General features: G+C 45.1%; 3 protein-coding genes across 3 annotated transcripts; all 3 read left to right on the top strand.

Annotated features, from left to right (window-relative positions):
- The first annotated feature begins 3,214 nt into the window (after nucleotides 1-3,214).
- On the top strand, nucleotides 3,215-4,168 carry LOC140370281 (olfactory receptor 4B13-like). Its single transcript, XM_072457372.1, has one exon. The coding sequence runs from the start codon at nucleotides 3,215-3,217 to the stop codon at nucleotides 4,166-4,168; it is 954 nt and encodes a 317-aa protein (XP_072313473.1).
- A 24,978-nt stretch (nucleotides 4,169-29,146) lies between these two features.
- Nucleotides 29,147-30,079, top strand: LOC140370287 (olfactory receptor 11A1-like). The gene has a single exon (XM_072457386.1). It carries the CDS (start codon nucleotides 29,147-29,149, stop codon nucleotides 30,077-30,079), a length of 933 nt encoding a protein of 310 aa, XP_072313487.1.
- A 9,298-nt stretch (nucleotides 30,080-39,377) lies between these two features.
- Nucleotides 39,378-40,334, top strand: LOC140370292 (olfactory receptor 11A1-like). The gene has a single exon (XM_072457400.1). The coding sequence runs from the start codon at nucleotides 39,378-39,380 to the stop codon at nucleotides 40,332-40,334; it is 957 nt and encodes a 318-aa protein (XP_072313501.1).
- The last annotated feature ends 31,755 nt before the right edge of the window (nucleotides 40,335-72,089 follow it).

The raw sequence follows: 72,089 nt of genomic DNA on the forward strand, positions 1-72,089 counted from the left end.
ATGAAAAGTGAATATGCAGCCGCCATTTTGTAAATTCTGTTCCCATCTTGGCCGCCTTCTTGACCGCCATCTTTCTACTGTAACAGATCAAGTGTTATAGTGCACAACTGTATGTAAAAATGAAAAATGAATATACATTTTCGTCAAAATACAGTAAGTACAGCTGAGACCTAACACAAGACTGACAGGGTAAAGAACTAGAAAATCTGCAATGGAGTTGCTGGAGTGTCTGCGTCTCTCCCTCTCCCCCCATCTCTCTCTCAGTCCCTCTCTTTCAGTCTCTCTCTCTCAGTCTCTCTCACTCTCGTGTCAGAGTACTACATATTTGTAAAAGTACTACATGTGTGTAAGTACCAATGTGTTGAATTCTGAATGTGTTGAAAGTGTTTGGAAGTGTGAAAGGGTTAACATTTGTTGAAAAACTGAATTGTGTCCAATGCCCCATTAATTTCAATGGGGGAAAAGTACTTTTGAAAATACTGCAAAAAGTACAAGTAGTACAAATGTCAAAAGTAATAGCAATAATGAGACAGTGAAAATGATCGTAATGAGGTATAACTTGTTGAAATCGGTGAAAGCGTTAAGGAATTGAAACTTACCGAAAAACAGGAAAAAACTGGAGAATGGAATAAGAATAAAAAACACTGGAACATATAGTGTCAGCGTGACATCACGCAGACACTCAATAATAAACCATTCTCACAATACAAGAACATATAGTGTCTGCGTGACGTCATCACACAGACACTCAATAATTACGCAAAATAAATGTTTAAGTAATATTTATTGTCAAATCATCGCTGCTGTGTAAATTATATGGTCTCCCTGCTTGGAATATAGCTATAGGTGACAGTGGCGGATCCAGGGGGGGTGCGCGGGGTGCATAGGCAAGGCAAGGCAAGTTTATTTGTAGAGCACATTTCATACACAAGGCAATTCAAAGTGCTTCACATGACAGGAAAAATGCATTAAAATCACAAAGACATTTCAGAAACAGAAATACAATACAATTAACTGAATAAAAAATGTAAATAAAAAACACTAAATCCAAATTTATCGGACCACATTGGCAGGCATTCCAGACACTCCTTCCCATATTTATACACCAGCACAATGGGCTATTGTGTCCAGCTAAATCATTTATTTGTTCAAATGCAATCGTATCTAAATAGTAGTTTTAGAATTGTAGAGAATTTCTCTAAAGAAAGATCTTTTAATTTGAATACATTTAAAAGGTGCTATTTTTAAGCTACCTTAAATAGTCCCAGATACATCTTTTAGTATTGAAAATGTCAAAAATAAAAGTAATAAATAATAAATACAATAAAAAAGGGTAACGTGTAAATAATTTAAAACATCAAAGGAAGAGTGCAAAGAAAAATCCTTTCAGTCATATGCCCAGCTAAACAAAACTGTTTTTAGCTTAGATTTGAAAATTGTCAGAGTAGAACCTGTCTCACATCTTCAGGAAGACTGTTCCAGATTTTAGCTGCATAAAACAGAAACGCAGATACCCATGTAGTTATTAATTTTTTTGAAACCCAGACACGTTACGCGCACACTCCGTAACTACAGCCAATCACAGTTGCCGTGGACGGTACAAAAAATGGCATGAAGGTTGGCTTAACAGGTAGAGCAGTGGGTTAGAATGCAGTAGACCCAGGTACAAAGCCTGCAGTGATTTCACTTTATTCATGTCGTTCCTTTCATATTAAAATTTTTCAAACATGAAACATGTCATTTGTGCAGAGCGGAGGGTCACTCTCCCCAAAAATGGTGAAATCATTTATCAGTCATAAAGTAAGAGACTGTTAGTGTACACTCCAAGCATCAGGCGGTAGTGCATGAGACTTTCTTCTATTCCTAGGATCGTGAGTTCAAGACCCGGAAGGGTGCAAAGAGTTTTGTCACAGTTTTAAATCAGAACACCAAGATGTACAACAATTATGTTGTTATCTAAATTTTTATTCAAAGTGTTAAAGTCTCTGTGCGGCGGAGCCGTAAATATACGGTCTCAAATGGGAAAACCGCAAAATCTCAGAAATGTTCACATTTATGCTTCACACTTAAACTAACTCCTCCGTGGGCGATAGCCCGATCAAGCTTAACTTTGGGAAATATAATCTACACAAGCGGGGTATATAAATGTATCCATATTTTTATTCTAAGTGTCACGGTCTCAAATTTGACCAACAATTGTGTTAATTTGCACTGGTTAAGCACAGCATTGGCCATGTACAATGTGTCGCTGTCTTAGTTCTTAAATAACACACACAATGAGGGGGTGTTAGCGCTATCTCTGTGAAATGCAGAGAGCAGAGTCCGAAGGCCGGCGGCCCGCGAGGGCCCTTGGATGCCGCTTGTGGCTTTAATTTTGGTTTGTTTTTTTGTGTAAATTTTGAAATTTCCTAAAATAAAAAAACTTACTCAAGTTAAAATTATAAAAAGGTGTTGATTAAAGTCAAGTACAAAATTACAGGTCTATTTCTAAACTTTGCGTTACAGCCAATATTCCTGAAAAGATGGTCAGCTCCATTTGAACGACTTTTAGATGCTAATGACATTTTCAACACATTTTCTTTATGTTATTATGTATTATACTACTGTAGATAAAACACAAGATGAAACTAAAACTGTTCAGGAAAGGTTAAGTTTTGTCCCTGTAATTTTTATTCCATATCAATACATTTACCTGAGCAAATTCACTGGAGACAGAATGAAAAACATTGGTGTTTTTCCCATAAGGCACATCCAAGACTGTATTTAAATAAGAGAGGAGGCGTTACAGTCAGTGGGACATTTGGACTCTCTTAATGTCGTGTCTCTTCATCTCAAATAACGTCCTCACTGGACATGCAATTTGTTAGTTTCTTGTATATTTTCATGATTTATATATTATTTTACTGGAGTCCTTTTATTTATTATTATTTTTTGGATCAGAACTCATTTCGTTTTGGTTGAGAGCCGGCGTTCATGTTGTAGTTATCTGTGTTTTGTTCGTGTGAATGTGTTTTCTCCCTTTTGTGCCCGTTCAGAATCCGCTCTGCTTTTCCTTCATGTAAACACTGCTGTCATTTCTCTGACTTACAAAGATACTCTCTTTTCATATTTGCATTGTTCAGGTGAAGTGTTGGATTTTAACATAACATTACGGTTTCATTTGAACTTTGTTTTGTGTGTAATATGTGTGAATGAATCATTAGTTTGAAGAAACATGTTTGTCAAAAGAAGGTCGATGTTGAACTCCAGTCACAGTTCCCATTTCACTCTGGGAGCCTACGTTGACCTTGGGCTTTTAAAATGGCTGTATTTTCTCATCGTATTGTCAGTCTATGTTCTGATATTACTGTCTAATCTGCTCCTCATCATTGTCATATGTTTGAACAGGACTCTGCATGAACCCATGTACATTTTTCTCTGTAGTTTGTTCATGAATGAGCTTTTTGGCAGCACTGCGTTGTTTCCCATGCTTTTATTTCAGATTACTCAGGATGTCCACACCATCACAACTTATTTTTGCTTCATACAAATCTTCTTCATCCACTTTTATGTTGCTATAGAGTTTGTGATTCTTGCTGTTCTTTCATATGACAGATATTTGGCCATATGCTTCCCTCTGCAGTACAGCACACAGATGAACACCAACAGACTGTTCATTCTGACCGCTTTCAACTGGATCTACTCTTTTGCTATTATACTTGTATTGGTTTTACTATCGTCGCGTTTACAACTCTGTGAACACAGCATCTTTGAAGTCTACTGCAATAACTACTCTGTTGTCAAACTTTCCTGCTCTGATACTTCCATCAACAACATTTATGGACTCTTTGTAACTGTCCTCACAGTCTTTGTGCCTTTGATTTTCATGGTAAGCACATATATCTGTATTTTCAGGGAGTGTTTCAGAGGATCTAAGCAAACGCGACAGAAAGCTCTGAGCACATGTGGGCCTCATCTGGCTTCCATCATCAATTTATCTTTTGGAGTGTTGTTTGAAGTCTTAGGGAGTAGATTCAACCTAAGGAACGTGCACAGTGTGATCCAAGTGGTCTTATCACTGTATATTCTGGCAGTTCAGCCGCTGTTCAACCCTTTAATATACGGATTCAAACTCACCAAAGTTCGAGAGCTGTGTAAGAATCTGCTACTTTCTGTTGTCAGTCACTAATAAGCTGCTGAATAAATGAAGGCAAATACAAATATTATTGACGATAAACTGACACTCTGCAACTCCTCGGTGGCAGGGCTCCGGGGGTGGATGAGATCCGCCCTGAGTACCTAAAGTATCTGGATGTTGTAGGACTGTCTTGGTTGACACGTCTCTGCAACATCGCGCGGTGGTTGGGGACAGTGTCTCTGGACTGGCAGACTGGGGTGGTGGTCCCTCTGTTCAAGAAGGGGGACCGGAGGGTGTGTACCAACTACAGAGGGATCACATTCTTCAGCCTCTTCGGTAAGGTCTATTCCAGGTACTGGAGAGGAGAATCAGACCGATAGTTGAACCTTGGATTCAGGAGGAGCAGAGTGGTTTTCGTCCCGGTTGTGGAACACTGGACCAGCTCTATACTCTCCATCGGGTGCTTGAGGGTTCATGGGAGTTTCCCCAACCAGTCCACATGTGCTTTGTGGATCTGGAGAAGGCTTTCGACCATGTCCCTTGGGTGTCCTGTGGGGTGTGCTCCGGAAGTATGGGGTCCGGGGCCCTTTGCTCAGGGCTGTCCGGTCCCTGTGTGACCGGAGCAGGAGCTGTGTACGCATTGCCTGCACTAAGTCAGACCTGTTCCCAGTGCATCCCAACAGAATCTTTAAGTGCAGTCAGGGGTCAGTGAGTGAAGGATGGAGCGTGAGATCGACAGTTGGATCAATGCAGTCGCTGCATCAACTGTTGTGGTGAAGAAGGAGCTGAGTCCAAAGACAAAGCTCTCGATTTACCGGTCACTCTACATTCTACCCTCACTTATGGTCATGATTTATAAATTTGAGTTGTAAACTTTTTTTGATTGATCTAATGTTATTTCATATCAATAAATCGAATTGAGTATTGTTTTGATACTAGTTTTAGTATTGATCAGTATCTGATGTTTGATATTCTGACATTCTTAGTTCACATCTGAGCTTCTTAAATTATTCTCTTGTTTTGTACAATATGTCTACCTTGTATATTGTCTATAATTGTTAATACACAAATAAAAGGTGAATCACTCATTACACATTATTGTGTTTCTTTTTTTAAATGGAGATTGCCGGCCTTGATGGAACAGAATCTACACTGCTGGAAGTTGTCTTATCAATATAATTTAAAGCATGAGCGAGAGTATCCAAAAAGGTTTTTAATCAAGTTATACCGGAGTAAATTGACTGGAGACAGAATGATACACATTGGGATGAGCCTTATGGGAACGTGTTAGCAGCCACCTCCAGAGTCTCGATCTATAACCTACAAATCAAGGTTTTGGTCCGGATGCAGCTCATCCAGAACGCTGCTGCTTGGGTCCTGACTAGAACCAGGAAGTACCATTAGTCCTGCGCTCAGGTCTCTGGACTGGCTTTAGGCTCAGAAAATAGACTTGAAAACAGCTTTGCTTGTGTACAAGTCTCTCCATGTCCTAGCACCAAAGTACATCTTGGGCATGTTAACGTTACATGAACCATCTCGGACTCTGAGGACCTCAGGGACCGGCCTCCTGCTGGTGCCAGAGTCGGGACTAAACATGGACCGGCCTCCTGCTGGTGCCAGAGTCAGGACTAAACATGGACCGGCCTCCTGCTGGTGCCAGAGTCAGGACTAAACATGGAGCGGCCTCCTGCTGGTGCCAGAGTCAGGACTAAACATGGACCGGCCTCCTGCTGGTGCCAGAGTCAGGACTAAACATGGACCGTTCTCCTGCTGGTGCCAGAGTCAGGACTAAACATGGAGCGGCCTCCTGCTGGTGCCAGAGTCAGGACTAAACATGGACCGGCCTCCTGCTGGTGCCAGAGTCAGGACTAAACATGGACCGTTCTCCTGCTGGTGCCAGAGTCAGGACTAAACATGGACCGGCCTCCTGCTGGTGCCAGAGTCAGGACTAAACATGGACCGTTCTCCTGCTGGTGCCAGAGTCAGGACTAAACATGGAGCGGCCTCCTGCTGGTGTCAGAGTCAGGACTAAAAATTGATTGGCCTCCTGCTGATGCCCAAAGTCAGAACATGGGGAATCTGTGTTTCAATTTAAGCGGCTAAAATCTTTCTGAAGATGTGAGACAGGTTCTGCTCTTTTAATTTTCAAGTCTAAGCTAGAAAACAGTTTTGTTTAGCTGTGCATATAACTTAAAGGATCTTCTTTGCACTCTTCTCTTTTATTACTTGACTGTTTGTGTGATTTCTGTCATGTCTTTATGATTTTGATGCATTTTTTTCTTGTTGTGTGAAGCACTTGCCTTGCTTTGCCTTGCCACATCGCTCCCTAGCTCCCAAACCGGCTCTGCACCAGTGTCCAAGACTGAGGTTCCAAACAGCGTGTCATGGCTGCGTCAAGATGTTTTGCCGTAAGCTAACCCGGGTTAAACGAGCCCCACATCTGTTTATTCAACGACTACTCTGCGAGAGTATTCAAGAAATGCAAAGCTTCTTCCAGTGAAAATCTCATCTGAGAGAAAAGAATGTGGACTATTTGCCCAATGTAGGCCAGTGTGTTCTGTTGGTGTGCTTGTTTATGAAAGAAAGGGCAAGAATCAGAATAGTTAAAATGAATCAAATGTTTAATCCCCGCTAGTACAATTCTAATACAGATCAACTGAGTGCTTACCATCTGTCCCTATCAAATGTGACGGCGACTTACTCTGGCGGTCCAGACGCCCCGAAAAACCCTTGTGCTCTTTCAATATGTATTATGTATATGTATTATGAAGTAACGCCTCGTTGGTCTTCTCCTCTGTATTTTTCAACTCGCTGTCGTTTCGCACACAGTTGACCTTGAGCTCTACAGCTTCTCTTGTACAGGTGTCTTCCTTATCAGAGAGTGTCATAAAGGAACAATGGGATATGTGTCCGCTTGTGGTCCCTATTCAGAGTTTTTAACAGAGTTTTCTGACTTTATATCAAACTTAGTGCTAGTCTGGGATAAAATAGTTATAGTTGGAGACTTTAATATCCCACGTGAACGTGAGTGATGACGCTCTCAGTAATGCCTTCAGCGCCTTGTTAGACAGCATTGGTTTCACTCAAAATGTAAATAAACCGACTCACACTCACAAGAACACTCTGGATCTTGTCCTAACGTACGGAATAGAGATTAGTGACCTCATTGTTTTCCCTCAAAACCCTATATTGTCAGATCATTTCCTAATTACCTTTCAGTTTATTCTTAAAGATCATCCAGTCCCACAAAATAAAGTTATAATGAAAAGGACAATATCTGAAAAATCTATCTCAAAATTCAGAGAAATAATAGAGCCAATATTCAGTAACATGTCATGTGATCATGTCATGTGATCATGTCATGTGATCACGTCATGTGATCATGTCATGTGATCCTGCTGAGAACAGTTTGAGTCCCAGTATAAGTGATCAATTTGTCGACTTGCGCGCCTTCCCATGGTACAACAAAGAACTGCGTTCACATAAACAAAGAGTTAGAAAGTTAGAGGGATTATTTCGTCGCTCTCACACAGAAGTATCCCTAAAAGCATGGAAAAGTTGCCTGCTGTCCTATAAGCAGGCTCTGCGTGAGGCCCAAACCAGATATTATTCAAATCTAATAGAAGTCGACAAAAGTAACACTGAATTTCTTTTCAGCACTGTAGCTAGGCTAACAAACTGTCACAGCAGTAGAGCCCTCACTCCCATCTTCTCTCAGCTCTGATGATTTCCTCCTATTTTTTAACAATAAAATAAAAACAATCAGAGATAAATTAGATGAAATTACCCCCGCTATTAGCCCTGAACTAGCCCAAGCTGTAAATCTAACGTCCCAGATAAATCCACCTGTAAACTTAGAAAGGTTCACAGCTGTTGATCAAGCAGAGATAACTTCAGCCATTATGTCCTCTAAAAGCTCAACTTGTGTCCTAGACCCCATTCCAAGCAGACTCCTCAAAGACATTCTCCCCCTAATTATAGACCCTATTCTTAATATAATAAATACTTCACTCGAAAGTGGCTATGTTCCACAGTCCTTCAAACATGCAGTCATTAAACCTCTTCTGAAAAAGCCTCATCTAGATCCCGACCTATTGGTAAACTACAGACCTATTTCAAATCTTCCCTTCGTCTCTAAAATCCTTGAAAAAGTTGTAGTAAAACAGCTTTGTCGCCACCTACAGGACAATAATTTATTTTAAGTTTTCCAGTCAGGGTTCAGAGCCCACCACAGCAGGGTTCAGAGCCCACCACAGCAGGGTTCAGAGCCCACCACAGCAGGGTTCAGAGCCCACCACAGCACTGAAACTGCATTAGTTAAAGTCACAAACGATTTGTTATTAGCTGCTGACGATGGACTGGTCTCAATCCTGGTTCTGTTGGACCTCAGCGCAGCGTTTGACACCATTGACCACAACATTCTACTGCAGAGGTTAGAATGTGATGTAGGTGTTGGAGGAACAGCCCTCAGCTGGTTTAAATCCTATTTATCTGATAGGTACCAATTTTTTAATGTAAACCAGAGCTCCTCACCATGCTCTAAAGTAATTTACGGTCCAATTCTGTTTACTCTTTATATGCTGCCGTCAGGCAACATTATCAGAAAGCATGACATTAACTTCCACTGCTATGCAGACGACACTCAGCTGTATTTATCAATGAAACCTGATCAGAGCGATAAAGTACAGACTTAGTGCTTGTGTGAAGGAGATAAAAACCTGGATGACACTAAACTACCTTCTTCTTAACCCTGAAAAAACCGAGGTCATTGTGCTGGTCCTAAGCATCTACGAGATGCTCTGTCTGAGCAGATAGTCACACTGGACAATGTTAGTCTAGCCTCCAGTTCTACTGTAAGAAACCTTGGAGTCTTATTTGACCAGGAGCTCTCATTTAAAGCTCATATAAATCAAGCTTGTGAAACAGCCTATTTCCATTTGCGCAACAAGAGCCAAAATCAGAAGAATCCTGCCTAAAAGTGATGCTGAAAAACGTATCCATGCAGTTGTAACGTCTAGATTAGACTGTAACTCCTGCTTGCAGCGTGTCCTAAAAGCTCCATAAAAAGCTTTCAACTGGTTCAAAATGCAGCAGCAAGATTACTAACAGGAAGTAAAAGAAGAGAGCACATTACGCCGGTGCTGAAGTCTCTTCACTGGCTCCTGTGCAGTTTAGAATCACATTTATGTCATGGTCCCATCCTACCTCAAAGATGCTGTAGAACCATCTCATCCAAACAGAGCTCTCAGAATGCTGGGGAACATTGTCCCCACGGACATTGTTTCATCAGTTTTTCACTCTCGCCCTCAGAGGCATCTGTTGAGATTTTGGGCGTTACAAAAACAAATTGAATTGAATTGAATTTGATTTCTTGTAGCATTTTAGGACATCCCTTTTTGGCATGGTTTTCCTCCAACAATTTAAATTTTTCCTAATTTGTCCTCTCAAGACTGCTTTGGAAGCATCCCAAAGAAGGCGGAAAATGACACTGTTTCCCCAGTATCATTTTCCTCCGGATAGGTCTTAATGTTGTTGGACATTTTTTCCTCAAACAAAGGGTCATTAAGCAGGCTGGCATTGAACCTCCAAATGTGTTTTTACAGCTTTCCTCCAAAATCTACAGAAATGTAGAGCATGATCACTTAGGTCTATTGTGACTAAATCTATTTCAGTGATTTTAGATCTGTCTTTATTGAGTACAAAACAGTAATCACAGTAATATGAGGGTTCGAAAAAATTTGTATACTGGCGTTCATTTCCCTCCATATGTCAATCAATCCTATATTCTTCAATAAGATACAGAACTTCTTATTTATTGTTTCTCCAGTGCCTCTTGAGCTCGACACAACTAATTTAGACTGCATGTGAAGATTCCAATCGCCGCCGCAGATTAGGGTTCCCTCAGGTCCATGACATCAGCATATAGTGATATCGCCACCTGGTGGAGCATATACATTTAAAAGAGTGAAAATCTTTCCATTAATTTCCCCCTTATCCAGTACATATCTGCCCTCTTTATCCTTACATTCAAAACTCTGTTCAAAAACGGATCGGTTTAAAATCAAAATTGCAACTCCCCTTCTATTTTTGACTTTGTATGATGAATAATAGGATTATTGAATTTATTTTTTTCATTCCAATGTGTCTCTTGTAAATATACAATGTCTATTCTTTCTTTTTTCATTTTGGATAACATTTCTGTTTGATTGGGTTCAGTGCCATTCACATTGAAGGATGTGACTTGTAACACTTCTGATGCCATTGGGTTGATTTTATTGATTGTACCGTTGATAACTCTTGAATATTTTTAATCTCTCTGGTCAAAAACATAAACACACACAAGAACCATAGGAACACTAAAGCACTGAAAGGGAAAAGAAGAAAACAAAAGGGTTCACTCTGGAAACTGGCATCGAACCCAAGACCTGATCAAGAAAATTATCTGTAAAAGGGAGGGAAGTCCAATCCTAAAGAAGGGCCCCTCGAAAAAAAACTCCCCAGGAACTCCCGACACCAATCCTCTGAATGAACTGGATATTTGACCTCATTAACTCAATCTCCCACATTTGGCACATCGATGAGTAGATGTATTTAGTCACAGAGTTTATGTACAAAAGCAGACAGCCAACATCTTCCTGAGGAGCACCTCTGCTTCTCCTGGTGTTCTGAGCATGTGTTTTTTACCTTCAAAAGTCACAGAAGAGTCACAGGGAAAGAGAACCCATGTCTGAGCTTTCTCCTCCTGAGCTCCTCACAGATGTGGATGAACTTTTGCTTTTGTTGATGAACCTCGTATGGAATATCTGGAGCAAAAAATACCTTGTACTGGAGGTCTCCTTTAACCCTTGCAGCCTTCAGGACACGTTCCTTCACACGATCGTTTAGAAACCTCATTATCAGGCCTTGTGGTTTATCAGCTGCTGGTCTTGGTTGCCCAGATGATGTGCTCTTTCGATTGTGGTGGGAGGGGCTTCAACTCAAGAACCATCAATGATCTCAGGAATAATCTTCTCCACAAAGCTTTCTGGATCCTTTCCTTCTTCTCCTTCTTCTACGCCCACAAGCCTCAGGTCAGGACGACGGGATCGGGACTCCAAATCCAGGATCTTATTTTTCATATTATTGTTCTCCGACTCCAGCATCGTCACACTGGCCCACAGTTGTTTGGACTTATGGAGATGTCCTTTCAGTTGTTTTAATTTCCCTGTCTTTTTGTCATACCCAAAATCTCACGCACTGATTGTCACTGTATCCTTGCATACTCCATTTAATACTTGAAAAAAAAAAAAGTGCAACACGTCAGGATCTTTGCCAGTTTCAAGACTTTGAAATAAAGCTCGGTCATCATCAAGCATGGGTGTTCCTCTTGAGCGCTCTCTTAGCCGGTTTAGCAGCCCTGCAAAAGTGTTATCGCTTTGTCGTACAACTGTTGTTAACGCCGCAATTTTGAATAAATCTGTAAAGAAATTCACGCCTACGTCTTCCTTTTAGAGAGGATGACCCATGACTGGTGGCAATTGAAAGAAATCCCCAACAACTATGATGGACACATTTCCAAATGGAGAAAAGTCGCCCGATTGTTTCATTTCACCCTGGAGAGACTCAGACAACACAGAAAGGACTGTTTAGCAAGCTTTATTACATGGATTATTTGGTGCTCAGACTCCGGCGGAAGACATTGCGATCATGGGCACTCCATAATCTATTTGTATTAAATGTCTTCCCCCAGGGCCTGGAGACTGGTGGTGGCAGATATGGTGAGAGGGTAGATGAGAGGGATGAGAAGGATGCAGAGGAGGAGGAGGGGAGGTGGTGGGTCGCAGTACGGTCTGAAGCGGCCGAGCCAACTGAGCGAGGGTAAATATCGGACCGACTGTGCGCTGATTGGGAGCAGAGGTGCGACGTGCCACGGGGAGGAGTAACTTGGGTGCATTGATTGAGGATGGGGAGCAAGTGCGAGGGGCGATGTCCCGGGAATCCCCTGTCCTTAGACCCTCCTTATCGGCCAGGAAAAACTACAAAAACCTCCTTGGGAAAAAGTAGAAACTTGGAGGAATTCCGCGGTGAAGGAGAAATCTGACTCCCACAGACGGACAGGCGGACGCCCGACTGGGTGCGTTGGTTGAGCTGGGGAGCAGGTGGCCTTGACGTAGCAGGTGACGTAGATGGGTGGAGTTAGGTCTTCCAGGCTGAATTTACGCAGGCTTCATTTGACGCAACCAACCGTGAATGTACGTAAATATATTTTTGTCGACCATAGATATTTCATCAATTATTACAATTTGTAGATCAACGTATTTAGCGTGCAATGTATTGAGCTTTTCCTCCCACAGCGGTGTGTAGGGGAGGGAAATACTTGTACCGATACTAAATGTTGAATGGATAGTAGCCGCCTGTAAATTATGTTGCTATCCCTGTCGGAGCCGTTAATAAAACACTGACATTATCAGGACTAAGGCATGTAGGAGCCAATAACCGAGACGCCTCTAATCATGAATCGCTCTAATCAAGTGACTTTTTCCAGTGCCTGCTCCACCCGTAATAAAAAAAAGTGTAATGTGTCAGGGTTCTTGCCAGTAACTTTCTCTAAGCAAAATTGACCTATTTTGTAAAAAAAAATGGAAAGCTGTTGCTCGTTCAGAGTTCTCACAAGTGAAAGACCCTCTTTACGACTCATGACATTTGCTTTCTCAACATGACCAATTTTCTCACGGCCAAGTCGGGAATGCATCATCCCTCTGTACTCCTCCTTTGACTCCAACCTCTCAACTTCCTGCTCTGGGCAGAGCAAGCCCCATGCATCCTCTAAGACGTCATCACGGTCGAGCTGCTCCTGGACCCCCTCCAGGTCCTCAGCAGCAAGTTCAAAGCAACACCTATTTGAATCAACAATTGATTTAACTGTATGTAGGGACCCGTCACTCAAACGAACTTCTCTGTTTTTATAAAATTCCTCAAAGACATCATACGGAGGCGGCTTGAGGTCAGCCTCAATGCGATATGACAGAAATAACTGAAGGTTCCTTTATGAAATATCTCCGCGCATAACGGACGGCTGCAGGCTTGGTCCGTGTTCTCTTTGTAATTGCACCCAAATCATTTTGTAACATAATTGGCTTTTTACATTTGTGCCGAGTCACCGTTAATGCCGAACATGTTGGCCTCGGTGAAACTGAGATAAACAGTGTTTTAGTTTTTTTTCCCCAAATTTGTGATTTTCGTTTTTTTGCATTATGTGAAAGTTTAAGTTATAAAGGAGCCCCTCCGTGCTTCAGATAACAGTATTCATTACCTTAAAAGTACACATTAAGCTGTTAAAAATGGGTAGTTTTCGTGTGCCGTGCGGGGGGCGTTACTCTTTTTTCAACAGCGTACTGTTGATATTTTTCCACCAATCAGCTGCGAACCACATGGCTACAGCTACGTGTCCTCCGTGTTCTCCTCTCAGAGACATTATTCATTTCTCCAGACTTTCTCCAGAGCGTATGATTCCCTGGACAACATTGCAACGGAACTGAGGTACTTTTACTCTGAAGTATTGCTTTAACGCTGTGTTTTAAGGTGGTTTCGTGATGTCACTTTAGCCTCGTCACTTTTGCCTCGAGACAGAGCAATGCTAAGCTAACCTGCTGCTTCAGTGTACTCTACATTATAAATATGGGCTTGAATTTAATGTGACCACTTTCTGAATATTTAACATCACGTAGTCTCTTGAAACTAGCTGTTTTGGGACGGTGTAATGTCTGTATCTTCGTGTTTTTTTTACTGTTTTTACTGTTGCCCGCGTTAGCCGGTTTAGCTCGTTCCAAACTTCTTGTTTCACTTTTCAGAAGAGGCGCTCACAGCTGGAGTTTATCAAAAACCATGCAGAAGTCCATTGCAATACAGCTTCGACTTTGCACAGCAGGTACTATTTATTACACATCATTTACTTAACTTCACTTTATTAAATATGCAATAAAGTGCAAATGCAGAATAGCAATTATGCAGTATGAATAGACATAAATGTCTTTATCACACGCAATAATGTCACATTCAGGTGCATATATAACTGATGTAAATAGTGTTTATTTTACCATTATTATTAGTATTATTTTGTCTTACGCTAGCTGTTTTTATTTTATCTTTATTTTTCCCCTCCATTCCTTATTGAGAAATGAGAGGTTCTGTCTATAGGAGATTTTGTTTATAAGAGTTCTTCTATTAAGAGTGTTTTTTAAACTTCCTATAAGTTATCTGTCCTTTTCCTCTGTATCTGCCTGCGTTGCAACAATGACATTTCTCCATGTGTGGACAATAAAGGAATATCTTATCAAATGTCACATTGTCTTCATCTAATTCCTTCCAACCCTCCCTCTGTCTTCTACAGATACACTTTCCCTCAAACCCTCTGGAGCCGGTCAGCACGGAGGCGACGCACACACACTCTTAGCGCGGAGGCGACGCGCTTTCTCCCCTGATTGCGGCTTTGGACTTATCAAGCAAGCATACATGAAGACCAGGGTTGACACTTTGGAAGACATCGCTAAGGTTAGTTTATATTATTTGACAACTATAATATGTACAACATTAGCCTGGCAAAACTTCAGTGCTGCTCTCTGTTCTGCTTAAGATATGTTTCTTCTGTTCTCATTTTTTTTACATTGTCGCCCTGGTCATCAGGTAGTGGAAAACAGCTCTCCTGAGAGTGTTTGTCAAGAACTTCGACTGGCAGAAGCATCTGAGTCCCTTCTACAGACGGCTTCCAAAGATCAAGAGTTATCAGCACTTCAGGTATTTATATTGAAGCTTTCACATTGTGTTAAAAAAAAAAATAGTTAGTGAGTGTTTTATGTGAAATAGTTAGCCATTTCTTAAATGTCCTGTTATTTGTTTACAGCTTTGATGCCAAGAGACCGGGTGTGGTGCTTGCAAAAAGTCACTGTGAAGCAGAACCAGTGGAATTTCCGCTACTACGCAATTCAGCTGATCTGCCTCCGGTTGACAATCTCCATGTCCTGGTACCACCTGGACTGAACATTGACAAGCAGACCCATCTATCCTATTGCACTACATAACTTTATACCTGTATATTTTATTATGTATATAACATGCCGTTTAGTGCTCAGTGTTCAATATTTTGTTGTTTGTGTTGCACTGAATCACCTGTGAATTCTGTTTATCGACAAATGGCAATAAACCCTATTCCGATTCTGATTATTTGATGCTATTCAGGGCCTTTTGTAATCCAAGTATTTCCATTTTAATATAGTTACTTCTAATTCTGATTCAAGTCCTGACACTACATCAATAAAACAACACTACTCTTGAGTCTTTAGTGACAGGTGTAGGGGGAAGGTGCTGTCAGTGGGACAGGGGCGGGGGCTTATCTCAATGGGATGCAAATGAGTCCCCCTGTGACTCTGGGCTCACTCAGGTGAGAATCTTTAGAGGCAGTTTTCTGAGTAAGAGGAATTCAGAGTTGTATACATTCAAATGACCACAACTTACTCAAATATTATCAGATGTGCATGAGTGAGACATCATCGCATAGCTTTGAATTTACACTTTCAGAATCTGTGAATAACTCAAAATGTCTCTGGGGAGACTTGTGACTGGTTTTCATACGGCTGGTCACATATGTACAATTTAAAAACATCATTAGATGGCCACTGTAGACCCCAAAATATTAGAGTCTCTGTAACTTTAGTCTCAGAAAACCCTGCATAACTGACGACTGCAGGCTTGGTCCATGTTCTCTTAGTAATTGCACCCAAATAATTTTGTAACATAATTGGCTTTTTACATTTGTCAGATGGACTAAGTAAGCGATATTTGGATACGAATGTCACAATGCACATGTCATTAAATGTCTCGTTGTGGTCTACCCAAGTAACGATCAATAGTGTTTCTCATCCAAATATCGTCCTGCCTTTCTTCATCTATTTCACTTATGGGTCTGCTCATGCGAACTATATTATTGCCTGTTGGAATGAATTCAACTTTGCGCGAAAACTCTTTAAGATGCATTACCGGCATTACACGATAGACAGCTTTCTGTGCAGACACATCTGGATTATGAAGATAAACGCTGCCTAATTTTTGTATTTTTGTAATTTTTGCAAACAAATCCTGAGTACTAAGAGACAGGTTATTTTCATCAAGAGTAGCCTTCTTAAGCGCAGTCATAATAACCTCAGCTTGTTCCCTTGTAATAAGTGGGACAGATTCAGGGTCCAGCTGTTTAATAAACCTACGCGTCGATATCAAGCGGGGAAAATTAAAACGACACACCTTTTTACCTTTTCTAGACGTTTTGGAGGGACGTTTGGAATGTTGCTGCACCGAAGTAACTTATTCCAATGAATTGGAGTCTGAGGGTCGTTTACACGTGACGTATTGATCCACAAAGTTAACGACCTCCTCGTTAGTGTTGACACCAAGTTTGGAAGAATTTTCTAACCAAAAGAGACAGTTGCAATGGGGGCTGCCTCTCTGTTGGACTTCTACGCAATAGAAATAATCTATGACTTTACCGATGGGCTGAGCTGGTGAAAACTTAACGCACAAAATCGGCGCCAGCGGAAGTCAAACATGCGAGCCGCAGTTTCAGGGTGACGACGCAAAAGGTCACATCTCTCAGTCCAGTCCAAGTCTGCAACCCTCCGGGTACTACCTTCCTGTGTTTTCAGGAGGCTTGGCCACCGGAGATCTGCAGAACTAAACGAACAAAACCACGTCGGAATACCGAGCTGACGAATGCTTGCAAACACATTTTTTTGTGCCGATTGCCAGAAGGGCGGCGTTCCTCTTAACTTTATTAAATGTACAATAAAGTGCAAATGCAGAATAGCAATTATAGACTGTTATTGTATGAATAGATATAAATGTCTTTATCACACGCAATAATGTCACATTCATGTGCATATAACTGATGTAAATAGAGTGTTTATTTTACCATTATTATTAGTATTATTTTGTCTTACGCTAGCTGTTTTTATTTTATTTTATCTTTATTTTTCCCCTCCATTCCTTATTGAGAAATGAGAGGTTCTGTCTATAGGAGATTTTGTTTATAAGAGTTCTTCTATTAAGAGTGTTTTTTAAACTTCCTATAAGTTATCTGTCCTTTTCCTCTTATCTTCCTGCGTTGTAACAATGAAATTTCTCCATGTGTGGACAATAAAGGAATATCTTATCTTATCAAATGTCATATCTCTTAACCTGTTACCATCCACCTATTTTCGCCCTGTGCACAATGGTTGGACATACCCAAATGGTATTGCTTATTAAAAGAGGATCTTATGTTCCACATGCAAGTGTGATGCATCATTAGAAAGCTTAGGCCTTCTAGTTTCTGCAGATGTGCACATGGACACTGTCAGGGCTTCAGAACTTACACTACAGAAGCCCAAACATAAACAAAACATCCTTTTTTAGTCTCGCCTGAATATTGTTAATTTGTAATGGTCCTGAGCATGACATACTTCATTGTGTGCATATGCTGTTCACTGTACATGATGTTTATCTTGTTGACAACAACTGTGTAAAGTTTCAGATCTCTAGGAACAGGCATTTTGGTGCTGTTGACCTTTTTGTATCAAAAAGTATATTCGGAACAAGTGATCCAAATATGTGCCAACTGTGCCAAACTGTTTTATTACAATTTTAGCTCCTCTATGATCATAAAACATACATTTTGATGTTTTGTAGGCCACTAATAGCAATTATAACTGCTAAAAAAAAAAAATGTGAAAATGTGTAAATATGAGTTTACCCATGAATTTCCCAGATAGAGGTTAAAAAAAAAAAAAAAAATTATAATATTTTTATTTTATTTTTGTATTGGTATAATAATACATATATCTAACAAAATGCACGTTCAAAAGGCTAATAAAATCAGAAAACGTTATGCGCAAAATCCTGCCGAGAAATCTGGCTCTTTACAGCCTTCCCGGAGCCTTACGCACGAGAATACAGAAGATTCTGTGTCAATGAGCCCCATTGTCCCGCCCCTCTTTCTAAAGCTATTTTCATTGGCTAGAATAATCTGTCAATCAATCTGAGCTACGTCATTCGCACGCGGCGCTATTTAGATGTAAACAGACTAATCCATGTGCGTCGCAAGCGGCGCATTTTTTTTTGCGGAGGCTGTAGCAAACAAACCCGTGGACAGAAAAATGTGTGGATGGTCTCATTCTGTAGAAACAGTCTGAAGAACAGAAGGATATCCAACATTATCTTATAGGTCAAACAGGTCATTTGTTATGGACGGAGAAATGCGCCGAACAAGCGCATTCTCGTCCGGCGAGAAACAAAGAAAAGTTTGTTTACTTGACAATATCTTGAAATCGGATAACTTCAGGAAAAATACAAGTGGATATTGTTTTTCAATGGTTCCTTACGGACAGACTGAGCACAAGGATGAACAGAATTAAAGCCGTTTCGTCCGTCATAAACAGCAAACAGGACATGCGTTTGTAAAAGTTGAGACTTTCTCATAAACTATTGGCAATTGCTTTTTGGGGCAAATTATTCAATGTAAATCAATGACATATTCGTTTTGTTGAGAAAATAAGCTTTAAAATGATGTATAACTTGCTGGTATTGACCACGGAAATAAAAGTGATGATGTAAGAGAATATTTGAGATATAGAAAATGTTCGCCGGCGGACAGGTGGGTGGTAACAGGTTAATCTAATTCCTTCCTAACCTTAGACTTAGCCAGTTCTGTTTCCATGGAGAATGGCGGTGGCCAGTACCAGCTAAAGGGAACAATCATCAGACAAACTTGTATAGAAAGGTCAAAGTAAAGAGACTAACTTACCAAAGACAGGCTTGTGTTTGGAGGGGCTGCGAGGGGGGAGCACCATTTGAATCTGCGAGAGCACTTCTGCTGCTCTCAGCTGCTCCGCCCTGCGCTCCGCCCTGCGCTCCGCCCTGCGCTACGCCCTGCGCTACGCCCTGCGCTACGCCCTGCGCTACGCCCTGCGCTCCTTAGCAGCCAAAGAGCGCTTGAAACTCTTTTGGCGAGGCATCTGAGAATATAATGTTAAGGAATAAGGACAAATATTGAAAATCTTCAACATTAAAGGCTCTAATGTGCAAACGAGAAGAACACCTGAGGAAAGAACTAAACCAAACCTGACAGACTTGACAGGAGAGCACACAAGACTAGACTGGACCGAGTCTCGATCCAGTCTAGACCCGAGTCTCGGTCCGAGTCCCGGACTAGACCCGAGTCTCGGTCTAAGTCTCGGCCTTAGTCCCGGACTAGACCAGAGTCTACACACAGACACACACTTAGATTGAGACACACACACACACACTTAATTTGAGACACGCACTTAGTTTGAGACACGCACTTAGTTTGAGACATGCACTTAGTTTGAGACACGCGCACGCACTTAGGTTGAGACACGCACACACACTTAGGTTGAGACACGCACACACACACACACTTAGTTTGAGACACTTGCACGCACTTAGTATGAGACACACACACGCACTTAGTTTGAGACACGCACACACATTTAGTTTGAGACACGCGCACACACACTTAGTTTGAGACACGCACACGCACACTTAGGTTGAGAAACGCACACACACACTTAGGTTGAGACATGCACACACACACACACACACACACACACACACACACACAGTTTGAGACACGCACACACTTAGGTACCAGTGTGTACTAAACCAGGACTTGACTTGGACTTGAAGACTTGAATCAGGACTAAAACAGGGACTAAATCTGGGCTTGTTTGAACACATACACTGGCAAATTCAACATTCAAGCACAAAATTAACTTTTTTTTAAAAACGTACCTTCGAGTAGAAGACCGCACGGTGAGACACTTCTTCTTCAAGGAAAGAAAGTGCCGAAAATATGAGCTGATTGGACAAATAGATCTGATGAAAGTAAATCCAATTGTCCAAATATGGAAAAATTCTGTGAAAAATGAAACTCAGGGCAGTCAGAAACAAGACACAAAAAACAGACTGCGCTTCAAAAGAGGGCAGAGTCATGGTCTGAACATTTGGACCAATCAGTTTGAAAGACGCATTTGGTTGGAGACGTAATGTGTTAAGAAAAGCTAGAGAATTGTTGAAAACATGGAGTTCACATGAAAAGTGAACATGCGGCCGCCATTTTGTAAATTCTGTTCCCATCTTGGCCGCCTTCTTGACCGCCATCTTTCTACTGTAACAGATCAAGTGTTATAGTGCACAACTGTATGTAAAAATGAAAAATGAATATATATTTTCTTCAAATTACAGGAAGTACAGCTGAGACCTAACACAAGACTGACAGTGTAAAGAGTAATTTGGCAAAATAAATGGTTGTAAGTATTTATTGTCAAATCATTGCTGCTGTGTAAATTATATGGAGTTTGTCTCCCTTCTTGGAATATAGTTATAGGTGACAGTGGCGGATCCAGGGCGGGGGTGCGCGGGGTGCAAATCCCTACGTCGGTGAATGCAACATCCGGTCACAAGGTATACGTTTACGACACGTTACACGCACACTGCGTCATTACAGCCAATCACAGTTGCCGCGGACGGTACATGAAGGTTGGCTTAACAGGTAGAGCAGTGGGTTAGAATGCAGTAGACTCCAAACCCTGCAGTGATTTCACTTTATTCATGTCGTTCTTTTCATATTTAAGATTTTAATCGTGAAACATTTGTGATTTGTCATTTGTGCATAGCGGAGGGTCACTCTCCTCAAAAATGGTCAAATCATTTATCAGTCATAGCGTAAGAGACTGTTAGTGTATACTCTAAGCATGGGGACATTTTACAAAGTCTGCCTAGCTCAGGCGGTAGAGCATGAGACTTTCTTCTATTCCTAGAATCGTGAGTCCAAGACCCGGAAGGGTCCAGAGTCCAGAGTTTTTCATATTGGTTTTGTCACTGTTTGTTTTAAATCAGAACCCCAAGATGTACAACAATTATGTTGTTATCCAAATTTGTATTCCAAGTGTTAAAGTCTCCGTGTGGCGGAGCTGTAAATATACTGTCACAAATGTTCACATTTACGATTCACCCTTAAACTAACTCCTCCGTGGGCGATAGCCCGATCAAGCTTAACTTTGGGAAATATCATCTACACAAGCGGGGTATATAAATGCCGCAAATTTGCACTAGTTAAGCACAGCATTGGCCATGTACAATGTGTTGCGGGTTAGCCACAACATGGGCATTTTTGACCCCCTAACATTGATGAATGTCACACATGGAGACATAGACGCGATCAGCTCGGCCCGAACTCGAATAAAAAGGAGGTTGCGAGAACGCCCGTCGTAACAGTGCCGACTAGTTCAAAAAAGAAAAAAACATGAAACTCTTAATCTTTGGCCTAGGCACATGAGACTTGGGACAGTGATGGAGCTACCTTTGATCTCTGACCTTTGACGAGTAAAACGCACCTGGCCGCATCACTCTATGATAAACAGGAAGTCAGCCATGTCGAATCAAAGTGGCTAATCTAAGTTTCTTTTCTTCAAAATCCTACTTGTCCTAGGTTTTTTGTCTGATCAAGCTCAAAACAACACTTTTTGCATCTCAAGACATTAAAATGTAATAAATATTCAAAACAAAATGGATATTCCTTACGGTCTCCGCGTAATACGCCCTAAAAAAGGCTTAATTCCCTGTTTTTTCAAGGACAAGTCACGCCTAATGGATTTGCTCTACGGAGCTCATATTTCACTCACTAATGTGTTTTTATGGTGTGATTGGAAATAATTTATACCCATGTAACAAATTTACTCTATAGCGTCCCCTACCAATTGTGTGAAAAACTCAACATTTGTTTGAAACTCATGGATTATATTCTCCTCGAGACGGCATGAAAAAAAGTGCATTACAGATATTGTGTATTTTCACAATTGGCCAGCAGAGGCGCAATGAATGCATTCACTTCCTTTTCCTCTTTTATTTTGATGGGACATTTCCTCCGCGGGCTTAGCATTAGAGTTAGCCTTAGCATTTTTGGAGACTGAGCCGAGGTTGAGGAGCAAGAGGATGTTCTAACGCGCTTTGACTTCATGGGCCTAGACACGCCAAAGTGATGGAAGAAGGACTTCTAAAGGATAAAACGACAAAGACGTCCCATGACCTCATGGGCTTTGTATAACAACAAAGACGTCCCATGACCTCATGGGCTTTGTACTTCCAAAGCACCGAACGTCAAAGAGGGAGAGGAAGATGAAGAAGAGTCTCCCTGGAATGAAGCCGGTTGGTCTCTGACACAACAACTATTCTAGTCACAAAGACATATCATGACCTCATGGGCTTTGTAACACCAAAGCAATGGGAGGAGTACTTTTACGGACTACGACAGAGTCTGAGGACTTTTGTACTCTTTATGGTGGATGTTGTAAACTGTGCTGCTCAGACTCAAAGCAGAACTGAAAGGATCAGGATCATTGCTAAAGCTGCAGGGAGATTCCTTGGAACAAAGGAGCTTGATTGGGCAGATATAGAAAACAGGCTAAAGGCGCTAAATGGGAGTCGGAGTGATGGGGGTCTGCTTTTGGGGAGTCAGAGTGATCAGAGTGACGAGATGGGGGTGGGGGTGGTCTCCTGTCCTCGTCCAGTCTCGTAGACGCACGGCTACCAAGCAGCGACATCAGTGGAAATATTAAAGCCTGTAGAATGAAGCCTAAAGAATAAAGCTGTACGGTGGAAGCACCGAACGTCAAAGAAGGAGAGGAAGATGAAGAAGAGTCTCCCTGGAATAAAGCCGGTTGTTGTCTGAAACAACAACAACTATTCTAGTCACAAAGACATATCATGACCTCATGGGCTTTGTAACACCAAAGCAATGGAAGGAGTACTTTTACGGACTACGACAGAGTCTGAGGACTACGAAAAGTCTGAGGAATAAAGTCTGGCGGTAATGCAACACTTGGATGCCAACCGCCATAAAACAACAACAACAACAACAACAACAACAACTACGAAACGTCTGAGGAATAAAGTCTGGCGGTAATGCAACACTCGGATGCCAACCGCCATAAAACAACAACAACAACAACAACATTAGCGGCGGGTCTCTGTTGCTAGGTGACGGAGGTACAGGGGGGAGCGGGTGCAGCCAGGTCACCGAGGCTCTCTCTCTCCCGTTTTCCCTGCTCAGGTCAGTGCAGAAGGACCTGGATCGCCTGTGACACTTACAAAATAAAGGCCTCTGTGTTTTACAGATACAGAAGGAGTTTTATTTTGACATAGCCTGACAGTGACAGATGATCGTCAAAAGAATAAAGTCTAAAGAATAAAGTCTAAAGAATGAAGCCTAAAGAATGAACCCTAAAGAATGAAGCCTAAAGAATGAACCCTAAAGAATGAAGTCTAAAGAATAAAGTCTAAAGTCTAATAATGGACTCAGACTTGAACTTTAACAGCCACATCAAATCAATAACATCAGCAGCTTTTTACCATCTAACAACATTGCCAAAATCAAAAATATAGTGTCAAAACCAGATTTGGAGAGACTTATCCATGCGTTTGTCTCAAGTAGACTAGACTACTGTAACGGCCTGCTCACTGGCCTCTCCAAACGAGCTGTAAAACAGCTGCAGTACATCCAGAACGCTGCTGCTCGGGTCCTGACTAGAACCAGGAAGTATGATCACATTAGTCCTGTTCTCAGGTCTCTGCACTGCCCCCTGTGGCTCAGAGAATAGACTTTAAAGCAGCTCTGCTTGTGTACAAGTCTCTCCATGGCCTAGCACCAAAGTACATCTTGGATATGCTAGTGCCATATGAACCATCTCGGACTCTGAGGACCTCAGGGACCGGCCTCCTACTGGTGCCCAGAGTCAGGACTAAACATGGACCGGCCTCCTGCTGGTGCCCAGAGTCAGGACAAAACATGGGGAATCTGCATTTCAGTTTTATGCAGCTAAAATCTGGAACATTCTTCCTGAAGATGTGAGACAGGCTTCTACTCTGACAATGTTCAAATCTAAGCTAAAAACAGTTTCGCTTAGCTGCGCATATGACTGAAAGGATTTTTCCTTGCACTCTTCTCTTTTGTTTGTGATTTCATTTCTTTCTCACACTTATTGTGCTTTATCTCCTATATTTTGTAAATATAATTAGTATATTTTTTCTACTTTACTGTACGATAGGGACACGCGCTGGAATAGTTTTTTAATTCAACTGTTTTTGACTTTTTTCGGCTGGATTTGAGCGTTTTTCGTTGCGTTTGTTGTGTTGTTGTGACGTGAGCTAGCTCCGAGCGAGCCCACCAGCCCCCCCCCCGCGCCCTCCGGCCGCGCTAAAGTACGGCGTGTCGTCGGTACACGTTTATATACACGTTTATATGAAAGAGGAACTTCACGAACGATCGGGACACGCACTGGAATCGCTTTAAATTAACTTGTTTTGACTTTATTCGGCTGGATTGAGTGTTTTCGTCGTGTCGTTGCGATGTGTCTTGGCTCTGAGTCCCCCGGCTCCGGCCCCGCCCCCCGGCTCCGGCCCCGCCCCCCGGCCGGTGCCGTACCGCGTTTACACAAAGGAGGAACTAATGAAACTGCGGAGAACAGTTGTCTTACCCGGAGATCGTCACGTTATCCCGGCGGACATCCTAAGGAAAACGCAACGAAGCAGACGGGCTGGACGTAAACTCCGAGAGAAGAGAGGGACAAACAGGAAGTCGGTTCCCGCCGTAGTCATGGGTAACGTGAGGTCCCTTCAAAATAAAATGACGGAAATAGCGAGCCTCATGCGGTCCCAGAGGATTTATAGGGACAGCAGCGTCTTGATTTTCACAGAGACCTGGTTAACAGCAGAAATGCCAGACTCTATTGTAGGTTTGGACAATTTTCATCTGCTGCGGGCGACAGAACGAGAGAAACCGGGAAGAAAAGAGGAGGCGGTCTGGCGGTGTATGTGAACACAAGCTGGTCCAAACCCGAACACTGCACAGTGAGGGAGCAGCTATGTAACAAGGATATTGAACTATTGGCTATTGGCATGAGGCCATACTATCTGCCCCGGGAGTTCTCACATGTGATTTTGATCGCAGTCTATGTGGCCCCGTCTGCCAATGCTGAAAATGCTTGTGACGCACTGCTCTCCTGCACTTGTAGGCTGCAAACACAGCATCCACAGGCTCTCTTCCTCATCTCTGGTGACTTTAACCACGCTTCTCCCTCTTCTGTCCTACCAACATACACCCAGTATGTTACCTGCCCCACCAGAGACAATAGAACATTGGACTTGTTTTTTTGCCAACACCAAGGAGGCTTATTCCTCTTCCCCCCTCCCTCCCCTGGGCAGCTCGGACCACAACCTTGTACATCTGAGGCCTGTGTATGAACCCATCGTGCGCAGGCAGCCTGTGGTGTCCCGTGAGGTGAGGATGTGGTCTGCTGAGAGCGAGGAGGCTCTGAGGGACTGCTTCAGCACCACTGTCTGGACTGAGCTTTATGACCCACATGGGGAGGACATCAACACCATCACAGAGTGCATCACGGACTACATCAACTTCTGTTTTGAGAACATTGTTCCCTCCCGGACGGTGCGGTGTTTTCCAAACAACAAGCCATGGATTAACCGTGAACTGAAGGCTCTGCTGAAGGAGAATAAGAGAGCCTTCAGGTCAGGGAACAAGGAGGAGCTGAGGACTGTGCAGAAGGAGCTGAGGAGGAAGATCAGGCAGGCTGAGGCCGGCTACAAGAGGAGGATGGAGGAGCAGCTGCAGCAAAAGAACATTCAGGGAGTGTGGAGGAGCCTGAAAACCATCTCGGGCTTCAAAATCCCCCCTGCCCAGACAGAGGGGGATCTACAGTGGGTGAATGATTTAAATGCTCACTTCTTGAGGTTTGATCGGTCACCCGCCCCTCCCCGTGCACAGCTGCATGCTCCCTCTTCCACAGCTGGACAATGCCCTGCATCTGTTCCTCTTCGCTTATCTGCCCCGGACCATCAGCTCCCCACTTCGCCTGGACTCACCCATCCCCCCAGCACACGGTCCCTCTGCCAACCACTGACTGTCACAGCAGCACAGGTGAGGAGTGAGCTGAAGAGGATTAAAGTGAGGAAGGCAGCAGGACCTGACGGCATCAGCCCCAGGCTCCTTAAGTCCTGCGCAGATGAACTGTGTGGAGTTATGGAGCATGTCTTCAACATGAGCCTGAAGCTGAGGGTGGTACCACAGGTCTGGAAGACCTCCTGTCTGGTACCTGTGCCTAAGACACCGCGCCCCAAAGACCTCAACAGCTTCAGGCCAGTGGCTCTCACGTCCCACCTGATGAAGACACTGGAGCGGCTAGTCCTGGACCACCTCCGCTCCACCGTGAGCTCAGCCATGGACCCGCTGCAGTTTGCATATCGGTCTGGCATCGGAGTGGAGGACGCCGTCATCTCCCTGCTGCACCGCTCTCTCTCTCACCTGGAAAAGCCTGGCAGCTCTGTGAGGATCCTGTTCTTCGATCTCTCCAGTGCCTTCAACACCATCCAGCCGCTGCTCCTGAGGGACAAGCTGGAGACGGCTGGTGTGGAGTATGACCTGGCAGAGTGGATCCTGGACTACCTCACAGACCGACCCCAGTTTGTGAGAGCCCGGAACTGTGTGTCTGACACTCGGACCTGCAGTGTGGGGGCGCCCCAGGGCACTGTCCTCGCGCCCTTTCTCTTCACCCTTTACACTGCAGACTTCAGACATGACACGGACAGCTGTGTCCTGCAGAAGTTCTCTGACGACTCTGCCATCATCGGACTCATCACGGACGACGATGACGCGGAGTACAGAGGACTGGAGCAGGACTTTGTGGACTGGTTTCAGCGGAACCACCTCCTCATCAACGCGGGGAAGACCAAGGAGATGGTGGTGGATATCCGCAGACGCCACCCCACGCCCCCCTCGCCAGTGAACATCCAGGGACGGGACATTGAGAGAGTGACTCATACAAGTACCTGGGTGTTCATCTGAACCATAAACCGGACTGGACTCATAACACAGACTGTACAGGAAGAGCCAGAGTCGGCTCTACCTCCTGAGGAGACTCAGGTCTTTTGGAGTGACAGGGCCACTCCTGAAGACCTTCTACGACTCTGTGGTGGCATCAGCTCCTGTACGGTGTGGCCTGCTGGAGCAGCAGCATCACAGAGAGGGAGAGGAGGAAGCTGGACAGAGTCATCAAGAAGTCCAGCTCCGTCCTGGGCTGTGCTCTGGACTCGGTGCAGGAGGTGGGGGACAGGAGGGTCCTGGCTAGATTCACATCTATGCTGGACCATGAGTGTCACCCCCTGCAGGACACTCTGTCCCCTGCAGGACACTCTCTCTGCTCTGGAGAGCAGCTTCAGTGAGGGACTGATCCACCCTCGATGTGCGAAGGAAAGGTTCCGTAGGTCTTTCCTTCCTGCTGCTGTCAGACTTTATAACAAAAACTGTTAGTACTGAACACTCGCAATACTGACCTAACCATGTGCAATTCTGTCATATGTGCAATTGCTGTTGGAATTCATGTGCAATCTATGTGCTGTCGTGACACATATTCATGTGCAATTACTGTCGTGATCACATGCAATGGTATTTATTTATTTATTTGTCTATGGGAGTTTTTATTTATTTATAGCAGATCTTCTACTGAAAGTGTTTTTCAGACTTCCTATAAGTGATCTGTCCTTCTGTATCTACCTGCGTTACACCAATGAAATTTCCCCATTTAGTTAATTTTATTCTATTTCTGTTTCTGTAATTTCTTTGTGATTTTAATGCATTTTTCTTGCTGTGAAGCACTTTGAATTGCCCTGTGTATGAAATGTGCTCTACAAATAAACTTGCCTTGCCTAAAGAATGAAGCCTAAAGAATAAAGGCCTCTGTGTTTTACAGATACAGAAGGAGTTGTATTTTGACGTAGCCTGACAGTGACAGATGATAGCCCAAAGAACTTGTTAAAAGTCCTATGTTTATTTCTGACGTTAAACAAAAATATTACTGCGACCACACCCCAGCCTAACCCTATGGCCGCCATCGTCCTTTGATAATGAAAAGACGCTGAGTCAGCAATTTGGTTCACGTCAAACTTTAACAAACTCCTCCTAGGGCGTTACGCCCACTGGCCTCAAATTGGTGTACGTCCTCTGGACAAGTGGGGGGGTCGCACGGAAAGGCGGTCGCGCGGGTGGCGAGAGCCATCATCACCGCTCCGCGGCTTAATTTTTTTTTTTTTTTGTGTACGTTTTTTGATTTCCCAAAGTAAAAAGTTACTCAAGTTAAAAAAAAATGGTGTTGATTCAAGTCAAATGAATAATTACAGGTCTATTTCTAAACTTTGCATTACAGCCAATATTCCAGAAAAGCTGGTCAGCTCCATTTGAACAACTTTTAGATGCTAATGACATTTTCAACACATGATAACTTTCTTTATGTTATTATGTATTATACTACTGTAGATCTGATAAAACACATGATGAAACTAAAACTGTTCAGGAAAGGTTTTTGTCCCTTTAATTTTATTTCATATCAATACATTTACCTGAGCAAATTCACTGGAGACAGAATGAAAAACATTGGTGTTTTTCCCATAAGGCACATCCAAGACTGTATTTAAATAAGAGAGGAGGCGTTACAGTCAGTGGGACATTTGGACTCTCTTAATGTCGTGTCTCTTCATCTCAAATAACGTCCTCACTGGACATGCAATTTGTTAGTTTCTTGTATATTTTCATGATTTATATATTATTTTACTAGAGTCCTTTTATTTATTGTTTTATTTTGGATCAGAACTCATTTAGTTTTGGTTGAGAGCCGGCGTTCATGTTGTAGTTATCTGTGTTTTGTTCGTGTGAATGTGTTTTCTCCCTTTTGTGCCCGTTCAGAATCCGCTCTGCTTTTCCTTCATGTAAACACTGCTGTCATTTCTCTGACTTACAAAGATACTCTCTTTTCATATTTGCATTGTTCAGGTGAAGTATTGGATTTTAACATAACATTACGGTTTCATTTGAACTTTGTTTTGTGTGTAATATGTGTGAATGAATCATTAGTTTGAAGAAACATGTCTGTCAAAAGAAGGTCGATGTTGAACTCCAGTCACAGTTCCCATTTCACTCTGGGAGCCTACGTTGACCTTGGGCTTTTAAAATGGCTGTATTTTCTCATCGTATTGTCAGTCTATGTTCTGATATTACTGTCTAATCTGCTCCTCATCATTGTCATATGTTTGAACAGGACTCTGCATGAACCCATGTACATTTTTCTCTGTAGTTTGTTCATGAATGAGCTTTTAGGCAGCACTGCGTTGTTTCCCATGCTTTTATTTCAGATTACTCAGGATGTCCACACCATCACAACTTATTTTTGCTTTCTACAAATCTTCATCGTCCACTCTTATACCGTAATAGAGTTTGTGATTTTTGCTGTTCTTTCATATGACAGATATTTGGCCATATGCTTCCCTCTGCAGTACAGCACACGGATGAACACCAACAAATTGATCTTTCTGATTGCTTTTCCCTGGTTCTACTCCTTTGTGATTGTTCTAGTTGTGGTTCTACTAACGTCGCCTTTACAACTCTGTGGACACAGCATCTCTAAAGTCTACTGCAATAATTACTCTGTTGTCAAACTTTCCTGCTCTGATACTTCAATCAACAACATTTATGGACTCTTTGTAACTGTCCTCACAGTCTTTGTGCCTTTGATTTTCATGGTAAGCACATATATCTGTATTTTCAGGGAGTGTTTCAGAGGATCTAAGCAAACGCGACAGAAAGCTCTGAGCACATGTGGGCCTCATCTGGCTTCCATCATCAATTTCTCTTTTGGAGTGTTGTTTGAAGTCTTAGGGAGTAGATTCAACCTAAGGAACGTGCACAGTGTGATCCAAGTGGTCTTATCACTGTATTTTCTGGCAGTTCAGCCGCTGTTCAACCCTTTAATATACGGATTCAAACTCACCAAAGTTCGAGAGCTGAGTAAGAGTCTGCTACGTTCTGTTGTCAGTCACTAATGAGCTGCTGAACCAATTAAGGCAAAGACACAGATTGTATTTAATTTTACTCAGAAAGCAGTGGTTTGAATGTAGAAAATACTATTAAATGAAAACATAAATGTGAGAGTGTAGGGCGGTCCTTCTCAAATAGTGGGGCGCGCGCGCAGTGCGATGCCATTTTGAATTGCCCTTTCACTTCGTGGTGACAAAGCATCCAGTTTACATTCAAAGTCTAAGTGGACGCGTGTCTTGGGCGGCCAGCGTTCAGAGCGCGTTTTTGAGCGTTTTGAGCATTGGATGTGGCGTGTCAAGGGCATTTGAAGTATCTGGACCCAGACAAGCCCCGGAGCCCATCACCTCAGTTTTTGGACTTTGTAAAATAAATACACCAAAGCCACTTTCTCCATTTGGTCTGCCATCGCACCAAGAGAAAAGCAATAGATCCATGGCAACACCCCCCCACCGCGCATGTGCACTGGACGCCTTAGACATGCGTCTGCTGGTGAGTTTATTTTCTGGACGCTTTGGACGTGCGTCCAGGGCGTCTGCTTTCAAATGTACAGGTGTCCAACTCGGGCGTCCAGCTCAAATTCTGAACGCACTATTATTCTCTTTTTAAAGTAAAAAAAGTGTGTAATTGCACAGTTTGGCTTCACTGTGACTAAGACGAGAAAAGACCAGTGTGTCTACCAATGTCGGCAGCAGACAGAAGGAGGCCAAATAAATTACATATCAATAAAACACACACTTTGCTTCGCTTTACTAACATATCAGGGGTGCGGGGTGTATACGCCCACCGTATTTATAGTCGCGGCAGAGGGGGCGCTGAAGGGAATATACCAAATATATTAACTTTACTAAATTGTATTAAACTGTACTTTGATATAATAACCGAGTTATATTTACTCTATGATATGAAGGGTTTAGTTCTTGCACACACAGACACACATATCCCATTGTTCCTCTATTACGCACTCTTTGATAAGAAGCTTGAGAACTGCAGACGAACTCAAGGACAAACTCCATATAAGGCAACAGCGACAAATGGAAAAGTACTGGCGAGAGAAACCAACGAAGCACCGCCCTTCAACAATTGAGGTGCCACAGTGCATCATACGCACCATATTGAAATGTTATAAAACGTCAAGCGCAAGGGGCGCGTCCGGACCGCCCGCATAAGACGCCGTCACATTTGATTGGGACAGATGGTTAGCACTCTATTGATCTGTATTAGAATTGTATTGGCAGGTATTAAACATTTGACTGATTCTAACTATTCTGATTCTTGTCGTTTCTTTCATAAACGAGAAAGCCGACAACTTGCTGACCCCGACGTGTTGAAAGATTGGGACTAACTGCAGAAAACTCGACGAATATCGGACGACTATTCACTGTCCTCGCGGTCTGTGGGCCAAGGAGTGTCGCGTAGAAGTGTGCACACAAATAACGTAAAAGGTAAGGACAACACCCGTTGTATATGTATCGAAGTTGTCCACATTGAACAGTGTCAAAATTATTTCTACGTGGTCACACAGAGGTCTGCTGGACACGATTGTGTAAATTTGTTAAAGCTAATCTAGCCAAATTTAGACCAAAGTTGTGAAAGAATAATACAGAGTAACAGACGCAGGAGACGCGGTTAGACAGAGAGGGATACGAAGGAAATTAAAGGAGACATGCTTTGGTAGCGGAAATATTATGGATGAGGTAGCCGAGAAACACGCTTTGGTAGCGGAAATATTATCGGCTGAGGTAGCAAAAGACGACTGAGGTAGTCGCATTAGACAAACACGTGATTTAATGGCTTGGGTAGCCAAAAGATAAAAGACGACTGAGGTAGTCGCTGACATGGTATCAGTATGAATGGGGAGTTTGCGCTTGCACGTGAGAAGCTGCGTTTGTGTAGCGCAAAGAGAGAGAGGACAAAATGAGAGCAAAACAGAGAGAAGTAGAGCCCACCCAAAGGAGGGGTGGCCCACAAACCCCACACACACCAAGCGCTCCTCCTTTCACAGCTGCTGATGCTCCGGCTCGAGCTGCACCCACAACACACACTGACTCACACATTTCACACCGCAGCGCCACCACGTGCATACTCCCGCTGTGCAGAGACAAGTCAATGAACAAACAACAATGTCAAAAAGATAAACAATTTAAATACGCTATAGGATAAAAAATAAAATAGGATATAAGATTAAAAATAGATAAATTAATGAACAAATAAACAAACAAACAAACAAATAAAACCAATAAAAAACATAAAGACCAAGAGACGACACCTCAGGTAAGTAACACAGGGAAGAGAAATGTGTCAGACACAAGAAGCTCTGGAGAAACAAAACTTAGACTAGAAGAAGAAGAATGGGAACACTGAGCGGAGGAACATCAGAGGATGTTGGACCGAGAGGAAACGGACTAGGTCAGAGAGATGAGGGAAGAACTAAGAAAGAAAGGGGACACACACACACATCGTCGTCCTCTTCCAGTCAGGAAACACACAGCCACGACTCTGAACCCGGACCAAAGATGGTAATTGGAACAGCGGCTCAAAATACAGGGATGATGAGGAAGGCATAGATACAAGTAAAGAAAGATAGTGGAAAGTCAAAGAAGGAAAAGAGAAAGTCAGGTCAGACAGAACCAGAACCAACTATGCTCCAAATGCCTTTGATGGTGGACAGAAGTGGAGGATTGGGAGGTTTCCAACCATTCCAATTCAAAGATCTATAAGCCATAGCTAAACTTCTTCCTCTGTGAGAGGGAGGAACCAAATGGATGGGGGCTCTCAATAGTTTAACAGCCAGACACCATCTGGCAGCTGGGGGCATAATGGGTCAGTGCTGCAGTAGCTATGAAATCAAACAGCTCAAGAAATGTAGTAGACCACTGTAATGGAAAATAGGCCATGTAATTTCAATTGTATCGATGTTGTTTTTCTGTTTGCAGATGATATAAGAATATTGTTTCCTGATTTGTATTTTCCGGCGCCTCTGAATCGAGCCAGTATCAGGCCATTTAATGCGTCAGGACGTTGATTATGTGTCAAATCAACTCCGATTGAGGGTCAGGTAACCATAGCTCGAATCTTTGCATCCGTGATGGTTGTTCCATCTCTTTTGGAGCTGATTTGATTATGATGATGTGCGTACGTGTCAATGTTTGTCACTGCCTTTAAAATATGTGCTTTGTAAGTGTTGTAGAGGTAGGGAGAGATTCCTCTGTCAGGGAGAGATTTGTTCACTGTGCGCGTGAATAAACTTCACCTTTTGAGAGAGACAAACTCTGTTTCTGTTTCATCCTTTCTTGGTGATTGTTTGCAGAAATTCCACAACACTACGTAGAGCACCAGAAAATGCGCCCTTTGGCCTTTGGGCTCAAAGATTTTATACAATACTCAGGGAAACATATCCTGATCCGGCTGCCAGCATTCCCGGCCTCACACCATGGACTCCCACGGATGGACCAGAAGAATGGCTCCAGAAGTGTTAAACTCAGTGGATAGATGTGACAGGAAGACACCCAATGAGATACTCAGATAGGAAAATAATATACATAACCGCAGTCATGGAAGCCCTTCCCCCAAGTGTTGAAGAACATCTAAGTAAGGACCCTGACCTCATGGATGGTGATGACGCCCGGTTCAGGAAACACGTGGTGCACGCTTTGACTCATCACCGTAGCAAGGAAAAAGGTAACAAATCAGAGACACATAAATTGCAGGAACAGTTACTAAAAATGAAAGTAAAAGATCTAAAAGACAAAGTACATAAGAAAGGTCGAGGTTTTAAGGGAGGATTCAGAGGAGGCTTTGGAAGAGCCCAAGGTGGAATAAGTCGTGATCAAGGACTGATCAACGACGGGAGGAAGGAACATGCTATCGCTGTGGATCTACTGACCATTGGATGTGAGCCTGCCCGTAAGCAGCTACTCTCCGTGGAAGAGGAGGAGCCCCCACTGTGCACAGGCCCCCACCTGATGCAACCAAATGCTGAGGCTCCCACAGTGGGCAGTTTTACACTGGCCACGAAGACGAGGAATACTATGGGCATCCAGAGAGGCAGGAGCTAAGTCAAGCAGAGCCAATGCGCCATGTGAAGGTGGAGGGACAAGCTGTACCTATGCTGGTGGACACCGGAGCCACACACTCATCCATCAAGTTCCCCCTCCACCGTAACCAACTATTCGGACTGTCACTCTCCTTGTTTGGTATCTCTGGGACTCACCAATCTCTGCACTGCTAGTATCGCTACTGGACAATACGTATTGCACAACCAAGAGACACACACTTTTACTGACATTTACTGGGCCCGCCTGACCGACATCACAGAAGGCGTGGCTGCACGGATGTTAAAATTTCCGGACACACTAAGACTATAGCATGTGATCAAATTTTGGTAGGAAAAGAAGTTGTAGCTGCTTATTGTCAGCTAATAAAAGAACCATTGGATTAGTATAGAATGTATGTGGGTAGCGTGCCACATTTGTCCCTGGCTGTCTCACCAGCTCATCAGGTGAAAGATTTAGGACGAATGACTAAAAGACTAACCTCTGATACTGATTGGCATCCAACTGAGCTACCCCCACAGAGACATGTCTTGGTTGTGAGCTGCTGGTGTGCTGGAACTATCATCAGAACTAATTTTCCCCATTGTGTGGACAAATAAAGACATATCTTATCATCCAACGGGAACACTCCTATTCTACCTGTACCTAAGATGGACCCCTCTCAATTTAGACCTGCTCATGACTTTAGGAAAATTCGTTAACTAGTCACAGACCCATGCCCCTTGTACACGACCCGTACAGGAGTTTGCAAACATTGGAACCATCTGATACATGGTTTACCACCATTGAGTTGGCCAATGCCTTTTTCTGCATCCCGCTGGCTCCTGGGATCCGACATGTATTTGCCTTCACCCACAAGGGTGCGATATCGCAATACACTACAAGGCCACAAGGGTTAAAATTAAGTCCTGGAATCATTAACCAGGTGCTGAAGAAAGTGCTTTCCACCTTTCAGCTGCCAGAGGATGTCATACTGATGCAGTATGTGGATGATCTCCTGCTGGCTGCGCCCACTGTCTCAACGTGTCTGTCCACCACTAAAGATGCCTTGCTAAGGCTTCAGAAGTGCAGCTTTAAAGTCTCTCAGAAAAAGCTAGGTTGAACAGTGTCTAGTGTAGTTAATTGTATTTCTCCTGAACATATAAACATGATCCTGACCCATCTTAAACCAATGACTGTGGACACATGCTCTCTTTTCTTAGCCACTGAGAGGCAACTCCTGGGTCCGGATTGGTAACACACACGCTTACATGGCTTTTTTTTCAGGAGTACTAGGTATTCCCCAGTCCAAGAGAGGGAGGTTGGTTTATGAGGTTGTTTTTTGCTGTCATCGTTTGAATAAGATGTACAGTAGTAATAGGCATTCTTCTGTGGGAAGCATCTGAAAACTTTGGACATCAAACAAATATTACCAAGCAGAACAGAACATCTTTCTTATCAGCCCATTGAGCTTACGCCTTAAGTTGTGATCTCTTAAGAGAGATCAAAAGGGGGAATGAAGGTAATACCAAATATGTTAACTTTACAAAATGTTGTCGGTGTAATCTCTCATTCGTCCAGGAGTGTTCAATATTAGAAAAAGGTTCAGTTGTTTCATCTGGACTCAGTTTTAGAAAAAACAAAACGTTTCAACCCTCATCCAAGAGTCATTGTCAGTCGGCGAATTTAGGCCGGGAACTCAGATATTTATTCTATTCTGTGGCAAGCCCTGCCCACCGGGCGGGCCCTCGTGAAGAAAAATAAAAAAAAAACAGAAACTTCACCTCTTTGTTTTCTATCAAGCTTGCCTCTTGTTTACTATCAGTCCTTTAATGGGCTATTAGTCTCCCCTTTGTTTTTGTGTGTCCCTGGCTCACTCCCCTGAGTACCTGATTAGCATCCGAATGCCCTGGTCTTCTACCTCTCCAGGGATTCAAAATGCCATTATAAGATAAGATAAGATAATCCTTTATTGTCCACACATTATAAACAACAGGACTGTTGAACCTTAACCCTCCATTCCTATTTAATGGTGGTCTTTCTTTTTTAGCAAAGATTGCCTCTTTAACTCCTTTTTCAAACCATCTTTTCTCCCTGCTTAGAATCTTCACCTCACTTTCTTCAATAGAGTGATTAGAGGCTTTAAGATGAAGATGCAGGGCGCTCTGTGGTCTTGTGTGTCTTCTGTGCTGATAAAGCCTCTTGTGCAGTGGCTGTTTAGTCTCCCCTATGTAACACTCTTAACACTTTTCTTCACTGCATTGGATAGAATAAACTACATTGCTTTGTTTTTGGGTCTGCATCTTGTCCTTAGGATGAACCAATTTGTGTCTTAACCTGTTCCCATCCTCCTGTGGCCGGCGAGCATTTTCCAAATTACAAAAGTTCTCTTACATCATCACTTTTATTTCCGTGGTCAATACCATAAGTTATACATCATTTTAAAGGTTATTTTCTCAACAAAATGAACATGTCATTGATTTACATTGAATAATATGCCCCAAGAAGCAATTGCCAATAGTTTATGAGAAAGTCTCAACTTTTACAAACGCATGTCCTGTTTGCTGTTTATGATGGACGAAACGGCTTTAATTCTGTACATCCTTGTGCTCAGTCTGTCCGTAAGGAACCATAGAAAAACAATAGCCACTTGTATTTTTCCTGAAGTTATCCGATTTCGAGATATTGTCAAGTAAAAAAAAAAATCTTCTCTGGGTCATACTTTTCGTCAGGCTCGTCCGGCGCATTTCTCCGTCCATAACAAATGACCTGTTTGACTTATAAGATGGTGTTTGGCATCGATCTTTTCTTCAGACTGTTAGCTACAGAATGAGACCATCCATCAATTTTTTCTGTCCACGGGTTTGTTTTCTACAGCCTCCGGGGGAAAAAAATGCGCCACTTCCGACGCGCGCATCAATCTTGTTTTTAGCCACATAGCTAATGCTAGCGGTGACGTAGCAGACTTTGATTGACATATTATTCTAGCCAATAAAAATAGCTTTCGAATGGGGGGCTGGACTTAGAACTTATTCACACAGAATAGTCCCTGTTCTTGTGCGTAACGGCTGTAAAGAGGAGGAGAGGAGAGGAGGGGACTAGATTTTACGCATAACGTTTTCTGATTTTATTAGCCTTTTGAACGCGCATTTTGTTAGATGTATGTATTATTATATCAATACAAAAATAAAATAAAAATATCATTATTTTTTTTTTTTTTTTTCACCTCTATATGGGAAATTCATGGGTAAACTCATATTTACACATTTTCACATACATTGTTTTTTGCAGTTATAATAGGTATTAGTGGCCTACAACACATCAAAATGTATGTTTTATGATCATAGAGGAGCTAAAATTGTAATAAAACAGTTTGTATATTTGGATCACATGTTCCGAATATACAAAAGGTACAGTAGTACCTCATACAAAAAGATCAACAGCACCAAAATGCCTGTTCTCAGAGATCTGAAACTTTACACAGTTGTTGACAACAAGATAAACATAATGTACAGTGAACAGCATATGCACACAATGAAGTATGTCCTGCTCAGGACCATTACAAATTGACAATATTCAGGCCACACTAAAAAAAGGATGTTTTGTTTATGTTTGGGCTTGAAGCCCTGACAGTGTTTATATGCACATCTGCAGAAACTAGAAGGCCTAAGCTTTCTAATGATGCATCACACTTGCATGAGGTCTGTAAGATCCTCTTTTAATAAGCAATGCCATTTGGGTCCAACCATTGTGCACAAGGCAAAATAGGTGGATGGTAACAGGTTAAAGTGTTGCCTGGTTTAAAATAAGGCCGTGGCTGGAGAGCTGCGGTGCGGTCAAATGGCCGCGCAGTTTCAGGGACCGCGGCATTTCCCTTATAGCCCGTTATAGCCTCATGGCTAACCCTAACCTTAACCCTAACCTTAACCCTAACCTTAACCCGGCGCGGTCTAAAACGGCGCTAAAACGCGGTCAAATAGCGGCGCAGTTTCAGGAGCCGCAGCGCGGCTGTGCAGACACTCCCTAAAATAAACAGGGACTTCATGTTGTCCTTTGATGGTGGACAGAAGTGGAGGATTGGGAAGTTTCCAACCATTCCAATTCAAAGATCTATAAGCCATAGCTGCTAAACTTCCTCCTCTGTGAGAGGGAGGAACCAAATGGATGGGGGCTCTCAGTCCCAAGACATAAGGGATAGAAATACCCTTGCTTCTCTGTTCTGTTTCCCTTTCATCCCTTTTGTCTTGCTTTTTGATTCTTTTCACTCTGTTGAGAGCCCAAGCGGGGTATCCACAGGCTGAGAGGGCATTCCGGACGTGTTTTTCCTCTTTCCTCTTGCACTCTGAGCTGGTGGGCCCCTCTTGGGCTCTCCAGGGATTAAACATTTGATTGATTCTAACTATTCTGATTATTGCCCTTTCTTTCATAAACAAGCACGCCAACAGCGCAAAGCGTTTTTGTTCTGGTGCACTGGTGTAGAGGATTCTTAATAGTACACGTACGGTATGTCACACCTGAACTTCTAAAATTCTTCCTTTGCTTTGTACATTATGTCTACCTTATATATTGTTCATAATTGTTAATACACAAATAAAAGGTGAATTACTCATTTCTCATTATTGTGTTTCTCTTTTGAAATGGAGATCGTCGGCCTTGATGGAATAGAATCTACACATCTGGAAGATTTCTTATCAATATAATGTAAAGTTTAATACAGAGCATTCTAAAAAGTTCTCAATAAAGTTTTACCTGAGTAAATTCTCTGGAGACAGAATGAAAAACCTTTGGATGTGCCTTATGGGAAAAACACCAGACTGTATTTAAATAAGAGAGGAGGCGTTACAGTCAGTGGGACATTTGGACTCTCTTAATGTCGTGTCTCTTCATCTCAAATAACGTCCTGACTGGACATGCAATTTGTTTTTTTCTTGTATATTTTCATGATTGATATATTATTTTACAATTTTTTAAATTTTTGATTGTTTTATTTTGGATCAGAACTCATTTAGTTTTGGTTGAGAGCCGGCGTTCATGTTGTAGTTATCTGTGTTTTGTTCGTGTGAATGTGTTTTCTCCCTTTTGTGCCCGTTCAGAATCCGCTCTGCTTTTCCTTCATGTAAACACTGCTGTCATTTCTCTGACTTACAAAGATACTCTCTTTTCATATTTGCATTGTTCAGGTGAAGTATTGGATTTTAACATAACATTACGGTTTCATTTGAACTTTGTTTTGTGTGTAATATGTGTGAATGAATCATTAGTTTGAAGAAACATGTTTGTCAAAAGAAGGTCGATGTTGAACTCCAGTCACAGTTCCCATTTCACTCTGGGAGCCTACGTTGACCTTGGGCTTTTAAAATGGCTGTATTTTCTGATCGTATTGTCACTCTATGTTCTGATATTACTGTCTAATCTGCTCCTCATCATTGTCATATGTTTGAACAGGACTCTGCATGAACCCATGTACATTTTTCTCTGTAGTTTGTTCATGAATGAGCTTTTAGGCAGCACTGCGTTGTTTCCCATGCTTTTATTTCAGATTACTCAGGATGTCCACACCATTAGGACCTATTTTTGCTTCATACAAATCTTCCTCGTCCACTTTTATGCCACAATAGAGTTTGTGACTCTTGCTGTTCTTTCATATGACAGATATTTGGCCATATGCTTCCCTCTGCAGTACAGCACACGGATGAACACCAACAAACTGATTTTTCTGACCGCTTTCACCTGGTTCTACACTTTTGCCATTAATCTTGTTGCAGTTTTACTATCGTCACGTTTACAACTCTGTGGACACAGCATCTCTAAAGTCTACTGCAATAATTACTCTGTTGTCAAACTTTCCTGCTCTGATACTTCAATCAACAACATTTATGGACTCTTTATAACTGTCCTCACAGTCTTTGTGCCTTTGATTTTCATGGTAAGCACATATATCTGTATTTTAAGGGAGTGTTTCAGAGGATCTAAGCAAACGCGACAGAAAGCTCTGAGCACATGTGGGCCTCATCTGGCTTCCATCATCAATTTCTCTTTTGGAGCGTCGTTTGAAATCATAGGGAGTAGATTCGACCTAAGGAACGTGCACAGTGTGATCCAAGTGGTCTTATCACTGTATTTTCTGGTAGTTCAGCCGCTGTTCAACCCTTTAATATACGGATTCAAACTCACCAAAGTTCGAGAGCTGAGTAAGAGTCTGCTACGTTCTGTTTTCAGTCACTACTGAGCCGCTGAACCAATAAAGGCAAAGACACAGATTTTATGCAATTATACTCAGAAGTAATTAAAACATAAATGTGAGACCGTGTAGGGCGGTCCTTCTCAAATAATGGGGTGCGCCCCCCTGCGCGCAGTGCGATGCCTGGCAACACGTGTGAACCATTTTGAATTGCCCTTTCACTCCGTGGCGACAAAGCGTCCAGTTTACATTCAAAGTCTACGTGGACGTGTGTCTTGGGCGGCCAGCGTTCAGAGCGCGTTTCGAACGTTTTTTTGGTGCAAATTCTGCGCTTTGAGCATTGGATGCGGCGTGTCGGGGCGTTTGAGTGTCGGAGGCTTTGGAAGCATGGCCAGAGCAGCCGACGCAGAAAAGTTGGACAAATCTGAACTTGTTTGTGGCAGACGCTGCGGAGCAACCAATCAGAGATTACGCTCCTGTGACGTGCTACGCACGACCCGAAAGAAGACTCAAAACTAACCCAGAAACATTTTTTTTTAAATCCAGACGCAACTCTTGGAGCAAATGATGATATGCACTAAACTCGGCTCAGCTTTGAAGTATCTGGACCCAGACAAGCCCCGGGGCCCATCGCCTCAGTTTTTGGACTTTATAAAATAAATATCCCAAAGCCACTTTCTCCACCTGTTCTTCCATCGCACCAAGAGAAAGCAATAGATCCAAGGCAACACCGGGGAACACAACACCCCCCCTCCGCGCATGTGCACTGGACACCTTAGACATGAGTCTGCTGGTACGTTTATTTTCTGGACGCTTTGGACGCGCGTCCAGTGCGTCTGCTTTCAAATCTACGGGCGTCCAACTCGGGCATTTTGAAAGTAAAATGGTATAGAATAAAGTGTAATTGCACAGTTTGGCTTTACAGCAACTAAGACGAGGAAAAACCGCTGTGTCGACTGTGTCTTCAAATGTTGAAGCCAAATAAATTACATATTAATAAAACACACACTTTGCTAACATATCAGGGGGGCGGGGTTTATACCACCGTATTTATAGTAGCTCTGGAGAGGGGGGGGGGGGCGCAAAGGGTTTTCTTTTTCCTATGGGGGGCTTAACAGAAAAGCACAGGTGAAGGGGATTCTTACTAGTACAAGGACTTTAATGTTATTCATGTCCTTATGAAAGGGGGGGACATTCAAGGTTGATATAGAGGAGTTGTTCAAGCTCTCAAACGTGACAGTGTAATGATAAGTGTGGGTTTGTTTGTTATCATATTTTAAGAGTAAAAAATCAAATCAAATCAAATCAAATCAATTTATTTTTGTAAGGCCCAAAATCACAACAACAGTTGCCTCTGAGGGCCACAGGGAGAAATGAATCAACAATGTCTGTGGTGGCGAGGGAGTCAGACAATGTCTGTGGTGGCGAGGGAGTCAGACAATGTCTGTGGTGGCGAGGGAGTCAGACAATGTCTGTGGTGGCGAGGGACGATGTCCCAGGGTCCTCTGTCCTTAGACTCTCCTTCTCGGCCAGGAAAAACTACAGAAAAAACCTCTTTGGGAAAAAAGCGTAGAAACCTGGAGGAGTTCCAGTGAAGGAGAGATCCGACTCTCACAGACGGACACGAGGAGACTGGAGCTGGACCCACTCTTCAGGCAGATGAGGGACCGTCTGAGTCGAGCTGGACCCACTCTTCAGGCAGATGAGGGACCGTCTGAGTCGAGCTGGACCCACTCTTCAGGCAGAAGAGGGACCGACGGAGGCGAGCTGGACCCACTCGTCAGGCAGATGAGGGACCGTCGGGGGCGAGCTGGACCCACCCCTCAGGCAGATGAGGGACCGTCCACACAGGGCAGGGACCACTTCACCAGGGGAGGGGCATCTGGGTCCACAGGTCCTCAGGAGTGAGAGAAAGAAAAAGAAGGCGGTGAACAGTTTGCAAGTGGAATCAAAAAATAAATATTGTTTGATAGCATAAGTAGTCAGAAGAAGAAGAGGATAGTGCTCAAGCTGTCATACTTCCCCCAGCACAGTTACTCCTAGGGCAGCGTAGCTAAAGCTGTGGGTTTATCTTTCTGTTCCTAACTACTCTGACCATAAGCGATTTCGAAGAGGAACGTTTTAAGCCTGGACTTAAATGAAGAGACTGTGTCAGCAGATTTAACATGGGTCGGGAGCTGATTCCATAACACAGGAGCTTGGTAGCTAAACGCTCTACCTCCTACAGTACTTTTAGAGACTCTTGGCACCACCAGAAGGCCGGCATTCTGAGAGCGAAGAGCTCTGTTTGGATGATATGGTTCTATAGCATCTTTGAGGTAGGATGGGGCCATGTCATTTATGGCTTTGTAGGTCAAGAGTAGAATTTTGAATTTGATTCTAGACTCGACGGGGAGCCAGTGAAGAGACTCCAGCACCGGCGTAATGTGCTCTCTTCTTTCTGTTCCTGTTAGTAATCTTGATGCTGCCTTTTGAACCAGTTGAAAGCTTTTTATGGAGCTTTTAGGACACGCTGCAAGCAGGAGTTACAGTAGTCTAATCTAGTCGTTACAAATGCATGGATAAGTTTTTCGGCATCACTTTTAGGCAGGATTCTTCTGATTTTGGCTCTTGTTGCGCAAATGGAAATAAGCTGTTTTACAAGCTTGATTTATATGAGCTTTAAATGAGAGCTCCTGGTCAAATAAGACTCCAAGGTTTCTTACAGTAGAACTGGAGGCTACACTGACATTGTCCAGTGTGACTATCTGCTCAGATAGAGCGTCTCGTAGATGCTTAGGGCCAAGCACAATGACCTCGGTTTTTTCAGGGTTAAGAAGCAGGTAGTTTAGTGTCATCCAGGTTTTTATCTCCTTCACACAAGTACTAAGTCTGTCTACTTGATCGCTCTGATCAGGTTTCATTGATAAATACAGCTGAGTGTCGTCTGCATAGCAGTGGAAGTTAATGTCATGCTTTCTGATAATGTTGCCTAATGGTAGCATATAAAGAGTAAACAGAATTGGACCGAGTACCGAACCCTGTGGCACACCGTAAATTACTTTAGAGCATGGTGAGGAGCTCTGGTTTACATGAACAAATTGGAACCTATCAGATAGATAGGATTTAAACCAGCTGAGGGCTGTTCCTCCAACACCTACATCACATTCTAACCTCTGCAGTAGAATGTTGTGGTCGATGGTGTCAAACGCTGCGCTGAGGTCCAACAGAACCAGGACTGAGACCAGTCCATCGTCAGCGGCTAATAACAAATCATTTGTGACTTTAACTAGTGCAGTTTCAGTGCTGTGGTGGGCTCTGAACCCTGACTGGAAAACTTCAAATAAGTTATTGTCCTGCAGGTGGCGACAAAGCTGTTTTACTACAACTTTTTCAAGGATTTTAGAGACGAAGGGAAGATTTGAAATAGGTCTGTAGTTTACCAATAGGTCGGGATCTAGATGAGGCTTTTTCAGAAGAGGTTTAATGACTGCATGTTTGAAGGACTGTGGAACATAGCCACTTTCGAGTGAAGTATTTATTATATTAAGAATAGGGTCTATAATTAGGGGGAGAATGTCTTAGAGGAGCTTGGAATGGGGTCTAGGACACAAGTTGAGCTTTTAGAGGACATAATGGCTGAAGTTATCTCTGCTTGATCAACAGCTGTGAACCTTTCTAAGTTTACAGCTGGATTTATATGGGACGTTAGATTTACAGCTTGGGCTAGTTCAGGGCTAATAGCGGGGGTAATTTCATCTAATTTATCTCTGATTGTTTTTATTTTATTATTAAAAAATAGGAGGAAATCATCAGAGCTGAGAGAAGCTGGGAGTGAGGGCTCTACTGCTGTGACAGTTTGTTAGCCTAGCTACAGTGCTGAAAAGGAATTTAGTGTTACTTTTGTTGACTTCTATTAGATTTGAATAATATCTGGTTTGGGCCTTACGCAGAGCCTGCTTATAGGACAGCAGGCAACTTTTCCATGCTTTTAGGGATTCTTCTGTGTGAGAGCGACGAAATAATCCCTCTAACTTTCTAACTCTTTGTTTATGTGAACGCAGTTCTTGGTTGTACCATGGGGAGGCGCGCTCTGGCCTAATGACCTTCTGTTTTAACGGCGCGACAACGTCAAGAGCAGACTTCAGAGAATTCATGGTCAAGTCGACAAATTGATCACTTAAACTGGGACTAAAGCTGTTCTCAGCAGGATCACATGACATGATCACATGACATGATCACATGACATGATCACATGACATGATCACATGACCTGATCACATGACATGGTCACATGACACGATCACATGACATGATCACATGACATGATCACATGACATGTCACTGAATATTGGCTCTATTATTTCTCTGAATTTTGAGATAGATTTTTCAGATATTGTCCTTTTCATTGTAACTTTATTTTGTGGGACTGGATGATCTTTAAGAATAAACTGAAAGGTAATAAGGAAATGGTCTGACAATATAGGGTTTTGAGGGAGGACAATGAGGTCACTAATCTCTGTTCCATACGTTAGGACAAGATCCAGAGTGTTCTTGTGAGTGTGAGTCGGTTTATTTACATTCTGAGTGACTCAGGGGTCACGCTGCTGCTCGGTCCACACGCTGGCCTGAGCACGGCTGCTCTGGAGCTCCAGGCTCTGACGGTGTCAGGCCAAAGAAGCCCTGGATCAGGTTCAGTGATCTGCGTTCTCCTCGGCTCTGAGGCGTTCCTTAGATAAAAAGGCCGTTGCACTGATTTACCGATGAGGCTGGTCTGAAGAGACTGTCCTGGACTTGAAAAGTTGCAAAAAGGTCTTAAAAATGGGCACAGAATTCTTATTTATAGGAATGAAGTTAGCTTCCGCGGGCGTGTCTCTGGAATGTCTTTGTTCCGTAGCTTAGCGTAGCATCGCTAGTCCAGAGATGAGCCCTCATCTCCTGAGATCCTCTCTCATGGACATCCTCTTTTGAAACTAAGTTTGTCTTCTCCTTCTTGTAGCATGTATTTCTGTTATTAGCAGGAATTATATGTAGCAGTAGAATAGTCTATGTTTGGGCCAGGATCAGAGGTCTGTGGTTCGGCTGCTGGAGCTGCTGTGATCATTAAGACAGGAATCATGATTTTAGTGGTGATGGTGCCATATATTTTAGTGAGAAAAATAAGCAAAGTATTTAGAACAACATAAATGACAATAACACCATTTCACCCTGGAGAGACTCAGACACAAAAGCAGAAAAGATGTTTTAGCGAACTTTATTGCAAAGTTTATTTGGCGCTCAGACCCCGGTGGAAGGCGTAGCCATCATGGGCCCTCCATGATCTGATTGAATTAGATACCTTCCCCCAAAAACCCGGGGTCTGAGCCGCCGTGTTATCGCTGATGCTCCGGAAGAATAGACGTAGAAGCTGACTACGGAAGGGGACGGCGTGATTAGTGGTGTCCCGGGAGGGGCGGATACTGGGGAGCGTAGTGACGATAGGTGAGGGTGACTCCCTGTGGAGGCGAAGTGTCTGAATGATGCGGCTGAAATGGAAAGCCTGGAAGCGGATAGGAATTGAGAGAAGACGGTCAAAGGTTGCAGGGGTAGCAGGGAAATGCCAGCAGACGTGGAGGTGCCGCAGTGGCAGGGCGTGGAGAGAGCCGGCAGACGGCGAGGCGTGGACAGGAGAACGGCAGGACAGGACAAGTCGGCATGCGGCGGGACTAGGTGTAGGCAGACGGCAGAAAGGGAAGTGTCGACAGAATGGGAAGTGACTGTAGACTGCGGGACGGGCGCAGGGACAGCAGAGTTTGACCGTGAATGTGGGGCGCGGACTGAATCAGGACAGGCCGGGAGTGGACGGCGTGAGCGTGGCTCAAGAGACGAGGGGGACGGTAATGAGGAAATCTAGAACCACCACCAGTATTTGTTGAGTTGAGACTGCACCGGGGTGCAGGGGATTTAGGCTGTAGATGTTAGAGGCAAATCGGGGCGATGTACCCCTGGTGCCCACGAAAGTAGCAGCTCCTAATCTAAACGAGCCCGGAGTAGAGGGGACAGATGCGTGGGAACGACGTGGCCCTAGGGCGTTCTAAGACCGGGGTGTTGACGTGGGCTGGCCTTCTGAACATAGGAACGACTAGGAATGGGGCGGCAAGAGAGACCGGTGTGCGTGCGGTGACGAGGCAGGGCCTTAACGTTAAGAGATTTGAAATTTAGATTAAAGTAGACTTAACATAACCCCCCCAAAACAAGAGGAGGCGGAAGCGTCCGTGTAAAAGCGCAGTGGATCGAAGACTGAATGATTCTTCATGAAGAAATAAATACTCTTCGAGAAGGGAAGGGGACGGCGCTAGCCAGGCCGAGCCGTGTAGAATGACTGAGATGCTTGGAGCGTAGAGGGGAGGTGCCGGCAGACGGCAGAACGTGAACGGAAGGCGCCGGCAGACTGCAGAACGTGGGGGTGCTAGCAGACGGCATAGAGGGGAAAGCGCCGGTGTTGCGCCCTCTGCTCCGACAGTTTGGGAGAGGTACGTGGTGCTTTTTGAATGGGAAAAGTGAAAGACAGAGACGATCACGTCTTTACTCTTCCGTTTTATTTCAGGAAAGAACACTGAAAACTTTGCGCAGGCGCATATTACACATTTCCGCCAGCCAATAGAAATAAACATTTTAACAGGTTATATGTACATTTTTATCATTTACACTTTTTGTACTGAACACAGTCTTGACCACAATAATTAACTTAAAGGTGAAAATAGTGTCTTATGACAAATTTCAAATCTGTGACTCGCTTTTTAACCTGTCACATACTCCCCCTCAAAATAGATGTTGTCCCCAACATAAGCATCTGAACAAAAAATGAATGGGCACATACCACAATCATAACCAATATCAGAATTTCAATCAAGTGCATACTCCCAATTCCAATATTTTGGTTGATCAGAAAATCAAGTCTTTTAAAGTGTCCATCTCACATTGTTTGCCATTGTTTATATACCTGGTATATAAAGAAAACAAAAACACAGTACTTGTGGCGAATCACAGCCTATACCTGAAGAATAACCAATTACAGTCTCAATTCAATAATGAAGAATAAACCCAAAATCAATATGAGTAAAATGTAGACACATCAACCCAAACTCTAGTTAATTAACCCAATCAATGTATTAACATTGTCCATAAAACTCTTGAAAACAATAGGGATGTACACCGTACAACCATGGCATATTCTGCTCTGCACGAAAAGGAAATGTCATAATGTTGTGACAAGTTGGTGTACCAAGTCTATCATGGTGAATATCTTTGGTTTCCTGTGTTCTCTTCTTGGTCGCTGAATCTCTCTATCAGTATCACTGTAGGTAGGAGAAGGTAGTAGTTGAGGTTCCTCCTCAGGTGGATCTTCCACCAAGACAACTTCAGGCAGATGACATTCTTCTTCAGCTTCCAGCCCGTGCTCTGGCAGTGCATCTGCAGGCTGGTTATTGTCATGAGACAATTCTGTGGTCCCCTCTTGAGTATTTGGATAGTGTGGCACTAGATAATACTCATCTTCCTCATCATCATCCTCTTCTGACTGGATACTTTCTGGTGTTGTCTCGGATTGTCTTGCAGTTGTCTTCCTTTTTGATTGTAATGATGTCTCTAACGGCAAGTGGTCACATGGCAAAAGGAGATTACGATGTAATGTTCTGGACCTGCCCTTTCCTCTCTCAGGTTTCAGTTCATAAACAGGAATGTCCTTGTTTACTTGACGAACCACTGTATGCACAATGTCTTCCCAGTGACTTCTCAATTTGCCTGGACCCCCGCGTGGAGTCAAATTCCTAACTAAAACTCGATCTCCAGGTAACAGAGTAGAATACCTCAGTTTGTTGTCATACAGTCTCTTGCTCCTAACAGCAGCTTTGTTTGTATTTTCTCGTGTGACCTCATAAGCATCTTTCATACCCTGTTTCCACTTGAACATGTAACTCTGATGATCACAGTCACTCTGGTCTTGGTTTGGGGTTAAACTAAACAACATGTCCACTGGTAACCGTGGTGATCGTCCATAAAGTAAATAGAAGGGAGAAAACCCTGTCACCTCACTTTTAGTACAGTTGTAGGCATAGATCAGTTTGTTTAGTGAGTCCTTCCAATTGCTCTTTTGTTTCTCTGTGAGCGTCTTTAACATCTGAATCAAAGTCCGGTTGAACCTCTCGGCCTGGCCATTACCCTGGGGATGGTAAGGAGTTGTCCTAGAGCCAGCAACCCCACAGTACTCTTTCAATTGGGCAAAAAGATGGTTCTCAAATTCACCACCCTGATCATGGTGAAGCCTCAGTGGAAACCCAAACTTTAAAGCATAGTCATTAAAGATTTTGTCTGCAGCGGTTTTACCAGACTTGGACGTGGTGGCATAAGCCTGGGCAAAACGCGTAAAATGGTCAACAACAACAAGAATGTACTCATAACCACCCTTACATTTGTCCAAGTGTAAAAAGTCAACAGAAACAAGTTCAAAAGGCTGCGTTGTGACTATATTAGTGAGCGGAGCTCTAGTTTCACGACTGGGTCTTTTTGTTTTAAGGCACACACATTTCCTCAAAACATAATCCTCAATGTCTTTTTGCATGAAGGGCCAGTAAAAACGGTCCCGTACCAAAGAAATAGTCCTTTCAACACCATGATGGCCCATCTCATCATGAAGTTCTTTTAACACCATTGACCTGTGTTTTTCAGGGAGAACCAGTTGTGTTCTGTTTGTTGTTTTTCTGTACAAAACACCTCTGTCATTAAACTGTAGCTTATCCCACTCTCTCAGGAAACACAAAATATGTGGACTAAGCTGTTTGAGTTCTGACCCTGACGGTTTTGTTTCTGCTAGTTTAAGTCTAATGATATGTCCAACAATGGGATCAGTCTCTTGATCTTGTTTGATCTGTCCAACAGTAAGTGGAGCTATAGGCACACTCATTGACACTGTAGCACATTTTGCTGAAATACCCATAGACCAGGCGGCACTAGCCTCACTCTGATGGTCGACTGCCTGTGTAGCTGCACTCACAGCATCATATGACATTTCTTTTGAACATGCCTCCATGTAAGTCTCCATATCTAAAGGCATCCTAGATAAACTGTCCGCATCTATGTTCTCTCTGCCTGGGCGATACTTCACAGAAAAATGGAAATCGGCAAGTTCTGCAACCCATCGGCTTCCTGTTGCATTCAATTTAGCGGTTGACAGTACATAAGTAAGCGGATTATTATCACTATACACTGTGAAGAATGGTGCATAGTACAAGTAATCACGAAACTTGTCTGTGATTGCCCATTTTAGAGCCAAGAATTCTAGCTTGCCTGAGTGTAAGTTATAGTTTTTCTCTGCTGCAGTTAGGGTTCTTGATCCATAAGCTATTACACGGAGTTTTCCATTTTGCCTCTGATACAATACAGCGCCTAGTCCTTGGTTAGAAGCGTCTGTGTGTAAAACAAACGGTTGAGTAAAGTCAGGGAAACCTAAAACAGGAGGTTGTACTAAACATTCAATTAGCTGCTCCAACACTGACTGATGCACACTAGTCCAATGAATAGGTGTACTGGAAGGGACACAGTTAGTTTTTCTCATTGTCACTTTTTTTCTTGTGTTCGGCTGAGTCTCTGTGTTCGACGGGGCTTTGAGCAAATCATACAAAGGACTAGCAACACAAGAGAAACCTTTGATATATTGCCTATAGTAGCTTAACAGTCCTAATATTGCTCTTAGCTCACCTACAGTACCTGGCTTCTTGTTTTTCAGTGCTCTCACAGCAGCTGTGTCTGCTGGGTCCATTTTACTTCCTTCAGCAGAAACAATCCTGCCCAGATATCTAACTTCTGGTTTGAAAAGGTCACACTTTCTTGGTTTTAGTTTTATCCCATTGTCTCTGAGGCGTCGCAATACTTTCCTGACATCCTCAACATGGTCATCAAAAGTCCTGCTGAATACAAGGACGTCATCCAGATAAGGAATGCATATCTCGTCCCGCAGTCCTTCTAGACATTGTTCCATACACCGCTGAAACGCAGCCGGGGCATTCATGAGGCCAAATGGAATTCGAATCCATTCATAAAGGCCCCAGGGGGTCACAAATGCGGTCATATGTCTACTGTCTTTGGACATGAACCCCTGGTGATACGCCTTACCCTGGTCCAGTAGTGAAAAGGTTGTGTTCCCTCCCAGGCTGTCCATCACATCCTGTACCCGGGGAATGGGGTGTCGATCTGGGTGTGTTTTGCGGTTCAGTTCTCTGTAATCAATACACAAACGCAGTGTGCCGTCTTTTTTTCTTACACAGACTACAGGGGACGAGTAAGAGGAAATAGACTTTTCCACCCACCCCTGAGCTATCAAGTCCTGTAAATAATCCTTCATCTCCCTGTACAGTGGTTTTGGTACAGACAGATATGTTTTAGTAACTGGATCTGTGTCCTTTAACATAATGTCCATCTGCGGATTTGTCACACGCCCTATGTCATCATCAGTTTTCGAAAATGATGGAGACTCTTCCCTTAACATTTGCTGAACAATTTTACTTTGACTTTCATTCAAATGAGACAGGTCAACAGGAGGGTCCCATTGCTCGCTGGTGTGGGGGCATTCTGCGGCTTCACAAATGTGGACTTCATTAATGACAGTAGGTAGATCTTTTTTGAAGATGTTGGCCGGATAAACAGACCCCACTGACTGCACAGTACCAATAGTAGTTCTACCAGATAAAGTGATGTCATGGTTGGTTGGGTTCTGTACACTGACAACTATCTTGGGAATAGACCCTGCTTTCACTGAAACTAAAGTGTCACAAAACTCTAGTCCGTCAGGCCATTGTGGATTTTCTCCAGGTTCAAAAATCAATGTAACGTCTTCTCTGAACGTCTTAGCCTGCACCCTACACTCAATAAAAAGTGAGCTATGACTGGGTACAGTCATTCTCTCATTTGTTGTTCTCACATTGTACTCGGGTGTTTGTCCCACACTTACGGCTTTTATGAAAGTATCAGCTTTGTTTTTCCTGAGATGTGGAAAAGCCAGTTTAACTGCCCTCAGAAGTTTGTCTTTCCCCCCTGAGTCAGTCCCACACTTTAAACTGTCTAAGACCAAGTGCTCGATGACGTTAAACCCAATAATCGGACATAGCTGCTGGTTACCTTTAAGTACTAAAATTGGTATGAGTAACTCAGAGTCATTATCAGTAAGTCTGAATGGGACCTCTAGCCAGCCCATGTATGGCATATCTGTGCCATTGGCTGCCACAAGGTGTAGGGGTACATTAGGGTCAATAAACTCGTTCACATCTTTTAGTGGTACCTCGGGTAAGTTAGTGTCTCTCCAAACTTCATCTACAGCACAAACCTGTGAGCCAGAGTCCCAAAGTGCTTCAAACTTTTTGTTTCCTAAAAAACACCTAATGAGACACTTTCTCCCAACTAACTCTCTGACAGAAGGTATTCTATCTTCAGAATGTTTCTTGTTGTTTGGTCTTTTAGAGGACATCCTACCCCTAACACTACCACAGATGTAGGGTTTACATTTACTTTTGTGCATGGACCAGTGCTCCTCTTGGCACTCTTTGGAACAGTAAAGGGCACTTTTACACACTGAACAACATTTTAAACTTTGAATTTCCCTATTAGCACAACCGTAACAACACTGGGATCTGTCTGTCTCTGTGGTCACCCCATGTCCCGTTGGAGTGACCCGTGCTAGTTTAAAGCACTAACTCTAGCCTGTCTCACTGGCCTCTGTACTCTACAGCCCGCCCTGAAATGCTCATTGCTCCCACATCTAAAACAGTGCTGACAAAACTCCTCCCCTGCCTGAATGCAAGAGTAACACCTGGGCTGTGGGCGGGGCATGTGGTACCGCTGAGGGGCAAAGCGCTGCTGGAACTGGGTATTCCCTCTCGTTGGTCCCAGGCCTGGTGCTGGGTGGTACTGCTGAAGAGCTGCTTGGGAATGCTGAGGGTAGAAGGTCCCAGCAGATGGGTCGAGCTGGTTCGGCGGTCGTGGCTCCTGGAACGGTGGACGCGGCTGGAAGGTTGGTGCCGAGTAGTGGTCCCCTGGTCCTCCGCTGAAGGGTGCTGCAACAGCTGTCGACTTCTGCATGGTCTCTCTGATTTGGCAAACCTCAGCCTTTAAGTCATTTAAAAGCACCATCTCAGAGCGCATCTTTTTAATCTCTGACAGGAGCTCCGGTGGCAAAGCGGCAGTGCTTTGTTTTTGGACTGTCTTTTTCTCTGCTGGGGCTGGGGTGTCGCTGGGCTGAACGACATTAACTGAAGTCGCTCTTTGGGTAACAGCATGTTTCTTTTTGTCTTGTCGTTCCTTTTCATTTGCACACGCCACATTAACTTTCTCTAACAAGACTTCATCAGATGTGGTTTCCTGGAGAAGGTAGGGCTGCATGTCACTCTTGATACTGTCACTTTGCAAGCCAGTCAGGATGGTATGCATGAATAAACTCTGGACCAAAGCCGGATTATATTTCAGACCTGACTCTGCTTCTTGGGATGCAAAGAGAATCTTCTGCCGAAGGTCCATGGCCCTCAGAAGGAAGTTTTGTGGAGTCTCCTTACTGCTTTGCACCTCAGAGGAGAGCTGCTTGTACAGTTCAGTAGCACCTTTCTCCAGATAGTGAGACCTGAGGATCCTCCGCAGAGCAGGAAGAGTGAGGTCCCCTTTACCTTCTAGGTAGCTCCTCAACTGCAAACCTGGTGTGATGGCACGGATCACTGCATCTATTATCTCGTCTTCTTGGTAGCCTTTACTGAGCCCACTTTCAATTTGCCTGGCCAAACTAGAGAATGTGAGCTTGTCTTTTTGTCCGGGCTCACCAATTTGGCCTGCTATCTTAAAGTCTTTGCGCCACATAGGGTTATCTTGAAGCGTTGGGGCTCGTCTTTGCACTGGCAGGGGTTGTGGGGTCAGTTTTTTTGTAATCTGCTGCATAGCTTCTTCTTTTTCTTGAATCCTGGTTCGTAAATCATTTAACTCTTTTTGTAAATCTTCTCTTTCTTGGTCTTCACCTTGTCGGGCAAAATCCGACTCTGGCATTTTTGCATTTTCAATAGTGTCTTTAATACTGAGCAACTCAGACATTCCCTCGTCTTCTAGCTCAGCTAATTCAGCTCTTTCAACATGGCTTGTGATCAGTGCAATAAGTTGGCCACGACTTTTGTCTGTGAGTTGCTCTTTTCTCTGTCCAGATATTAGTGTCAAACACACGTTTATCAGTTGTTCAACATTCAGTTCATATAATGCACCTTTAATTTCAAGCTGCAAAGTTTCTAGCTCCGACTCCATTTTGATCAGATACGTGGACAAAGCAGTTCAACGAGGGCTTATTCAACTTCGTGGTCTTGCGGTGCCCTCTAGTGGTGGTTGTGCGCACTTGAGATACGACCTGTTGCACGTGTTGACAAAGCCACGTTGTTTGCGGTGCCTCGCTGCTGATGCTAGGTTCCGATGCTAGGGTTCGAAGAAGGATATTCGGGTCGAGCTTCCACTCACGGCTGGTGGATAAAACTCTAGCCAAACATCCCAGCGGTGCCTCCAAATGTTGCGCCCTCTGCTCCGACAGTTTGGGAGAGGTACGTGGTGCTTTTTGAATGGGAAAAGTGAAAGACAGAGACGATCACGTCTTTACTCTTCCGTTTTATTTCAGGAAAGAACACTGAAAACTTTGCGCAGGCGCATATTACACATTTCCGCCAGCCAATAGAAATAAACATTTTAACAGGTTATATGTACATTTTTATCATTTACACTTTTTGTACTGAACACAGTCTTGACCACAATAATTAACTTAAAGGTGAAAATAGTGTCTTATGACAAATTTCAAATCTGTGACTCGCTTTTTAACCTGTCACACCGGCAGATGCGAGAGCGTGAACGGGAAGGCGCCAGCAGACGGCAGAGCGTTGAGGCGCCGGCAGACGGCAGAGCGATTGAGGCGCCGGCAGACGGCAGAGCGTTTGAGGCGCCGGCAGACGGCAGAGCGTTTGAGGCGCCGGCAGACGGCAGAGCGTTTGAGGCGCCGGCAGACGGCAGAGCGTTTGAGGCGCCGGCAGATGGCAGAGCGTTGAGGCGCCGGCAGACGGCAGAGCGTTGAGGCGCCGGCAGATGGCAGAGCGTTGAGGTGCAGCATCGGGAAGGGGCTTGCCTGCAGATAGCGGGGAGCCGAGCGGGGGCAGGTAAGCTGTGGAACGTGGGTCGCGGGTGAGCAGAAGACGCGGACGGGAGCAGGATGTGGGAGATGGCAGCGGGACATGGACGGGAGCGGGGAAGGAGAGGGACGACTGAGACGTGGGTAGCGGTCGGGATTTTTTTTTTTTTTTACTTTTCCTCTCTTATTTCTCTTATCTCTCTTCCCTCTCTTTTTCTCTTCTTCCTTTTCTTATCTTTTCGTCTATCTATCTCTCTTCCTTTTCTTTTTCTCTCTTCCTCTCTCTCACCTGATTCTGGTCGGACAGAGGGGTGCCGTGTCGGACCTGACCCTGGACCTGACCCTGGACCTGACCCTGGACCTGGTCGGACGGGAGGCGGACAGGGGGGTGCCGTGGGACATGGGCCACAGACGGGAGGCGGACAGAGGGGTGCCGTGTCGGAACTGACCCTGGACCTGACTCTGGACCTGACCCCGGACCTGTTTCTGGTCGGACGGGAGGCGGACAGGGGGTGCCGTGGGACATGGGCCACAGACGGGAGGCGGACAGGGGGGTGCATGTGGGACATGGGCCACAGACGGGAGGCGGACAGAGAAGTGCCTATGGGACATGGGCCACAGACGGGAGGCGGACAGAGGGGTGCCTTTGGGACATGGGCCACAGACGGGAGGCGGACAGGGGGGTGCCTGTGGGACATGGGCCACAGACGGGAGGCGGACAGAGGGCTGCCTTTGGGACATGGGCCACAGACGGGAGGCGGACAGAGGGGTGCCTGTGGGACATGGGCCACAGACGGAAGGCGGACAGAGGGTTGCCTGTGGGACATGGGCCACAGACGGGAGGCGGACGGAGGGGTGCATGAGAGATGTGGGACATGAACGGGAGCGGGACAGCAGAGATGGGCAGCGGGGAAGGCGAGGGATAACTGGGACTTGAGTCACAGACGGGAGCTGGCCGGAGAGGCTGACTGTGGGATGTAGACTGGAGCGGGACAGCGGGTATAGATATTACAAACTGGGATGGACGGGGAGTAGGCGGGGCAAGCGCGGCCTAGAAAACAAGGGGACAGGTAGGGAAGAACCTGCGCCGTTTGGCACTTCCCCCGTGCGTTTGGGGGAAGGGGGACATGCAGCCGCTCCGTGCTTCCTCCGCCTTTTGGGGGAGGGAGAGCACGCAGCCACGAACATGAAAAACAGTTGAAGCAAACTGAGCGACTTGTGCGATTTTACGCCTAATGAGAATAGACTGATTGATGCCCGAAATATCCTCAAGATTGTGCTTGCGATAGCCAAAAGACAAATAAGACGTAGAATACTTAATTTCGACTGGGGGCGCGTCGGGCCTTTCGATTAGGGCCGCACGGCTGCAGCGGGGGGGTCAAGGGAGCCAGCTTGGCCGGGGAGTTGAATGAATGGCATGGACTTGTGCGGTGCTTGCACTGATCGTTTCGCGGTGTCGCTCCGCGGGGCGTCATGTGACGTCACGGCGCTGACGAGAGAACCCGTATGCTGTGTTTCCCTTCTCGTGTGTGTGCGCTCCAAAGCGTGTGCGCTCCGTCAGGTGTGCGCTCCGTCAGGTGCGCGCTCCGTCAGGTGTCAGGTGCGCGCTCCGTCAGGTGTGCGCTCCGTCAGGTGTGCGCTCCGTCAGGTGTCAGGTGCGCGCTCCGTCAGGTGTCAGGTGCGCGTTCCGTCAGGTGTGCGCTCTGTGCTCATGAGGAGAGGGAGGGGAACGTGCGCCGCAAACGTGAAGACAGTTTAAGCCTCTACACGGCTCTACAACTCTGGTCGTCTATGAAAAACGACGTGGTTGAGACTCGAAAATATCACTACGATTGTGATTTGTGCAATATACTCAGATAAAACATTTAGGAATACTTAATTTCGACTGCAGGCGTCACCGGGCTGCGAAACCTGGGGCCGGCCTCCTGGAGCAGAGGATGAGAGTGCTGCCGCGTGCTGGAGCCTGACGTGGAGAGGAGCGTGTTCTGGAGCTGGACCCGGTGTCGCGTGATCCGGTGGAGAGACGCTGTGGCGCGGGAGGAGCCGCGTGAAGGACACGTCCCGCCGCTCGATGTGGAGGAGGCGGCGCGGTGCCACGGAGTGCGCGGAGCGGCTGATGATTACCTGGTTCCTGCCGCGGGGCGCGCGGCTGGAGGATGGAACGTTTCGAGCAAAAGTGAAGAGTCCTGTGATGAGAGGACGCGGCGAGCCGCTCAGCTCTTCCGCCGGGTCAGGTCGATGCGCTCTTCCGAGCCGGAGGACCGCGAGAGGACCCGGGGGGCCCCTGAAAGGACGGGTAGCCTTGAGTGGAGGGTCATCTGATTTGAAATCTGACATAATATCAGTCGCAGATACGGTTTGAAGCGACTGAGCCATCAGCCTGAGCGCTTAAATGCCACCGCCTGTGCGTTGATTGGAGCGCGGAGGAGTGACTGAGAGCGTTGATTGGGGATGAGGAGCAGGTGTAGGGGCCATGACGTGGACGTCCCCCGTCCTTTTACCAATCCTTCTTGGCCAGGAAAAACTGCATAACCTCTTGGGATAAGCGCAGAAACCTGGGAGAGTCCATGGTGAAGTGAGGGATCTGACTCTCACAGACGGACAGGCGGACGCCCGCTTGAGTGCGATGATGGCGCTGGGGAGAGGGGTCCTTCCATGGAGCCCGACGCAGATTTAGGTTAGGTCTTCCAGGTGAACTTACGCAGGCTTCATATACAGACTGCAGTATTGATTCATGTTTGAGAGAGGAAAGTGCACTTTGAGCTGGGTTTGAGTTCAATGAGTTGCAACAAAAATGTCCAAAAGAAAATAAAGAAATCCAATCGCAAATGTTTGAGCAGCGACTCACGAGGGTTTATTAAACTTAATGGGGTTTTGTCCAAAGAGTCATTAATGTGGTGCGCATATGTAGCATTCAGGCTTTTAAAAGAGAGTAATGGGGGGTAGGCTCCTACCAGACCCTCAGGGCGAAGATTGTAGGCTCAATGTGTCTCAGCTCGACATCGAATAGCACCAGCCCGCAGTGAAGAGACATGACCTGATTAAATTACCAGTAAAAGGGCTAAACATTAGCTGTCAAGATCTGTAACTGGTAACAGGTTTCAATGTGTACTCAAATTCTCAAATGTTGTTAACGATATAACTACTAAAAGGAGTTTAGCAACATTTAGGCAAAACATCCTGATATCAAAGTACATTCAAAAGTCATTGTAAATAGACAGCATTGTATAACAAGCATAAATAAGGTTTGACAGACTAAATGCAGTGAAAGCAATTTGCAATTATCATTAAGTCACAGTAAAAGACACAAACAACAGTTAGCCCGTCCATGCTAATGCTAGCGCAAGCTTAGCATGCTAGCGTCACAATTCGTCCAAGTCAACACTCACCAAATCCTCAGTATTGTCAAACACAATGGCAGCAGCGGACTCTCCACGGACTCGTAGTTATCTCCAAAAGTGAGTAATAAAAGCACTTAGCTTACTTCGAGCCATCTTATCAGAGAAAAGCCTCGCACAGGTTGAACACTGCTCTGCTCCCATTGGTCGAGCACGGTCACGTGCCTAGGCTGCGTGAGGAACGTAAAGTGATGTAATTGTGAGTGTGGTTACAAACATGGCAGGCTTGGAATAAACAAAAGTCTAAAGAATAAAGTTTGGCGGTAATGTAACACATGGATACCAGCCGCCATAAAACACCAAAGAAGAAGAAGAAGATATTCTATATTTGTTTATGAAAGTGACACATTTTAATATTAAAGCATATTTAAAGTAGGGTTTTAATACAGATGATTTTGAACCAGGGTTACATTCTCTCTCTCACTGTCCCCTGGGGGGTTGGTTTTGCACCAGTGTTCACCATTCAGCACGCATGCTGATGTAACAGAGTTAAAAATGCATTATTTGATGTTTGATTTCATTTTCTGTGGGCATTTAAGTTTTAAGTGTTAAAAATGTGAATTTTATAATTTTGTAATTTTATTTTGAAAGACCGTTATGTGACCGTTATGTGTTTGTTTTCTCAGTAGCTTCACTTCCTCTCTCAGTGCCGTGTTGCAGCCTGCAGAGGGAGCTAGTGTGCCTGCTGGAAGACATTGCAAACAAGTGTTTTTTAATGTTTTTGTCACAGAGTAAAAATTGGTCAACTCCAATCTGTGTCCTTTCTTCGTATACGGCGAGTTTCACACCCGTTACACTGAGTCAGAGTTGATTGAGAAAAGATCGGAAACGATGCAGTCATTGTTTAGTATTAACATTAGGCCACATAGTTACAAAGGTTACATTATTCACAAGACGAGTTATAAAACAGTGAAATGAACATGCAGAACAGAAAATATTATTATGTACAGTAAAGTCATCTTGTGGACAAACTCTGTAATCAGATGATTGTTTACTAAAAATGCCTAAAAATGTCTTTTTTTTTTTGCGTTTTAGCTTTTGTCTTGGAGAGAAAATTTGTTATTAGAATTAATTTTTAGAGTTAATTTTTATCCAAAAGCAGTCATTGGATGGAAAAAGTTTTTTCCAACGTTCAAAGTGTCTCTGCTCCTGCAGAGATGCCATAAATCTCCACGTGGGTGTTGTACGTGGTATTCCTGTCACTATGGCAACATCCAGAGGTCTGATTTCTGACATCTGCAGGTCCCAACAACAGAATTGCAACTTTATTTCATCAATGCACTGAATTTACAGCACTTCATACATTTTCACATGATAGCACCTATAAAGATTGTTACATTAGTTTTTCTTTTTTATTGCAAATTCATGGAAATTGAGAGAGAACTAAAATGTTACTCCACACTAAAAACACCTCAACATTTGGGTTTCCCAGAGAAAATTGGTGAGATGCTACTGCGCAGAACCCTCAAGCTCCCAGGCCTCTGGTAGGACCCGAGCTTGAAGGGGGATATACTGTATATACTCTCATCTCACCCTCCGTGGGTGGTCCCTTTTCAAGCTCGGGCCCTCTATCAGAGGCCTGGGAGCTTGAGGGTTCTGCGCAGTATCTTTGCTGTTTCTGCACTTTTCTGGGCCGAGATCTCCGACGTCCTTCCTGAGATCTGTTCGAGCCATTCCTCCAGTTTGGGGGTCACTGCTCCAAGTGCTCCAATCACTACGGGCACCACCGATACCTTCTCCAGATCCTCTCTGAGACCTTGGTATTTCTCTAGTTTCTCATGCTCCTTTTTGTGATAAAATGTAAATATATGATTATATTTCTGTGATGTATTTTATCTGCATAATAGTGATATGACGATATTTTATATCATCTGCATCATTAGTCTAAGAGAAAAATGGCATGTGTGACAAACTGCATTTGTGAAGGTGTCGTAAAGATGAGCCAGAGGAATGTTTACCCCCAGGGAGGGGTGTGACAGCCCAGGGGAGTTTAGGTAAACATTACCCATGCTTTATCTCTAAGGAAAATACCAACAGTTGTAAAAGACAAGTGCCTTGATGTGAAGCTGACCAATGAGAATGTGAGCCGCCTATTTCATGATTTCTAATAAAACTAACCTGCATGAGAAAAAACGTTGTGAGACTAAGGAGGGTCGCCAGGCTGCTTACAACAGTCTGGTGACCCGGCCCGGCGGTTTCTCCCATGCATGCTACACAAAAGTCTGACGTTTCTGTGTCGTTTCATATTCTAAGTTGAATTGTGTTCTCTGTGTGTTAAGGAATAGCATTGGTTTATGTCTAATTTCTTGACACTTTTTCCAGATGTTTCCATCCCATGTACTACAATGTCCACCACCACGGCTTTCCTCTGACCCTTGAAACCACCACGGCTTTCCTCTGACTATTGAGACCACCACTATGTCTGATTGGTTCGCCATTACCATTCGGTCTGTATCTGGACAGACCGAATGGAGGACCTTGGCTCGGTTGTTCTCCACCACCTTTGGAAGTGTTTCCCACTTTGTTCTTGGGGTCTCCAGCCCGTACTCTGCACAGATGTTTCTGTAACTATGTCAGCTCCTGGTGATGGAGCTCCATGTGTGTCCCTGCAGCATTTGCACCTGCAGTTATGTGTGGGATGGTCTCAGGGCCCTTTGCACAGCCTACACCTTGGGTCTTGTCTGGTGTGGTAGATCTGGGCCTCTATTGATCTGGTGTTCAGGTCCTGCTCCTGTCCTGCCATGATCAGGGCCTTTGTCCTTCAGACCGGCTCTTTCTAGCCATTGGTAGGATTTCGTGATATCAGCCACTTCACTTATGTTCCGGTGGTTCATCACATGTAGGGGCGTGTCCTCCCATGATGGTCCCTCCAGCACCTCATCATCCTCTGTTCCCCATTGTCTGAGACATTCACTGAGCACGTCCTCAGTAGGAGCCTTGTCGTTGATGTACTTATGGATCTTGGATGTTTCGTCCTGGATAGTGGCTCTCACACTCACTAGTCCTTGGTCTCCTTCCTCACGGCTAGTGTACAGTCTCAGGGTGCTAGTGTACAGTCTCAGGGTGCTAGTGTACAGTCTCAGGGTGCTAGTGTACAGTCTCAGGATGCTAGTGTACAGTCTCAGGATGCTAGTGTACAGTCTCAGGGTGCTAGTGTACAGTCTCAGGGTGCTAGTGTACAGTCTCAGGATGCTAGTGTACAGTCTCAGGGTGCTAGTGTACAGTCTCAGGATGCTAGTGTACAGTCTCAGGGTGCTAGTGTACAGTCTCAGGGTGCTAGTGTACAGTCTCAGGGTGCTAGTGTACAGTCTAAGGGTGCTGGATTTGGGATGGAACCCTCCATGGTCAGGAGCTTTCGTGTCTTAAAATTTGTGGTCTGTAACTCCTCCTTTTGGCCAACTGATTATTCCTGCAGGGTCTGATCACTGGCAGGGCGTGGCTGTTTATTGCCCGGGACATTTTCTTGCCATTGAGCTGCTTCTGAGGACTTGCCTCACTCGTTGTAGTATTTGGCCGTAGCTGCCTTCCTTGTTTCCCAGGTCCTTGCAACTGTCCTCAGTGTCTGCTCTCATTCCTTCTGGGAGTGAGACCCCCTCTGTGTGGACCATCTTCCCTCTGTGTTGACCACCTTCCCTCTGTGTGGACCATCTTCCCTCTGTGTTGACCACCTTCCCTCTCTTAGTCACCATCACCACACTTGTCTAGTCCCAATGACATTCCGATATCCGAGCTGTAGATCCTGGTGGTGTGGATCAGGGAGTCAATGTCCCGCTCGCTCTTAGCATCCAGCTTGATATCATCCATATAGAGAAGATGACTGATGGAAGCTCCATTCCTGAGACGGTATCCAGGGTTTAGAATAAGCGGTATCGCAAAATGTGACGCAATTTCTCTCAAATGCAATGCATTTGCCAGAAAAAAGTGTGTTTGTTTCGCAGCTTTTGCGATGCAAAAATGTGTGTTCAATTGTATCACCAAAGCGCCTAAAAGTACTGATCACTCGTCAATCGATCATCATGACGACATGACACATGTAGGACGCTGGGTTGACATGACGAGTCCCACTGCTGTCTCAGATTGCGAGTTTGAAAGTGGGAGGAGCCACGTGCGGTAAAGTTAGCATCATATTCACAGATTCAGACTTACGAGGTCAATAGCTCCTAAACGCAAAAGTCTTTGCAGATCATTCCCTGCCAAAATACTCATATTTACACTGCAGTGACACAACCTCGTTTTTAAAAATCAGATGCGTATTTTGGGCACAGCGAATTACACGGCTCCAAAAGTGCAGCCAGAGCCGAGACGAGACTTGTACTTAGGGACCGTCATCAAATAGCAAAACAAAAACTGTAAACGTTTTTTTAGCTGGAATAAATGAATAGAGCGGTACAATTTGAATAACACAATAAATACGCCATGATGGTCGCCACAGCAACATTTATTTTTGCATCAGAAGCTTAATACATATTTTTTGTGTTTTAGTGTAATGACAATTAATATGTAAATGAGACTCCTGCAAATAGTCATCTGATTGATGATGATATGGAAGAAAGTTGTAAATGAGGCCATCTGACTTTGTGTTAATTAATATGTTCAACAACCAATTTTATTTGCAAGTTTTCTGTTTTATTTTGAAAAAATGTTTAAAAAGTGTTTAAAAGTTAATTTGTTGAAGGCGCAATGGACGATTTTTCGGCGATTTGAGAACGCAGGCGGAAGTGCGCATGCGCACTCCCCCATGCGGACTGATACAACACACACGTGCGTTTGTTTATTAGCGCAACGGAGCGCATCGCATCTCTCGTCTCCCGTAGATTTCTGTCAATCTCCTCAGTCCACAATTCAGTCGGCCCCAAGGGGCCCTTGTTAGCATCGGGGCAATGTATATATGTTAGTAGTTTATTCTACAAAATAAGCTGTGATTTTATATATTCCACAAGATCTCCTTGTGTCAAATGCTGTAAACAGTATTTATTTTGTATCTAAGAAACATGATTATATTAAATTAAACAGTTTTAAACATCATGAACTCTGGTTTATGTGATTCACTATTTGTGCTCTTCATATCAAATAACAGATAAAAGTACTTTAAATTGTTTTACATGCTAATAACCAGGTTTAAAACAACACATTTATCTTGTTCTTATGACGCCGCGATGCCGCGCGCGCTTGTGGGCCCCTGAAATTGCTGGGGGGCCCCTAACTTTTTTAGGTAGGGGGCCCCCCTGGCCTCTAACTTTGAAAATCTATTTCTCAGCCTGTAATTGATAACGAGACATGTTAATAAAATAATTTTTCATTAATTATGTTATTCTGTTTTCCTTTCCTTGTGATCGATTCAGAATTAGCCATGACAGGTACCAAATGATCGGTACCTGTCATGTTGACAGGGACGCAAAAATAATTATTTCAAGGCTTGATATTATGATAGATCCATGCGCTTAGACACGCGGAAACGTGAGGACGAACCGCACGCGGCTGCAGGTGAGCGATAGGTGCGTTTTATGATTGATACGTGGCAGGACAAATGATTTATCCACGACACAAGGAAATATGATCAAAAATGTGCTGAAAAAAAATCTTCCATTCCACCTTTAAGTTGTTTTTTTTAAAATAGAATGTTTACAAATACATTTGAAATAAATAATCTTGTTACATCAATAGAAAATATTGATTGTTAGTCACTTTCATGTGTTGCTATGCAATAATCAAATTGCTATACAAATTTGAAAAAATTCTGTTTAGCAGCGTCACTATACAAGAGAAAATCCTTAATCTGAACCTGGTATCCATAGCCAGTCTTGTTGATTATTTGGCTGAGGGGGTTCAGACCTCTGCAGAACAGCAGTGTGGGGGTTCAGACCTCTGCAGAACAGCAGTGTGGGGGTTCAGACCTCTGCAGAACAGCAGTGAGGGGGTTCAGAACTCTGCAGAACAGCAGTGTGGGGGTTCAGACCTCTGCAGAACAGCAGTGAGGGGGTTCAGAACTCTGCAGAACAGCAGTGAGGGGGTTCAGCCCTCTGCAGAACAGCAGTGAGGGGGTTCAGACCTCTGCAGAACAGCAGTGAGGGGGTTCAGAACTCTGCAGAACAGCAGTGTGGGGGTTCAGACCTCTGCAGAACAGCCGTGAGGGGGTTCAGCCCTCTGCAGAACAGCAGTGAGGGGGTTCAGCCCTCTGCGGAACAGCAGTGAGGGGGTTCAGACCTCTGCAGAACAGCAGTGTGGGGGTTCAGACCTCTGCAGAACAGCAGTGAGGGGGTTCAGACCGCTGCAGAACAGCAGTGTGGGGGTTCAGACCTGTGTAGAACAGCAGTGAGGGGGTTCAGACCTCTGCAGAACAGCAGTGTGGGGGTTCAGACCTGTGTAGAACAGCAGTGAGGGGGTTCAGACCTGTGTAGAACAGCAGTGAGGGGGTTCAGACCAGTGCAGCACCTTGGTATATGCCACATTTGATGTTCACTTGTGCAAGTGTCTTGCCATTGGCCTCAAGGGTGGTTTTCCACAACCTCATCGAGTTCCCTATGAAGGCTCTTAGAGCCCCATTGATGTTGTACAACTCCAAGCATTCAATGATCCAAGTGTGTGACATTGAGTCAGATGCTTTTTTGTAATCAATCCAGGCAGTGTCAGGTTTGTGCGTCGGGTTCTACAGTCCTGTGCGACAGTTCTGTCTACTGTTCTGTGACCGGTTCTGTTCATAGTTTTTATGGACAGAATTTCTTGGCACAGTCAGGGGTCGGAGGGTGTGGTCAGGGGTCAGAGGGTCCGGTTTGGGGACCACAGGATCTCATCTCTGCTGTTTGCAGACGATGTTGTCCTGATGGCTCCATCAAACCCGGACCTGCAACATGCACTGGGACGGTTTGCAGCCGAGTGTGAAGCGGCTGGGATGAGAATCAGCACCTCCAAATCCGAGGCCATGGTTCTCGACCGGAAAAAGGTGGCTTGCCCTCTCCGGGTGGGTGGGGTGTCCTTGCCCCAAGTGGAGGAGTTCAAGTATCTCGGGGTCTTGTTCACGAGTGAGGGAAGGATGGAGCGTGAGATCGACAGGCGGATCGGTGCAGCGGCTGCAGTGATGCAGTCGCTGCATCGACCGTTGTAGTGAAGAAGGAGCTGAGCCGAAAGACAAAGCTCTGGATTTACCGGTCGCTCTACGTTCTGACCTCACCTATGGTCATGAGCTTTGGGTAGTGACCGAAAGGACAAGATCGCGGATACAAGCGGTCGAAATGAGTTTCCTCCGCCGTGTGACTGGGCACTTTCTTAGAGATCGGGGAGGAGCTCGGTCACACGGGAGGAGCTCGGAGTAGAGCCACTGCTTTTTTCCTGTTGTGAAGCACTTTGAATTGCCTTGTGTACAAAGTCTTTACTACAAATACATTTACCTTACTTTACCTTTGTGTACAAAGTTATTGCAGCCATATGAATATGAATTGAAAGTGATTCTTCGTTATCACGTTGGCCGCTCAGTCCCACTGGAGCAAATACAACTGCAACACTTTCATCATTGTTTACCACTTTCACTTTAGCCACAGTTTCTTCTTAGCTCCATTTGAAAACCGTGTGACCACAGGGACCAATCAGATGCAGCGCTCTGGTCACATGTCCACAGAGGGACAAAATAATGATGTCCCATTGGACTAATAAGGGCCATAACAGGTCATTAGCCAAAGTCCACTTCACCAGGATGGAAACAAAGTCAAAATTGCAATTGTGTTGTAAGAATTGTCACAGTAATGACGTAATGACTTACACACAAACTAATTTTTGTGGCTTTTCACTTTTACAACTTTTTAAACTCAAATGCACAACGTTTGAGGAATAAACCGACTCGTCGAATGTATATCATTTTATAATTGTACATATATAAACAAAACAAAGAGAACACAGACCACGACACAGAGAAAGGGAAAGACAATCAACAGAAAAGACACGGCACAAAACACGTCTACACTTAAGTCACATTTAGACCAAAGTCTATCAAATGTTCACGTTCAAATGAAGTGTCAGTTCCACTTGTTTAACTTCTCTTATAATGTCAGTCCAGTCTTTGGTCGTTGCTGTGGCTCGTGTCCAGAGGGTCGTCCAGAGAGTCGTCCAGAGGGTCGTCCAGAGGGGCGTCCAGAGGGTCGTCCAGAGGGGCGTCCAGAGGGGCGTCCAGAGGGGCGTCCAGAGGGGCGTCCAGAGGGGCGTCCAGAGAGTCGTCCAGAGAGTCGTCCAGAGGGGCGTCCAGAGGGGCGTCCAGAGGGGCGTCCAGAGGGTCGTCCAGAGGGTCGTCCAGGGGGTCGTCCAGAGGGGCGTCCAGAGGGGCGTCCAGAGGGGCGTCCAGAGAGTCGTCCAGAGAGTCGTCCAGAGGGGCGTCCAGAGGGGCGTCCAGAGGGTCGTCCAGAGGGTCGTCCAGAGGGTCGTCCAGGGGGTCGTCCAGAGGGGCGTCCAGAGGGGCGTCCAGAGAGTCGTCCAGAGAGTCGTCCAGAGGGGCGTCCAGAGGGGCGTCCAGAGGGGCGTCCAGAGGGTCGTCCAGAGAGTCGTCCAGAGAGTCGTCCAGGGGGTCGTCCAGAGGGGCGTCCAGAGGGGCGTCCAGAGGGGCGTCCAGAGAGTCGTCCAGAGAGTCGTCCAGAGGGGCGTCCAGAGGGGCGTCCAGAGGGTCGTCCAGAGGGTCGTCCAGAGAGTCGTCCAGAGGGTCGTCCAGAGAATCGTCCAGAGGGTCGTCCAGAGGGGCGTCCAGAGGGGCGTCCAGAGGGGCGTCCAGAGGGTCGTCCAGAGGGTTGTCCAGAGAGTCGTCCAGAGGGTCGTCCAGAGGGTCGTCCAGAGAGTCGTCCAGAGGGTCGTCCAGAGAATCGTCCAGAGGGTCGTCCAGAGGGTCGTCCAGAGAGTCGTCCAGAGGGTCGTCCAGAGAGTCGTCCAGAGGGGCGTCCAGAGGGGCGTCCAGAGGGGCGTCCAGAGGGTCGTCCAGAGAGTCGTCCAGAGAGTCGTCCAGGGGGTCGTCCAGAGGGGCGTCCAGAGGGGCGTCCAGAGGGGCGTCCAGAGAGTCGTCCAGAGAGTCGTCCAGAGGGGCGTCCAGAGGGGCGTCCAGAGGGTCGTCCAGAGGGTCGTCCAGAGAGTCGTCCAGAGGGTCGTCCAGAGAATCGTCCAGAGGGTCGTCCAGAGGGGCGTCCAGAGGGGCGTCCAGAGGGGCGTCCAGAGGGTCGTCCAGAGGGTCGTCCAGGGGGTCGTCCAGAGGGGCGTCCAGAGGGGCGTCCAGAGGGGCGTCCAGAGAGTCGTCCAGAGAGTCGTCCAGAGGGGCGTCCAGAGGGGCGTCCAGAGGGTCGTCCAGAGGGTCGTCCAGAGAGTCGTCCAGGGGGTCGTCCAGAGGGGCGTCCAGAGGGGCGTCCAGAGAGTCGTCCAGAGAGTCGTCCAGAGGGGCGTCCAGAGGGGCGTCCAGAGGGGCGTCCAGAGAGTCGTCCAGAGAGTCGTCCAGGGGGTCGTCCAGAGGGGCGTCCAGAGGGGCGTCCAGAGGGGCGTCCAGAGAGTCGTCCAGAGAGTCGTCCAGAGGGGCGTCCAGAGGGGCGTCCAGAGGGTCGTCCAGAGGGTCGTCCAGAGAGTCGTCCAGAGGGTCGTCCAGAGAATCGTCCAGAGGGTCGTCCAGAGGGGCGTCCAGAGGGGCGTCCAGAGGGGCGTCCAGAGGGGCGTCCAGAGGGTCGTCCAGAGGGTCGTCCAGAGAGTCGTCCAGAGGGTCGTCCAGAGGGTCGTCCAGAGAGTCGTCCAGAGGGTCGTCCAGAGAATCGTCCAGAGGGTCGTCCAGAGGGTCGTCCAGAGGGGCGTCCAGAGGGTTGTCCAGAGGGTTGTCCAGAGAGTCGTCCAGAGGGTCGTCCAGAGGGTCGTCCAGAAGGGCGTCCAGAGGGTCGTCCAGAGGGTCGTCCAGAGGGGCGTCCAGAGAGTCGTCCAGAGGGGCGTCCAGAGGGTCGTCCAGAGGGTCGTCCAGAAGGGCGTCCAGAGGGTCGTCCAGAGGGTCGTCCAGAAGGGCGTCCAGAGGGGCGTCCAGAGGGTCGTCCAGAGGGTCGTCCAGAGGGTCGTCCAGAGGCCCATGTACATAGTGCTATAATCGTGGCATTTTACTTCCTGGTTCCACCGTTTCTCCAACCGTCTGCATTTCCCTGTGAATAACGAGCACTTTTACATCATGTTGTTAAAATAGTGACACATTTTTCCAACAAAATTCCCTCCACTGGATGTACATTTTCCTACTCTTCGTCTGTCAAAACTAGGTCACCTTCTCTTTCACGTTTACTCCATTTACTGTCCAGAATATGAATGCAGTTGGATAATTAAATGTTAAACCTGTCGAAAGTTTTGATTTATTTGCCGCGATAAATATTTCAGTCTGAGGATTTTAGCCGTCAAAGCAAAAGTAAATACCGATAAAAGTACTCAATGTCAGTATTTCTTCAAATATTTTGAATATAAACATTTAACAAAAACAATGAATGAAGCATCTGCACCGTGGTCCTGGCGCTCACCGTGGTGGTGGCGCTCACCGTGGTCGTGGCGCTCACCGTGGTGGTGGCGCTCACCGTGGTCGTGGCGCTCACCGTGGTCGTGGCGCTCACCGTGGTGGTGGCGCTCACCGTGGTGGTGGCGCTCACCGTGGTGGTGGCGCTCACCGTGGTGGTGGCGCTCACCGTGGTCGTGGCGCTCACCGTGGTCGTGGCGCTCACCGTGGTCGTGGCGCTATCCGTGGTGGTGGCGCTCACCGTGGTGGTGGCGGTCACCGTGGTCGTGGCGCTCACCGTGGTGGTGGCGCTCACCGTGGTGGTGGCGCTCACCGTGGTCGTGGCGCTCACCGTGGTCGTGGCGCTCACCGTGGTCGTGGCGCTATCCGTGGTCGTGGCGCTATCCGTGGTCGTGGCGCTCAACGTGGTCCGTGATCCTGGCGCTCATCGTGGTCGTGTCGCTGACCATGGTCCTGGCGCTCCGCGTGGTCCATAATCCTGGCGCTCACCGTGGTCGTGGTCGTGTCGCTCACCGTGGTCCTGGCGCTCACCGTGGTCCTGGCGCTCACCGTGGTCCTGGCGCTCACCGTGGTCAGTGGTCTGAAGCCTCTGCACCAGAATGAAGCATCTACACCAGAATGAAGCCTCTGCACCAGAATGAAGCCTCTGCACCAGAATGAAGCATCTACACCAGTATGAAGCATCTGCACCAGTATGAAGCATCTGCACCTAAATTAAGCATCTTCACCAGTATGAAGCATCTGAACCAGAATGAAGCACCAGAATGAAGCCTCTGCACCAGAATTAAGCATCTGCTCCAGAATGAAGCCTCTGCACCTGAATGAAGCATCTGCACCAGAATGAAGTATCTACACGTGAATGAAGCATCTGCACCAGAATGAAGCATCTGCACCAGAATGAAGCATCTGCACCTGAATGAAGCCTCTGCACCGGATTGAAGCATCTGCACCAGAATGAAGCATCTGAATGAAGCATCTGCACCAGAATGAAGCATCTGAACCAGAATGAAGCAGCTGCACCTAAATGAAACATCTGCACCAGAATGAAGCAACTGAATGAAGCCTCTGCACCAGAATGAAGCATCTGGACCAGAATGAATTATCTGCACGTGAATGAAGCATCTGCACCAGAATGAAGCATCTGAATGAAGCATCTGCACCAGAATGAAACATCTGCACCTTAATGAAGCATCTTTACCAGAATTAATTATCTGCACCTGAATGAAGTATCTGCACCAGAATGAAGCATCTGCACCTAAATGAAGCATCTGCACCAGAATGAAGCATCTGAATGAAGCCTCTGCACCAGAATGAAGCATATGCACCAGAATGAAGCATCTGCACCAGAATGAAGCATCTGCACCTAAATGAAGCATCTTCATCAAAATGAAGCATCTGAATGAAGCCTCTGCACCAAAATGAAGCATCTGCTCCAAAATGAAGCATCTGCACCAGAATGAAGCATCTGAATGAAGCATCTGCACCAGAATGAAGCATCTGCACCTAAATGAAGCATCTGCACCAGAATGAAGCATCTGAATGAAGCCTCTGCACCAGAATGAAGCATATGCACCAGAATGAAGCATCTGCACCAGAATGAAGCATCTGCACCTAAATGAAGCATCTTCATCAAAATGAAGCATCTGAATGAAGCCTCTGCACCAAAATGAAGCATCTGCTCCAAAATGAAGCATCTGCACCAGAATGAAGCATCTGAATGAAGCATCTGCACCAGAATGAAGCATCTGCACCTAAATGAAGCATCTGCACCAGAATGAAGCCTCTGAATGAAGCCTCTGCACCAGAATGAAGCATATGCACCAGAATGAAGCAGCTGCACCTGAATGAAGCAGCTGCACCTGAATGAAGCTTCTGCACCTGAATGAAGCATCTGCACCTGAATGAGGCATCTACACGAGAATGAAGCATTTGCACCGTGTACGTGGCGGTCAGCGTGGTTGTGGCGCTCACCGTGGTCCTGGCGCTCACCGTGGTCCTGGCGCTCACCGTGGTCCTGGCGCTCACCGTGATCCGTGGTCCGAAGCATCTGCACCAGAATGAAGCCTCTGCACCAGAATGAAGCCTCTGCACCAGAATGAAGCATCTGCACCAGAATGAAGCCTCTGCACCAGAATGAAGCCTCTGCACCAGAATGAAGCCTCTGCACCAGAATGAAGCATCTGCACCAAAATGAAGCATATGCACCAGAATGAAGCATCTGCACCAGAATGAAGCATCTGCACCTAAATGAAGCATCTTCACCAGAATGAAGCATCTGAATGAAGCATCTGCACCAGAATGAAGCATCTGCACCTAAATGAAGCATCTTCACCAGAATGAAGCATCTGAATGAAGCCTCTGCACCAAAATGAAGCATCTGCACCTAAATGAAGCATCTGCACCAGAATGAAGCATCTGAATGAAGCATCTGCACCAGAATGAAGCATCTGCACCTAAATGAAGCATCTGCACCAGAATGAAGCATCTGAATGAAGCCTCTGCACCAGAATGAAGCATATGCACCAGAATGAAGCAGCTGCACCTGAATGAAGCAGCTGCACCTGAATGAAGCATCTGCACCTGAATGAGGCATCTACACGAGAATGAAGCATTTGCACCGTGTACGTGGCGGTCAGCGTGGTTCTGGCGCTCACCGTGGTCCTGGCGCTCACCGTGGTCCAGGCGCTCACCGTGGTCCTGGCGCTCACCGTGGTCCTGGCGCTCACCGTGGTCCGTGGTCCGAAGCATCTGCACCAGAATGAAGCCTCTGCACCAGAATGAAGCATCTGCACCAGAATGAAGCATCTGCACCAGAATGAAGCCTCTGCACCAGAATGAAGCCTCTGCACCAGAATGAAGCCTCTGCACCTGAATGAAGCATCTGCACCAGAATGAAGTTTCTGCACCAGAATGAAGCCTCTGCACTGGAATGAAGCATCTGCACCTAAATGACGCATCTGCACCTGAATGAAGCCTCTGCACCGGATTGAAGGATCTGCAACAGAATGAAGCATCTGAATGAAGCATCTGCAACTGAATGAAGCATCTGCAACAGAATGAAGCATCTGAATGAAGCATCTGCAACTGAATGAAGCATCTGCACCAGAATGAAGCCTCTGCACCAGAATGAAGCATCTGAACCAGAATGAAGCAGCTGCACCTAAATGAAACATCTGCACCAGAATGAAGCATCTGGACCAGAATGAATTATCTGCACGTGAATGAAGCATCTGCACCAGTATGAAGCATCTGAATGAAGCCTCTGCTCCTGAATGAAGCATCTGCACCTTAATGAAACATCTTAACCAGAATTAAAAATCTGCACCTGAATGAAGAATATACACAAGAATGAAGCATCCGCACCGGAATGAAGCATCTAAACCTGAATGAAGCATCTGCACCAGAATGAAGCATCCGCACCGGAATGAAGCATCTAAACCTGAATGAAGCATCTGCACCAGAATGAAGCCTCTGCACCAGAATGAAGCCTCTGCACCAGAATGAAACCTCTGCACCAGAATGAAGCCTCTGCACCAGAATGAAGCATCTGCACCAGAATGAAGCATCTGCACCTAAATGAAGCATCTGCACCAGAATGAAGCATCTGCACCAGAATGAAGCATCTGCAACAGAATGAAGCATCTGAATGAAGCATCTGCAACTGAATGAAGCATCTGGACCAGAATGAATTATCTGCACGTGAATGAAGCATCTGCACCAGTATGAAGCATCTGAATGAAGCATCTGCACCAGAATGAAGCCTCTGCACC

The sequence above is a fragment of the Eucyclogobius newberryi genome, unplaced genomic scaffold, assembly GCF_026437365.1.
Source record: "Eucyclogobius newberryi isolate DKJ021-1_F unplaced genomic scaffold, fEucNew1.0.hap1 SCAF_10, whole genome shotgun sequence".
Classification (NCBI taxonomy): Eukaryota; Metazoa; Chordata; class Actinopteri; order Gobiiformes; family Gobiidae; genus Eucyclogobius; species Eucyclogobius newberryi.

Bases quoted from the DNA above. Each gene is read 5' to 3' on its own strand.
- LOC140370292 (XM_072457400.1), top strand. From the start codon at position 39,378: ATGTTTGTCAAAAGAAGGTCGATGTTGAACTCCAGTCACAGTTCCCAT.
- LOC140370287 (XM_072457386.1), top strand. From the start codon at position 29,147: ATGTTGAACTCCAGTCACAGTTCCCATTTCACTCTGGGAGCCTACGTT.
- LOC140370281 (XM_072457372.1), top strand. From the start codon at position 3,215: ATGTTTGTCAAAAGAAGGTCGATGTTGAACTCCAGTCACAGTTCCCAT.